Source organism: Beta vulgaris, chromosome 7 (genome assembly GCF_026745355.1).
Source record: "Beta vulgaris subsp. vulgaris cultivar EL10 chromosome 7, EL10.2, whole genome shotgun sequence".
Taxonomy (NCBI): domain Eukaryota; kingdom Viridiplantae; phylum Streptophyta; class Magnoliopsida; order Caryophyllales; family Amaranthaceae; genus Beta; species Beta vulgaris.
Window position 1 is genome coordinate 37706179 of NC_079208.1, and position 72089 is coordinate 37778267.

At 38.0% G+C, this 72089-nt stretch overlaps 2 protein-coding genes, 1 long non-coding RNA gene and 1 other non-coding gene across 4 annotated transcripts; 3 read left to right on the plus strand and 1 right to left on the minus strand.

The window, feature by feature from the left end:
* Positions 1-31831: 31831 nt before the first annotated feature.
* On the plus strand, positions 31832-32191 carry LOC104899353 (uncharacterized). The gene has a single exon (XM_010686529.2). It carries the CDS (start codon positions 31832-31834, stop codon positions 32189-32191), a length of 360 nt encoding a protein of 119 aa, XP_010684831.2.
* A 14801-nt stretch (positions 32192-46992) lies between these two features.
* LOC130589431 (uncharacterized) lies at positions 46993-50659 on the plus strand. Its single transcript, XR_008967098.1, has 2 exons — positions 46993-47176; positions 50440-50659. It is a non-coding gene; the product is annotated as an uncharacterized LOC130589431 (long non-coding RNA).
* Positions 50660-50728: 69 nt separating this feature from the next.
* On the minus strand, positions 50729-52789 carry LOC104899352 (uncharacterized). Its single transcript, XM_057390813.1, has 5 exons — positions 52473-52789; positions 52056-52327; positions 51538-51940; positions 51062-51411; positions 50729-50739 (listed from the first exon to the last, which is right to left on the minus strand). The coding sequence occupies exons 1-5, from the start codon at positions 52787-52789 to the stop codon at positions 50729-50731; spliced, it is 1353 nt and encodes a 450-aa protein (XP_057246796.1).
* Positions 52790-65677: 12888 nt separating this feature from the next.
* LOC125492101 (small nucleolar RNA R71) lies at positions 65678-65784 on the plus strand. The gene has a single exon (XR_007268548.2). It is a non-coding gene; the product is annotated as a small nucleolar RNA R71 (small nucleolar RNA).
* Positions 65785-72089: the final 6305 nt, after the last annotated feature.

Consider the following 72089-nt stretch of genomic DNA (forward strand, 5'->3'; position numbering starts at 1 on the left):
AATTAAAAAATTGACACCGTCTTGGTCTGACTTTGCTAGGGGTCTTAGACATAAACCTGAACATTTTTCTCTTGATGAATTGTTTGTGGCCTTAAGAATTGAGGACAAGGCTAGATCCTCCTCCTCCAAAGTTGTCCCTAGGTTTGACCACCAAACTAAGGCCCTAGTTGTAGAAAAATCTTTTAAACCTAAGTCTAAATTCTTTAAAAAATCAGGTAATGCTAACTCTGGGTCTAACAACAAATACCATAACAATAAATCTAATGACAATAATAAGAGTTCAGTTCAGTGCTGGGTTTGTGGGAGATCAAATCATATTGCAAGGGATTGCTACCATCGTCATGGCAACAAAAACAAAGGGTCTAAACCCCCAATGACTCCTAAACCTCAAGCTAATATGGTCACTGTGGGGGCTGCCTCCAATTCCCCCTGTCAACAGGTACTTTGTTAGTATCCCAGAGTTGAATTCTGTTTTTAACTCAAATGATTGGTGGATTGACTCTGGGGCTAATGCTCATGTGTGTGCTGATAAAAACTATTTTTCGACCTACCAGGTTCCAAGCACCAGAACTATAAGCATGGGGAATGGGAGTGTAGCTCGCGTCTTAGGAGAAGGCCAAGTCAAGTTGAAGTTGTCATCCGGAAATGTCCTAGTCCTAGATAATGTTTTTCATGTTCCGGATATTAGAAAAAATCTGATTAGTACTTCTTTGTTAATTGGTAAAGGTTTTAAAATTGTTTTTGAGTCGAATAAAGTTGTAATTACTAAATTTGGTCAATTTGTTGGTAAAGGCTTTTTGTTGGATGGTTTATTTCGTTTAAGTGTAATGCCTTCTTCTATTAATGAAACTTCAAGTTCTGATTACTCTATTGCATACGTTGAATCTTGTGATACTTGGCATGGAAGACTTGGTCAAGTTAATCGTAATACAATGAAAAAGATGATGCAACTTGATCTTATTCCTAAGTCTTCTATTGATACACAAGATAAATGTCAAATATGTGTGCAGGCAAAAAACCAAGAAAGCCCCACAAGTCTGTTGAACGAAATACTAAGCTACTGGAGCTAATCCACAGTGACATATGTGATAGTAACCATATTCTAACTCGTGGCGGTAACCAATACTTCATCACTTTTATAGATGATTTTTCTAAATATTGTTATGTTTATTTAATAAAATCTAAAAGTGATTTATTTAAGACTTTCAAAATCTACAAAGCTGAAGTGGAAAATCAGCTTGAGCGGAAACTTAAAATTCTTCGCTCTGACAGAGATGGTGAGTATGCTCCCGATGAAATGAATGATTTTTGCAAACTACATGGTATAATACATGAAGTATCTCCTGCATATAGTCCTCAGTCTAATGGTGTTGCGGAAAGAAAAAACCAAACTTTGCTTGATATGGTAAATGCATTGCTTCTTAGTTCCGGTCTACCTAAAAATTGTTGGGGTGAGGCTTTATATTCAGCTTGTATGATTCTTAATCGTATTCCCTTTAAACATTCAGATAAGACTCCTTATGAGCTCTGGAAAAATAAAAGGCCCTCTCTGAAATTTCTTAAAGTGTGGGGGTGTTTGGCCAAGGTTAATATTCCTATAGTTAAGAAGATAAAAATTGGCCCAAAAACTGTTGATTGTGCATTTGTTGGTTATTCTCTTAATAGTACTACTTATAGATTTCTAGTTTTCAATTCTGAAGTTCCTGAAATTTCTAATAATACTATTATAGAGTCCAGAGATGTAGTTTTCTTTGAAAATATTTTTCCCATGAAGGATAAACTTTCTAGACCTCTTAATGCTAATGTTTCCACTTCTTCTAATGGTGTTAATATTGATCAATGTGACATTTCTCTTAGTAATGAACCTGTTGAGCCTAGAAGGAGTAAGAGGCAAAAGAAGGCTAAAGCCTTTGGTGATGATTTTTATACCTTTTTACTTGAAAATGAGCCCAAAACCTACAGTGAAGCTATGTTATCTATTGATGCCCTTTCTGGAAAGATGTTGTTTCTGATGAGATGAATTCCCTTACGTATAACAAGACTTGGTTTTTGACTGACCTCCCACCTGGTTGTAAGACAATTGGGTGCAAATGGATCTTTAGGAAGAAATTAAGGACAGATGGGTCAGTGGACAAATTTAAGGCCAGACTAGTTGGTAAAGGGTTCAAACAAGAAGCTGGTGTCGATTTCTTTGATACATATTCTCCTGTTTCTAAGATTACTACTATTCGTTTACTAATTGCTATTGCATCTGTTTACAAGCTAGACATCCATCAAATGGATGTAAAAACCGCCTTTTTGAATGGTGAGTTAGAAGAGGAAATTTACATGGATCAACCAGAAGGCTTTATTGTGCCCGGTGAGGAAAAGAAGGTTTGTAAGCTCGTAAAGTCTCTTTATGGACTAAAACAGGCTCCTATGCAATGGCATGAAAAATTTGACAAGGTTATGCTTTCTAATGGCTTTCATATTAATCAAGGTGATAAATGTGTTTATACTAAAGTTATCGATAATGCATGTGTTATCTTATGTTTATATGTCGATGATATTCTTATTCTTGGTACTAACATTCAAATTATTAACGGTACCAAAAATTTGTTATCTAGTAGTTTTGATATGAAAGATCTTGGTCCAGTTGATGTTATTTTAGGCATTAAGGTGACCAAGAACGGTAACTCTACATCTTTATCCCAATCTCACTATGTGGAGAAATTGTTGCGTAAATATAATTACTTTGATGCTAGTCCTATCTCCGTGCCTTATGACCCTACTGTCAACTTGTCCAAAAATAAAGGAGTAAGTGTCTCACAGCATAAATATTCACAAATTATTGGGTCCTTGTTGCATCTCATGAACCACACTAGACCTGATATTGCTTATGCAGTAGGAAGACTTGCTAGATATACTCATAGTCCTAATACCTCACATTGGAGTGCTTTAGAAAGATTATTCAAATACTTGAAGGGGACTATGAATTATGTTATTACCTACACTGGTTTCCCTAATGTGGTTGAAGGGTATACTGATGCTAACTGGATCACTGATTCGCATGAAACTAAGTCCACCAGTGGATATGTTTTTACATTAGCAGGTGGCGCCATATCTTGGAGGTCTGCAAAGCAGACGATTATCTCTCGTTCGACCATGGAGGCCGAGCTAATAGCACTAGACAGTGCTTGTACTGAGGCGGAATGGCTTAAAACTTTATTAAATGATATACCTATATTGACTAAGCCTGTACCTCCTATTTCTATTCACTATGATAGTCAAGTCGCTATAGCTAAGGCCAAGAGTAAAAATTATAATGAGAAGAGAAGACACCTAGTGGTAAGACATAAGTCTATTAGACATATGATTTCTCATGGAATTATTTCTTTGGATTTTGTCAGGTCCGAAAATAATATTGCGGATCCGCTCACCAAACGTTTGACGCGTCAACAAGTTCTACAAACATCAAGGGGAATGGGATTAGAGCCTTCAAATTAATTCACCACAGTGGAAACCCAACCTCGGAGGTATGGCGATCCCATGAACGAGGTTCAATGGGTAAGAACGAAACTGTAAATCTGGTGATTTGGAAGAGCAATGTATATGGTTGTATCCCATTATTGTGCTTATTGCTCTTCATGTGACGTTTGAGGTTGAGTTTACAGCTCTTAATGAGTCCGAAGGCAGAATAATTGCGGGATGTCTGGTCACAAGTCATCCTTGAGGATTCACATAGATGGACGTGGTGGTGGGGTCGCCACTGTGGGGGTGTAGGCAACCTCCTAATGACGTTCATGACACGAGATTCTTGCGCATGACCGTAAGGCGCACCACTGATAAAACCATGTTGATAACTTATGCCGTGTGTATAGTAAGTCTAAACTTGATATAAGGAGTCGAGTTCAAAGTATGTTAGTACTACTACGATTCTTTCAAGTGCAAACTTATCTATACTAAGTGTAGGTTCAAACCCGGAAGGTACCTACATCTATTACGCGGTAATCTGGCGATATGCTCAATCAAGTAATTTTATTTCTGGAAAAATTTTTAAATCATGTGGGGGATTGTTGGAAATATTTCAGTTTTATGAATTAAAAATTAAGTTAATGTATTATTTCCTTTTACTTCCTTAATTTTTCTGTTAGTTTAAAGTAATGGGTTAGTGCTCCTTAACTTTTGGGTTGTTACCATTATAAGTGGTATGGGTAGGTTAAGTAAATGGAAAATAAGTTGTTGTGGGAGTGGGCCTAAATTAAGGCATTTCAGTTTATAACCGTTGGGCTGCATTGTATATAAAGTAAGTTTCCTAAAATGATACTAAAAAAACAAAAAGAAAAAACCAATCTCTTTCTCTCTCATTAAAATACCACGGCACTTCTTATTTTCATCTTGTTCTTTACTGTTGCTTTTTTCCATCTTCTTTGATTGTTGCTTTGTTCATCCTCTTTACTGCTACTCACTAAAAGCTTCAACAAACAATTAATTAAAGGCTGTTAATTCTCGGTTGGAGCATAGAGTTATCAACTGGTTTGGGGATTCTTCTTTCCTGTCACCAAAGAAGTCTGACGGGTTGTCGAATCTTGGGAGAGGTACGTATACAAAATTGACCAGTGCAGTGGGGGCGTATCCTCTCTAAAGAGAGCGATATGGCGTTCTTCGACCCAGGCTATTCTGAACTTATTCTTATTTATTGAATTTAGTTAGTTTGTTATTAGTTTGTTGTTTGATTTTGATTGGCAGTGTACTTGAACAATTTTGTTAAATTGATTTTTTGAGTTGAGTGTTATTGTAATTTCAGATTATTACTATTAATTTCCTAACAGTTCCCTTAACAGCAGTTCCTCTCAACTTCACTCGAAGTTTTCTCACACATACAAGCACTAGTGGAAAAAACATCAATTGCTCCGGTTAAAAAGCCCACAAATGCTCCGTATTTGACCCGTAGCAGAAGCCATACGAGCATTTGAGCATTTTAGCAAATGCTCCGTTTTCAACCGAAGCATAAACCGGAGCATTTGATTGTTAAATGCTCCGGTTTTTTCTTAACAACCGGAGCATTTGCTAGTTTTTTTTTTTTTTTTTAAAAAAATTGTACAGCTTGCTGAAGCTGTACATGCCCCAACAAGGAGTAAAAAGTTCTACATACAGGGCTAGCCCCTATCATGAAGCATACAATCAACTCATACCCCCATTATCCCCACATAATTTAAAGACTACTTATACTCTTATAAGAATCAAAAGAACATGTAAAAATTCCTTTTGCAATGTTGTGCTTCTAAGGAGTCATAAAGAGATGTAGATCAAAACATGGACTTAATAGAATTTACAGCAGTTTGCTAGAGTTTACCACTGATATAAACTTGTAAGTAGGACATCAAAATTAAACTTTGCAGAACCACATTATTGAGAAATTCAGAACAGGGGTGCTCCAGATCTACCATCTGATAGGCTAAGTGCTTAGGAACAACAGATCCAGAAGAATGTCCAAGTGATGCTTCAGTTCCATGGGCCAAAATGAATTCAGTTTCTTCGACATTGTCCACAACCTTCAGGTCTAGACCCTGAATAAGTGGCAAAGAGCAATCTGATTAGTATTATCGTTAACCATCTATTATATGCTCATTGAGATGTTTCCAGAACTGCATCAAAGAGTATAAACCTACAAGTATACATAAACAATTTGGTAAATGATAGAGAATAACAAGTTGGACGCTGAGGATGTCATAAGACAAAAGGGTGACATAAAAGGAAAAAACATGGCACTATGATTTCTCTTCCTCGGGTGTATTTGAAATCCATTCACCTTACGAAAAACATCTTAAAAGAAGGGACAATAAAAGAAAATATGATTTCTGTGAGCATGTTTTGTAATTTAAGGTGGTACAAGCTGGCCAAAATTTTGTATCTAAATTCTAAGGTCCAGCGGGTGGGGGAGGGGAGTTAAATGAACAATGAATCAAACGTGTAACATACATCAAGAGATATAGCACCCCAGTTGCTCCAGGTTAAGTGGATGCATGACCTTCCGAGAGCTGCAAACCAAGCATCATAGCCTGTCCATAATGAGAAACAAGGGAAACCCAAGCAAGAGTTTATACTCAAATGACAGTCACAAATATTAGAAGGTCTAAGCCAAGACTATCAATGCAATACTGCCATCAACAAATCAATTGTAAACATGAACCACCATTAGAAAGATACAAAAGAGAAAGCATGGTTAAAAGATGCCTAAGCCAAGAACAGTCGGGGAGCATGCAGTAATGGCATGTGCATCTTAGTACAACTGCTTATAGAAGATGTGGAACCAGAACCCAGAAGCACAAAATCAGGTGTTCAGGAGCTTTCTTAACGCAGATAGTAAATCTTAACACATTACGAGTATTCTACCATATAAAGAAACACCTCGTGTTTGGTTTCACGCAACATGGTTTTGGAGTGAATGACAAAGGAGCATAAGTAATTTTTATGTCTCTACCATCATATTGATATATAATATATATGCACATCTACAAGCCATATATGTGTAATCATAAATACTTTCAAAAATTTATAAAAGGTCCCCAGGCATATTTTTGTAACTACATACATCCATCTAAGTCTATTGCCATATCAAAATTAGTTGGAAAAGTTAGATGAGGACATGTCTTTACAAATATCTCCGCAGAAGAAGCATGCATCTCTCCTGTAATGTTTGTAACTAATCTACAAAAATGGACTAATCGAGACACACATTTGAAGTGAATAAATAATCGTCATGGCAAAGAGGCTTTAAAAGAATAGCTGAAAAGCCACTCTTTAATGTCAAACGACATATTAGAGTTTTTTTTTTTGTGCGCGTGGTGTCACAACAGAGATCTCCAATGACGAGATCTGAACTAGGAACTTCAGTAGTAAGAAAATGCTACTAATAATGGCAAGGAGGTATAGACTACAAATTTAATTATACTACTGTACATGAATTTCTCTTCCATTTGCAGAACTATTCCACAGCATTTGGGTAGCTTAAAGCCTTAAACTAAGTATCTAACAGATCCAGTTCTCCAGACATAATTGTTACGTTTTAGATTACTCCATTTTGGTATAAGTAACAGCAAAACATAGATCAAAGCCACTACCGAATAAACTCGAATGAACACATAGATCAACAAACTTGCTTACCAAATGCTTAAAAAGTAACCAATCATAACATACATGTTGAAATAGCACCTGGGTACAGCTTTTTCCCATCATGAAGAACTCCAAACTCATCTAGAAACCAAGCCTGCCAGCAAACCAACAAACAATAGATATCAAAACCAATTTCTTTATATCTGTCAGTTACCATCATATTTCCGACTCCTCAATCTTAATTAACCAGCTCATTACTCTATAAACTCATCCCACTTCGAACTTCTAGCAATCACAGAACACATAATACTCAAATTTCCGCAATTTTGTCATAATACTAACAATTAAAAAGCTCTTCATGCCTGATTAGTACAGAGAAAGATGTAAATTACCCATAAACATATATTTCAAGATTGATCAAAATTCATAATATAACATGTAGATTACTCGAAATCAGACTGTTATTCCCGCTCTAACTAGTAGAGAGAAGGATCAAATCCCAGATTCTTCAATTTCTCAGTCGTCACAGATGCTCGTCTTGATGAGTTACTTATAACCACCATCTTCGCCCAAGTTTTTGCCAGCTTTTCCACTGTCGCCAAAAAAAATTAAATTTGACCATCAAAGCCACTACCGAATAAACTCGAAAACAGTGTAAAAGGTGTTATACACCCACCAACACCCAATCAAACTACTAACAAGTAAATATATGAAAATTGCAAATTCCAATAATACTCAAAAAGAGGTTTAAACCTCCTAATTTTACTCATTTATATATGAAAATCGCAAATCAACCCAGCTACTTCGAAATTGCAAATTTGAATACATTACATCAGCAAAGCTAAAACTTCTCAATCTTCCAGAATTACACAAACAAATCAACTAAATTCTACGTCTAACTAAATCAAGCATATTACAGATAAATTCGATTAACTGATAACAAAGCCACACTAGAAGTCCAAATCAACCATATTACAGATAAGCGATCATCAACCATATTGTTTAAATAACCCAAGCATTTGTAAAGTAGCAAAATAAGTTTTGTCCACTAGTGTCATCATACCATTCTTAACGAGTTCAAAGAGTCGCCAAAGAATGAAGTTTCTAGTTTGGAAAGTTTATTTAGAATGGACTGACTAAATTCAGAAGTGAGCTAAACCAACCTTTTTTTTCTTTTTCTTGTTGTGAGTACACTAGTTGGTAATTCGCAGATTTCAGTCAAAATTCAATAGTGTTTTCTTGTAAATTTGAAGGTCATTCACTATCATGAATCAGTTTTATGGCTTACCTAGAGCATAAAATCCCCAATAAAGAAGCTATGAAGTCCACTAAATTTCATAGTTTTGAGCTTGTCATACCTCTAGAAATTATAAGACTATAAAAGCATATACAATAACAAAAATTGGGTAAACTTACTGTTTCAAAATTGATTGGATCCATCTCTTTGAGCTTTCGCACATGACCCTTTGTATCGGGGTCAAAAATACTCCCTATGAAGCTATAAACCTCTGCAAAATCTGGTAAACCTGCAACATCATTCAACATGAGTGCTAATTGAAGCACCAAAAGACTTGATGAAGTTGCTTGACCATGCAGCATATGAGGTTTAACCAGTTCATAACAACAAAATAAGCACTATATTATATGAATAAAAAGTAATATACTTCATTTATGATTAAATGTACTACTTTATTGAAAAATATATTACCAAACAATAGTACTTAAAGCAGTTATGAACCGGACGTGTCTCTGCAGCATCTATCAAGAAATTGTCAAACTAAATCTATTAGAATTACTATGGCGTTACAGTGAACAACAGAAATATAACAAAGTGAACTATCTTCAACAGTGGAGCTTCTATCAAACTCAAATTGTTTTCCAGATTGTATTTATTATTGAACTAACAACCAATTATTGCAAAGCATATTTGTGGTGTTGAAGGAAGCAGAATAAGCGATGGCTGTTTGTGGAAGCATTGACACTGTGGATTATCCCAAAGGCAAAAACTACTAAATCAGTACCAACAATTAATACCAATCATGTCCTATCATTTACAGTACAATCTACTTAAATCTCTTATCCTTGAGTGCAAAATCTATAAAATTCACAAATTAAAGAACCCTAGATACTCAACTAAATGAAACTGAACGAACACAAAAGCATCAGAAATGAAAAAATACTAGGAAATCATGTCGATCGAAAAACCAAAATAATTTTACGAAGTCGTAAATGACGAAAGAAAAGGAAGGATCTAGGGTTTTGAAGCGTGGAAAAAAGAGGTAGAACGAATACCTCGAGCTGAGAAAGAAGACGATTGCGGTATTGAAATCATTTCGAAGAGACGATTCTTTGAAACATTCGGAGGTCCGAGAAATTACTTCCGTGTTTTGGAATCGAGGTAACAGATAAAGTTTTTGACCTGAACAAAACCCTGAACGAAATCAAAGAAAACCCTAAAAAAATCCCCAAATCTAGGAAACTAAAAAAAACTAAATTACAGCAATAAAACTAAATTACAGCAGTAAAGTTCGAATGAAATTACCTGGTCATGCATTCCAAGGAGCGGACCGAGAGTGAAGAGGAAGAGAGAGAGGGAAGCAGTTTGATGGAGAGGGAAAGAGAGAGAAAACCGCATCCTGAATTGACAATCGAGGGGGGGGGGAGGTTGGGGTTAGGACTTAGAAGGGAAGGAAAGATGAGGAGGGTCGAAATAAAAATATTTGACGTCAAATGCTTTGGTTGACTAATCAACCCGAGCATTTGTAAGTTTTTTATTGAAATTTTCACAAATGCTTGGGTTGATTAGTGAACCGAAGCATTTGATAAGTAGAAAAAGCAGTTTTTTCCACTAGTGAAGCTTCACTCAAAGCCTCTCTCTTACAGAACTTCACTCAAAGTTCCCTTACCCCAAAAACCAAAATACAATTGATCGAAATAAGCTTAGTGGAATTAGAGTAAGAAGGCAAAGAACAAATGGCTATTATGAGAGAATGAAGGCACTGACACTTAATTAGTTAAACTCACTTAATTACTTAGTCAGACACAATTTGGAACTTATCTAGACTTCTATATTTATAGTGTTAATCATGAAGAACGTGGGATTAAAACTAGAGTACATGTTTAGTCCATTAACCCATGATGTTCCTTCCCCTAAGGAACACGTTTCACATCATGTCCCATGATCCCATGAACTAAAATGAACGTGGATATTTTCAGCCATTACTCCTAAGTAATAGGAGTTCCTTGAGCTTTATCCGAAAATCAGTTTTATAAAAACTCTTTTTATCTTTAAAACTGAATTTTTAATCTTTAAGAAAATAATATCTTTTAAATAAAATCTTTCTAACAACCGGATATTTATTTTCTTATTTTTCCGAAAAAATAAAATCTTTTTCTAAAACAGATTTTCTTTTTAAAACTGATTTTATCATTTGAAATTAGATTTAACTAATTTCCTATAATTTAGGCATGACTTACTCAAATATCATTTTAACCGTTCAATATTTGCACGCCTAAGTCTAGTTCCTTTTATTAACTAAGTTCCTTTAACATATTCGTTTAGTGCCACTTAGTTTGTTCCTTACAAAGGAACAAACTCTCATTCTCAAATAGACTGCCACTGTTCCTTACCATTCTTTCTTTGTTCCTTTACATTGGAACTAGAAAATAAAACGCCTAGCTTCTATTCTTCTTGATCCAATGCTTGCTCCAGTATCAACATAGAAACTTCTTTACTTAGCCTTTGAAATCCTCTCTTGACTTCTTCATTGACTTCGTATTCTCCCAGTTCCTTGCATTGATACCTTAAACACCATACACTTAAATAACTCATTAGTTCACTACTTAGTTTGTTCCTTTGTTTCTTTGTCATTATCAAAACTAGGGTTCAACAATTTCCCCCTTTTTGATGATGACAACAAAGGTACAAACTAAGGAAAATAACAAATAATATAAGTGAATGATAATAAAAAACATAAAGAAGAAAATGAAAAATAAAACACAATTTATGTAGTAACTGAATTTTGATTTTTCATTTACCTTAACCTATTTTTGATTTTTCATTTACCTTATCCATTTTTTAATTTTTTAATTTCCATTTTTTTCAAGTTTATGTACAGTTTGTTCCTTAAATCATTTTCCCCCTTTGTCATCCTCAAAAAGAATAGACTCTGCATATTGATGAATTGATTTAACACCTTAAGACCAATATACAAGCACCATTGGTGGTTAAGTTAGAAAATCAAAGAGTAAACTTGCTCAAACATCAATCACATAATACTAGCCATTCCAAGGAAGAAATTATGCAAATAATTAGAAACTAGAAAATAGCAAAAGTCATTGATTATATAGCACTTGTTCCATAACAAAACAAAGAAAGAAAAGAAAAAGGAAAAACAAAAGTTGTGTTCCTTGATAAAGAAACAGGAACAACAAAACACAAAAAAAACTAAGAAAGGGAAGGGGAATGGTGTTCCTCTACAACTTCTTCTTCAACCACATCCTCAATTTTTCATCACCACCCCATGATGAGTCAACCTGTTCCTTCAGCTCCTCCAAGGCACGAGCCATAGAGTCCATCTTCTTTTGCTGCGCAACCACGTATCACTCAATTCTTCATAAGACTTATCATAGTATCAGTTTTGGCATCCAAAGTCCAATGAAGATGATTGTAAAATTTTATCATATGTTGTGCAGGAAGGCAGACTTCATTAACCCAGTTAGATCATCCGGATTTCCTGTTCCTTACCCTTGGAACTAGAGGCAGATGGGGGTTTGTGAAGGAACTGGAGGGGTTTGAGTGGAAGGTCATCTGTTCCAGGAATGGAAACAGAAGGTGAAGGGTGATAAATGGGAGGAAGAAATGGTGGTGTGGGTGGAAGAGTTGTGGAGGTGGAAGCAAAAGGATTTGGCCTTTTATTTCATCCTTCAACTGCTCAAAACTGGAAGGAACAGAGAAGGACGAAGGTGAAATGGAGGGTATTTTGTGAAAGGAACAGAGAGTTTGGGAGATGGTGGTGGAGTAGGTTCCTTGAGAGTGAGGGTACCTGTTCCTCATTATCCGAAAGGACTAAGGAGAGTCCTCGTTGGAAGGAACAGGAACTGGAGCAATTTTTCACGAGTGCTCTTTCTCACTCTCAAGGAACAGAGGTTTAGGCTTATGGGCAATGTGTTTGCGCCTTTAGGTTTCGGTTCCTCCGGTTAGGAACAGGTTATCCAAGATTACATCATTACCTCTTCTAAGTCCAGTTTGGGCAGTTTTCTTTTTCCTGAGGAACTGGAAGCCATTCTTCCTTGAATGAGAACACCTTCTTGGACAGACAAGCCAAGTCCATTTAGGGTCTTCTCATTCAAGATGTTCCCTTGTTTGACTCCTATTGGTGGTCCAACCGTAAGTCTTACTTCAAAGTGATGAAGTAAGAAGTTATCAAGGCACCGTACCAATACACAATTGTTCTCAATACAGTGGGTTAAATGTTGAATGAAGAGGGAAGGGAAATTGATTTGTATGTGGTGTCCAAGCAAAACATGTAACACATATCCAAGAGACCCACTTCATTCCTCTTTTCAGTTCGAGGAATGAGTGCTCTCCAAACCAATTAAAAGTACTTTGTGAAGGGGAGAGAGTAGGTTATGGTTAAGTTTGTTTTGGCCAGCGTTCCTCCAAAATATTCTAAGATTTTGTCTTGAAAAATTCGGAAAGGAAACAGTTCCTTTCCTTTTAAATACAAATCAGTTCCTTTGCAAGGAACTTCCCATACTTTGCTTAAAGTGCTTGATTAAACCTTATTTTTTTCCTCTAACCTCAGTTGTGCAAGTTCCATTAGTATTAACAAAATTTGCACAAACTCATCCATAGCTAGAGGAACAAGAGCATTATTAAAGGCGAATTCAAACAAGAATTCCATGCCTTGTTCCTTTAGAATGGAGGTTAATTCTGAAATTCAATTTTATTTGCCCATTCTAAATCGACGCAAAAACCCAAACATACCTAGATTCACTTCGTTCGACCCTTTTCTTGGAAGACGAAGAAACAGTTCCTTTGGAAGGAACAGGTGCATTTCTTCTTCTTCCCCCTGAGATTGTTCCGGGGTTTCTTCTTCATCGTCTTCCCCAATCAATTTTCTTCTCGCATCTCCTTCTAGGAGATTCTAATTGTGTTCCTCTATGGGGTTTTCTTGAATTATGTCGGTTTCAAGGGTTTTGTTGGAGATGAAGAAATTTCCATTTTTGAAGTGTCGGTTGTTTTTGATGTTGGAAAAGGTGAGTTTCTTGAAGTTTTTGCCATGATTTGTGAAGGTTTGGAGGTTTTTATGGAGTATCAAAGGGTGTGATGAAGTTTCGGATTGGTGAAGATGAAGAGTTTGAGAGGAACACGGTTTCTTAGATGAATTAAGAAGGAAGTTTTGCATGTAATAGTAATTATGACACGCGGGAAAGAAATAAAGCAAAAAAAAATAAAATAAAAAGGAAGAAAACGAAAAGATAAAAGAACCAAGATTTAATTAAACTGGTTCCCCTTATTTTTGGGATTTTTCGGATTTTTCGGATTTTTATGAATTTTAATTTTTGAAAGAAAATAAATGCTAAGGAACTTGTGCTATAGGAACAACTAATGCTACATATCAATGTCCTTCATATCATGCATGTTTCTTGACCTTAGGAACAGTAAGGGGAGTATTATGTGACATTTGTGAGTTGTTTATTTCTTTGAATTCATGTTTATGTTTTGCAACATTCCAATTTGCAATGGTCTTAGGCAATTAAACACAATTATTTTTAGCACACAAAGTCACTCAAATTGATTCAAACATGGGGGAATTGACATAGGAACAATCACTTAATTTTTATTAACCTCCAAGCCTTAATTTTTCATATCTATCTCTTTGCAAAGGCTTAGTTAATATCAGCAATCTGATAATCAGTTTGACAAAACTCAAGTTTAATCAAACCTTTTTCAACATTTTCTCTTAAAAAGTGATGTCTATATGTATATGCTTTACTCTAGAATGATGCACTGGATCTTTAGATATACTATAGCACTTGTATTGTCACAATAAATAGGAACACATTCAAAGTTTATTCCATAGTCACTAAGTTGTTGTTTTATCCAAAGCATTTGAGAGCAACATGCAGCAGCGCTACATATTCTGCTTCAGCAGTGGATAAAGCAACTGTGTTTTGTTTCTTGGTACTCCAAGAAACTAAACTATGACCAAGGAATTGTGCCATACCTGAGGTGCTTTTCCTATTACAAGATCTCCAGCATAATCTGCATCTGCATATCCTTTTAGTTCGAATGTATCACTTCTTGGATAGTAGAGTCCAAGATCATCTGTTCCTTTAAGATATCTAAGAATTCTCTTCACAACAGTGAGGTGAGACTCCTTTGGATTTGCTTGAAATCTAGCACACAAACCAACACTGAAAGCTATGTCTGGACGACTAGCAGTTAGATACAAAAGTGAACCAATCATTCCTCTATATTTTGTTTGATCAACACTTGTTCCTATGGAGTCTTCATCTAATCTAGTTGAAGTTCCCATAGGAGTGTGATTTATCTTTGAATTTTCGAGGCCATATTTCTTTAATAGTTCCTTTATGTATTTTTGTTGGTGAACAATTATACCTTTTTCAGTTTGTTTGATTTGTAGTCCAAGAAAGAAATTTAACTCACCCATCATACTCATTTCAAATTCATTGCTCATGAGACTTGAGAATTCTTTGCACAATGTTTCATTAGTAGCTCCGAATATGATGTCATCAACATATATTTGAACAAGCAAAATATCAGTTCCTTTAGATTTTAGGAACAAGGTTTTATCAACCTTTCCTCTTTTAAATTGTTTTCTAAAAGGAACTTTGATAATCTCTCATACCATGATCTAGGTGCTTGTTTTAACCCATAAAGAGCTTTATCAAGCTTGTAGACATGATTTGGGAGATTATTATTTTCAAACCAGGGGGTTGTTCAACATATACATCTTCGTTTAGATAGCCATTTAAAAATGCACACTTAACATCCATTTGATATAATTTGAATCCCATGTAAGCAGCAAATGCAATTAAAATTCTAATGGCTTCTAATCTAGCTACAGGAGCAAAGGTTTCTTCATAATCAATTCCTTCTTGTTGTTATAACCTTTTACTACAAGTCTAGCTTTGTTTCTTACAATGGTTCCATATTCATCTAGTTTGTTTCTAAACACCCATTTTAAGCCAATTACTTTTTGTTGTTTAGATGAAGGAACTAGATGCCATACCTTGTTTCTTTCAAACTCATTTAATTCAGCTTGCATTGCATAATCCAATCAGAGTCAGTTAAGGCTTCTTCATGATTTCTTGGTTCCATCATTGATAGGAACGCATGAAATGCACAAAAGTTCCTTAACTGAGATCTAGTTTGCGTACCTTTGGATATGTCGCTGATTATGAGTTCCACAGGATGTGACTTTTGTAATCTCCAAGGTTTTGGTTGAAACTCTCTTATAGGAACATGTTGTTCCTCATGAGTTCCTTGAGTAGATGAGGAACTCTGCTCAGTTGTTCCTCTGTTAGCCTCGGTGGACTCAGTTCCTTCATTTAGAGGAACAGGAGCATCTTCTCCTCCTTGAGGAACAGGAACATCATTGATTCATTATTTTCAATTCCTCGTTCCTTTCCTCTTTCACTTCTTCTTCTTCTTGTGAATCTGCGTTCCTTGTACTTGGTTGTGCTAACCCTATCTCATAGTCATCAACCTGTATGCTTGGATTATGTTTGTCAGATTCATCAAAGATTACATGAATGCTTTCTTCAACACACATAGTTCTCTTGTTATATACTCTATAAGCTTTACTATGTGAGGAGTATCCTAAAAATGTTGCTTCATCACTCCTTGCATCAAATTTTCCAAGATTATCTTTTCCATTATTATGCACATAACATTTGCACCAAATGTTCTAAAATAGGTGATGTTTGGTTTCTTTCCAAAGTAAAGTTCATAAGGAGTTTTATTAATGATAGGTCTCATCATGGCACGATTAATTATGTGACAAGCAGTATTAACAGCTTCAGCCCAAAAGTTCCTTGGAAGTTCACTAGCAATTAACATGGTTCTAGACATTTCCTCCAAAGTTCTATTTTTCCTTTCTACAACACCATTTTGTTGTGGTGTTCTAGGGGCAGAAAAATTATGATCTAGGCCATTATCTCTGCTTAGGTCATCAAATTTATAATTTTCGAATTCCTTGCCATGATCTGATCTAATGTGCATTATTTTATGCCACTTAGGTTCTGAACTCTTTTAGCAAAGACAAGGAACTCAACATAAGTTTCGTCTTTACTAGAGTGAAAAATAACCCAAGTGTAGTCATCTACAATCACAAGTACATACCTCTTTCCACTTCTGCTTTGAATTCTCATGGGTTCACATAAGTCCATATGATTAATTCTTAATGGTTTAGTGGTACTTACAATCGTTTTAGATTTGAAAGAGGATCTTACTTGTTTACCTCGTGCACATGCATCACAAACTTGATCAATATGAAATTTTATGGATGGTAATCCTAAAACAAGTCTTTTGATCTAAGTTTCTCAAGTAATGAAAAGCTAGCATGTCCTAGACGCTTGTGCCATAGAAGTGAATCATCTTCAATAACACTAAGACAAGTTAAATTGATTTGAGGAACAAGGTCTAGATCCACAATGTATGTGTTCCCTTTCCTTGTTCCTTCCAAGATAACCTTCTTAGTTTTAATGTTGATGATAAGCATTTTTTTTATCAAATTTTACAGTATTTCCTTTGTCACAGAATTGAGAAATGCTTAATAGATTATGTTTTAGACCTTCAACTAAAAATACATTTTCAATGGAGTGTAATGGTGACTTACCGACCTTACCCATAGCAACAATGTTACCTTTCTTATTATCACCAAATGTTACACTCCACCTTCATAGGTTGTGAGTGAGAGAAACTTCGTTTTGTCTCCTGTCATGTGCTTGGAACAACCACTATCGAGATACCAGTGTTGTTCCCCCTCACTCCAACCTGCAAAAATCAACTAGTGTTAGTTGTAGGAACCCCATCTTTCGTGGGTTCCTGTTCTTGACTAGGATTTGTTTTGACAACCCATTTTTTCTTACTTATTGTCACTTTTTCCCAATCATTCAGATTTTATTGACATTGATTTATGTAATGACCTACCTTGCCACAATACATACAAAACTTATCACTAGGTAGATCAACATATTTCTTTGTCTTGTTCCTTTTCTTGTAGTTTTCAAAACCAAGACCTTCCTTCCTTTTGGTCTGTGGTTTCTCAATCCACTTAGGAACTTTCATGATTTTGCCTCTGTTCCTTGCGACAACCAGTTCCTTTTTAAGATTACAGATCTGTTCCTTTAAAATATTTTCTCTTTATTATTTTTTCAATCTCAGATCTGTATCCTTTCAAAGGGGTTGATCTTATATCAAAGGAACTCAGAACAGGGACAAATTCCTTCAAGTGTGAAATCTCTAAATTAATTAGATAATTTTCATTTTTCAAACTTTCATAAATTCTTTGATTTTTAAGTTTTTATCAAAAAATCAAAAATCTGTTTCACATCTGTTCTCATTTTCTTAAGCCATTCTATGTGTTCCTTGCAAACTTTAAGGCTTGTTCCGTTTGTTCACGTTTTTCACGTTCATCTCTACATTCAAGAATTGCATCATAAAGAAGATCATATATTTCAGGCCTAGTTTTACCATCTAGTTCTGACTCAAGTCCATGTTGACTTACCTCAATTTTTCTTCATCTTCTTTTTCGTCAGTGTTTGCCATGAGGCAAAGGTTTGCTGTTTCTTCAGTTGGTTGTTCCTCTTCTTCTTCCGTCTCTGAATCTCCCCAAGCAGCTATCATAGCTTTGCGCACATTTGCCTTAGAGAAAGGTGCTTTTGATTCTTTGTTCCTTTCAGCAAAGCGTTCCTTGTTCCTTTCTTTGGTTTTGTCATTTTCCCAAAGAGGACATTCCTTGATGAAGTGATCTGTACTTCCACATTTATGACAAGCAGCTTTGTTAGAAAATTTCTTAGTTTTACCTTTGAAGTTTCCATTCTTCATGTTCCTGTACATCTTTCGAAATTTTCGAACCATGAGGGCTGCTTCTTCTTCTTCGAGTCCGAATCATCTTCATCATCTGCTTTGAGAGCAATTGATTTTGATTTGGAGCTTTCACCATATTCAGTATCAAGGTGAAGCTCATGAGTCATAAGTGACCCTGCCAGCTGTTCTAAGTTGAACTTAGTGAAGTCTTTTGTTTCTTGAAGAGCAGTGACTTTAGCCATCCATCTGTCCTTAGGAAGACTCCTAAGAACCTTTCGAACCTGTTCCTCAGATGAAATAAACTTTCCAAGAGAAGCCAACTCATTTATAATGTTAGTAAAACGAGTAAACATGTCTCGGATGCTTTCTTTGGATTTCATGCAGAACAGTTCATATTGATTCATAAGTAAATCAATTTTCGATCTTTTAACTTCATTAGTTCCTTCGTGGGTTACTTCTAGTAAATCCCATATTTGCTTTGCGGATTTGCATCCCATGATCCTATTATGTTCATGGGGTCCAAGTCCACAATGCAATAATTTAATAGCCATGGCATTTACTTCCATTTTTTCAAAATCAGATTTGTCATAATCAGAGAGGGGTTTAAGAGTTACCTCATTTTTGTCATTTGTAGTTGTGACTTCGAAATCACCAACTTCAATGACTCTCCATACCTGATAGTTTTCAGCCTTGATGAATATCTCCATGCGGTTCTTCCAATAGTTGTAGTACTTCCCATTGAACATAGGAGGCCTTTGAGTGGAATAACCTTCTTCAAGTTTCTCGGTGGTATTCATTGTTCCTTGGATCTTTTTCTCAATAGGGTTTCCTATCTTACGTGAGTTCTAGCTCTATACCAATTGTTATTTCCCTAGGAACACTACAAGAGGGGGGTGAATTGTAGGTGTAGAAATAAACGTAACTTTTTGCGGAAATTAAAACTTAAACGAATAAACAAGCTAAAGGAACACAAGGGATTTTTACGAGGAAAAACTTCTTGGGCCCAACAAGAAGAAACAACCTCGACCACTAGGGATTTTAAACTCAACACTTTCACTAATTAGGCCAAACAACTTTGTTACAACCTAATTCTAACTCGAGCCACACCTTGAGTTCCTAAACTCAAGTTCCTGAACCATTGTTTTTTTTTTTTTTTTTGATAAGTAAGTAAGCAGTTCATATCAAACAACACAACACAACATCCTAACAGCGACCATGCATATCCAAGGTCCTGAATCTATTACAAAGCTTCAATCCATCTCCTATCATTCTGACTAATCTTCTTAGGCATGACTGTGATACATCTATGCTTGACATCACACTTAATTTTCTTTACAGTATGAGCTATACAAGGGATTTTTCCTTCCCATAAAGCTAGATTTCTAGCCTGCCATATACAGTATATCACAGCCTCAAGAGCAGCTGCTTGGACCATTCTCCTGTATTTTGAATCTCTTCTCCTACTAACCAGCCAGTGTATGACTTGCTGCCAGTCCTGACTTCTTATTGTGACTCCACACCATTGTTTAATTTCACTGAGGCATCTTCTACTATACTCACAATCAAAAAATAAGTGTCTATGATCCTCTGTATGCTCATCACATATTAGACACTTATTACTGTCACACACCCCCCAGCTGTGTAATTTCTCTCTTGTCATTAGCCTTCCTTGAGTTGCAAGCCAACTACAAAACTGATGCCTTGGTATTCCCATTCTCCCCCATATAACAGTGCTCCATGGTTTCTTTTCAAATTCACCAGTGAGCTTTGCATAAACCTCAGTAATTGAGTATTGTGTCATCATTTGAAACTGAGCCTGAGTATAGTGCCTTTTAAGGTATTCTTTGACACAGCAGACCTGTCGCCAGTACCAACTACAAGTGCTTTTTGGCTTATACTCCCACCAAATCTGCTGTTTAATGTGTATAGTGTGAGCCCACTTAACCCACAAATTATCACTTTTCTTCTCAACAGCCCATACATACTTCCCCATAGCAGCTATATTCCAAAGATACACATTTCTTACACCAAGCCCTCCTGCACTTTTAGGGGTGCACACACTCTCCCATTTCACATATCCTGCCTTCATACTAAAGTGACATCCTGTCCACAAGAAAGCTCTACAAATGTTACTAACATCTTGTAGCACCTTTTTAGGTAAAATCATAACCTGAGCCCAATAAGAATGTAAGCTTATTAAGACTGAGTTAATGAGTTGTGTCCTTCCTGCAAAAGAAATGTTCCGAGAACTCCAAGTTCTTATTCTTGCCACCATTTTCTCAGTGAGGTGCTCACATTCTGCTACTGATATTCTTTTATTGCAAATCTGCACCCCCAGGTATCTGAAAGGTAAAACTTCTCTTTTGAAGCCTGATCTATTTAAGGCCCTTTGTATATCTTCCTCCTGCATCCCACTGAAGTACATAGCTGACTTGTTAACATTAGCTTGTAGGCCTGATGTTTCAGAGAACAATTTAAATCCACTGAGCACAAGGGTTGTTTGAAATCTCCTTTACAGCATAAGAGAATATCATCGGCAAAACACAAATGAGTGATTTTCATTTCTTTACATAGAGGATGGAACCCAAAATCCTCTTTTTCACTTATCTTCTTCATGATTCTAGATAAGTACTCCATGCAAACTACAAAGAGGAGTGGAGATAATGGATCACCTTGTCTCAATCCTCTTTGGGAAGGGAAGTATCCATGCATAGTCCCATTAATCATCAATGAGAACTTGGGTGTCTCCACACATGTCATAATGTATTCAATGAATCTCTCAGGGAACTTCAAGTTTTCCAGCATCTCTCTTAGAAAACTCCACTCAACAGTGTCATATGCCTTTCTCATATCAATTTTCATCATACAACTGGGTCTACTCTTCCTTTTACCATACTGATGCACCATATCTTGACATATCATGATGTTATACATGATATTCCTACTGTGAACAAAAGCTCCTTGTGTGTCCATGATGATATCAGGAAGAACTTCCCTCAGTCTGTTGCACAGCACCTTTGTGATACACTTGTAGATCACATTACAACAGGATATTGGTCTGTAATCACCCACATTACTAGGACACTTGACTTTAGGGATCAAAGTGATAGAAGTTGAGTTTATCTCTTTTAATAGTCTTCCAGTATGAAAAAAGTCCACCACTGCATCTATGATGTCCCTTCCAATTATGTGCCAGCAATCCTTGTAAAACTGACTTCCAAAACCATCAGGGCCAGGAGCCCTATCCCCATGTATAGACCACACAGCCTGTTTGACTTCCTCACCATTTACAGGTCTTAGCAACAAGTCACAATGTTCTTGACTCACCAAAGGCCCACACTGGACCACCCTTCTCTTTACTGACTTCCTGCTCTCAACTCTAGCTCAAGTAACCCCTGGTAGTATTGAAGAAAGGCACCATTCACCTCCTGTGGATCATCCATCCAAACACCATCTTCATTATGTATACTAAATATAGCATTCTGTAATTGTCTCTGCCTTATGCTTCTATGGAAGACTTTAGTGTTAAGGTCTCCATCCCTCAACCAATCTCCTTTAGCCTTCTGTTGCAGAAATTGCATGTACACCTGTTGAGCATTTTTAGCTTCCATTGCAGCTGCTGCTTCTTGTCTTCTCAAAGTCATGTCACCAGGTTGTTTGTGAACCTGTTCCTGACATTGCTGTAACCACTGTCTTTTTTGTTCAGCCTTTGCTTGCAGGTCATGGAACCCTTCCTTGTTAAATTTCTTCAACACCTCCTTCAATCTCTTCAGCTTATGAGCAACTCTAAACATAGGAGTGCCATGAATTGGACTATTCCAACTCTCCTTCACCAGTGTTTCAAAATTAGCAGCTGTCCTCCACATAGCAAAGTATCTAAATGGCTTCTTCCCCCTATTCACAGTAGGATAAGAAGTCATAATTACAGGGCAGTGATCAAAGTCACCCTCAGGGTGAAACATTGCTTCAGTATGTGGGTAAGCCTCCATCCAGGCCTCATTGCACATTACTCTGTCTATTTTAGAGTATACCCTATTTTCAGCCTCTTGCTTATTGTTCCAGGTGTAGAAACACCCTGTAGCCTTCATATCTTCCATCTTGCATTGCTCCACACATTTCCTAAATTCCAGAATTTCAGAATTTCTCACAGGGGCCCCAATCCTCTCATTCATATGCAATACATTATTGAAGTCACCCATCCACACACATGCTTCACTCACTGTCTGAAGGTTTATCAGATCCCTCCATAGCTCCATTCTATTGTCATGCTCATTAAAAGCATACACAAAAGTCCCATAGAATGCTCTCCCCACCTTTGGCTCAATATAGCAATGTATGAGTTGACTTGTGCAGCAGACAATATTCACATTAAAAAAATGTGGATTCCACATCAGAATTATTCTCCCACCCTTATGGAATTGAGAATTACTTGTAAAGCACCAACCCGGACAAACTCTAAGGTAAAGGTCACCCATCTTGTTCACCTTTACCTTAGTTTCTAAGAGGGTAACCAGACCAGCTTGGTGAGTAGCTATGAATTCCTTAACTACTCGTTGCTTAGCTAGACTGTTTAACCCCTTACATTCCAGCATATAATCTTACTCATTACCCTCTGGAGGGCCTTCCACCCTCCCACCTTCATTGCCACCAACTTGACACGCTACATCCCCCACATGTACCTCTTCAATCAACGCCTGGAATGAGTTTTGTAAATGCACCGGACTAGCTTGCTGAGACCTAACTCGAACAGGACCAGCCACCTCCTTGTACTCCTCAAGGTTCTTCTCAGTATGCTGTGTTTTCAGTGGCATTTCAGCATTTACCTTCCTTTGCCACACCCTATTCACCTCCTTCTTCTTACAATTATCACTCAAATGTCCATATTGCTCACATTTCCACATTTTTCAGGTTTCCATTCATATATCACTCAATGGATGTCAGCACCTCCTTCTCATTAAAAAATCTAATCTGGTCTGGAAAACTTTGATTAACCTTTGCTTCAATCATCACTCGAGCGAATTGTAATCTCTCCCTCTTTGATGTCGCCTGATCCGTCCGCAAAAACTTGCCAATTTGCCCTGCAATCTTGGCTAAACTCTTTCCACCCCAATATTTCAGATCCATTTTGTGCAATTGAATCCACATCGGCACCGTATGGATCACCTCCTTGGACAAATCCAAATCAGGAGACCACGCTTGTATGATTAATGGTTTTTTATCAAAAAATTGAAATCCACCATTCAGCACAATATCTCTGCTCTCCATCGATGTGAATCGCAATATCACCACCCCTTTCTTGATACTAACCACCTTATCCACACCAAGATTCTTCCAAATCCGCCTAATAAATCCTTCCAGAACATATATTGGTGGATTCGCACCTAAGACATAGCATACTATTGATGATTGCCAGAAATCAACTTCATCTTGTATGTCATCGTTCGTAATTTTCACATAATTTCCAGCATCAGCATTTTCAGGCATGGTTTTATTCATTATCTCAATTCTATCAACATTTCCTACCATATTATACTCCTCAATCACCTTATTCTGCTCATTCAAATGTAAATTTTGATTACCTGGCTCCATCTGTAAAACAGGGGTTGATATCACCTTATCCTTTTGCTTTGATTTGATCACCGTCATCCATTCCGAAAAGTTCAATCGCACCTCCGATTGTTGTTGCAAATCTCGTAACGATGATTTTGGAGACAAGATTTGTCCCAAATTCGCAACCTCATCATCATCCGAACTCTCAAAATTCAACGCCTGAACCCCCAATATTTCATCCATCGTACGTGTTTTCTTCGCCTGTGAAGTTGAAGGCACCTTCAATTCCATCACCTTATCACCGGATTGAGAGGGTTTTGAATTTACTCTTGCTCTAGTTTTCCTAGCCATGGCAACTCAAATTTGAGAGAAAAGCTAGAGAGAGAAAGTTCCCGCCCTTCTTGTATTAGAAAAGGAGTGTTATTTTCCTGAACCATTGTTCCTGTTGGAAATATTTCAGTTTTATGATTGAAAAATTAAATTAATGTATTATTTCCCTTTACTTCCTTAATTTTTTTGTTAGTTTAAAGTAATGGGTTAGTGCTCCTTAACGTTTGGGTTGTTACCATTATAAGTGGTATTGGGTCAGGTTAAGTAAAATGGAAAATTAAGTTGTTGTGGGAGTGGGCCTAAATTATAAACAAAAAGAAAAAACCAATCTCTTTCTCTCTCATTAAAATACCACGGCACTTCTTATTTTCATCTTGTTCTTTACTGTTGCTTTTTTCCATCTTCTTCGATTGTTGCTTTGTTCATCCTCTTTACTGCTACTCACTAAAAGCTTCAACAAACAATTAATTAAAGGCTGTTAATTCTCGGTTCGAGCATAGAGTTATCAACTGGTTTGGGGATTCTTCTTTGCTGTCACCAAAGAAGTCCGACGGGTTGTCGAATCTTGGGAGAGGGACGTATACAAAATTGACTAGTGCAGTGGGGCGTATCCTCTCTAAAGAGAGCGCTATGGCGTGCTTCGACCCAGGCTATTCTGAACTTATTCTTATTTATTGAATTTAGTTAGTTTGTTATTAGTTTGTTGTTTGATTTTGATTGGCAGTGTACTTGAACAATTTTGTTAAATTGATTTTCTGAGTTGAGTGTTACTGTAATTTCAGATTATTACTATTAATTTCTAACAGTTCCCTTAACAGCAGTTCCTCTCAACTTCACTCGAAGTTCCATTAAGGTGACCAAGAACGGTAACTCTACATCTTTATCCCAATCTCACTGTGTGGAGAAATTGTTGCGTAAATATAATTACTTTGATGCTAGTCATATCTCCGTGCCTTATGACCCTACTGTCAACTTGTCCAAAAATAAAGGAGCAAGTGTCTCACAGCATAAATATTCACAAATTATTGGGTTCTTGTTGCATCTCATGAACCACACTAGACCTGATATTGCTTATGCAGTAGGAAGACTTGCTAGATATACTCATAGTCCTAATACCTCACATTGGCGTGCTTTAGAAAGATTATTCAAATACTTGAAGGGGACTATGAATTATGTTATTACCTACACTGGTTTCCCTAATGTGGTTGAAGGGTATACTGATGCTAATTGGATCACTGATTCGCAGGAAACTAAGTCCACCAGTGGATATGTTTTTACATTAGCAGGTGGCGCCATATCTTGGAGGTCTGCAAAGCAGACGATTATTTCTCGTTCGACCATGGAGGCCGAGCTAATAGCACTAGACGGTGCTTGTACTGAGGCGGAATGGCTTGAAACATTATTAAATGATATACCTATATTGACTAAGCCTGTACCTCCTATTTCTATTCACTGTGATAGTCAAGTCGCTATAGCTAAGGCCAAGAGCAAAAATTATAATGAGAAGAGAAGACACCTAGTGGTAAGACATAAGTCTATTAGACATATGATTTCTCATGGAATTATTTCTTTGGATTTTGTCAGGTCCGAAAATAATATTGCGGATCCGCTCACCAAAGGTTTGACGCGTCAACAAGTTCTACAAACATCAAGGGGAATGGGATTAGAGCCTTCAAATTAATTCACCACAGTGGAAACCCAACCTCGGAGGTATGGCGATCCCATGAACGAGGTTCAATGGGTAAGAACGAAACTGTAAATCTGGTGAGTTGGAAGAGCAATTTATATGGTTGTATCCCATTATTGTGCTTATTGCTCTTCATGTGACGTTTGAGGTTGAGTTTACAGCTCTTAATGAGTCCGAAGGCAGAATAATTGCGAGATGTCTGGTCACAAGTCATCCTTGGAGGATTCACCTAGATGGACGTGGTGGTGGGGTCGCCACTGTGGGGGTGTAGGCAACCTCCTAATGACGTTCATGACACGAGATTCTTGCGTATGACCGTAAGGCGCACCACTGATAAAACCATGTTGATAACTTACGCCGTGTGTATAGTAAGTCTAAACTTGATATAAGGAGTCGAGTTCAAAGTATGTTAGTACTACTATGATTCTTTCAAGTGCAAACTTATCTATACTAAGTGTAGGTTCAAACCCGTAAGGTACCTACATCTATTACGCGGTAATCTGGCGATATGCTCAATCAAGTAATTTTATTTCTGGAAAAAAATTTTAAATCATGTGGGGGATTGTTGGAAATATTTCAGTTTTATGATTTAAAAATTAAATTAATGTATTATTTCCTTTTACTTCCTTAATTTTTCCGTTAGTTGAAAGTAATGGGTTAGTGCTCCTTAACTTTTGGGTTGTTACCATTATAAGTGGTATTGGGTCAGGTTAAGTAAAATGGAAAATTAAGTTGTTGTGGGAGTGGGCCTAAATTATAGGCATTTAAGTTTATAACCGTTGGGTTGCATTGCATATAAAGAACAGTAAGTTTCCTAAAATGATACTAAAAAAAACAAAAAGAAAAAACCAATCTCTTTCTCTCTCATTAAAATACCACGGCACTTCTTATTTTCATCTTATTCTTTACTGTTGCTTTTTTCCATCATCTTCGATTGTTGCTTTGTTCATCCTCTTTACTGCTACTCACTAAAAGCTTCAAAAAACAATTAATTAAAGGCTGTTAATTCTCGGTTGGAGCATAGAGTTATCAACTGGTTTGGGGATTCTTCTTTGCTGTCACCAAAGAAGTCCGACGGGTTGTCGAATCTTGGGAGAGGGACGTATACAAAATTGACTAGTGCAGTGGGGGCGTATCCTCTCTAAAGAGAGCGCTATGGCGTGCTTCGACCCAGGCTATTCTGAACTTATTCTTATTTATTGAATTTAGTTAGTTTGTTATTAGTTTGTTGTTTGATTTTGATTGGCAGTGTACTTGAACAATTTTGTTAAATTGATTTTCTGAGGTGAGTGTTACTGTAATTTCAGATTATTACTATTAATTTTCTAATAGTTCCCTTAACAGCAGTTCCTCTCAACTTCACTCGAAGTTTTCTCACACATACAAGCTTCACTCAAAGCCTCTCTCTTACGGAACTTCACTCAAAGTTCCCTTACCCCAAAAGCCAAAATACAATTGATCGAAATAAGCTTAGTGGAATTAGAGTAAGAAGGCAAAGAACAAATGGCTATTATGAGAGAATGAAGGCACAGACACTTAATAAGTTAAACTCACTTAATTACTTAGTCAGACACAATTTGGAACTTATCTAGACTTCTATATTTATAGTGTTAACCATGAAGAACGTGGGATTAAAACTAGAGTACATGTTTAGTCCATTAACCCATGATGTTCCTTCCCCTAAGGAACACGTTTCACATCATGTCCCATGATCCCATGAACTACAAATGATCGTGGATATTTCTCAGCCATTACTCGTAAGTAATAGGAGTTCCTCGAGCTTTATCCGAAAATCAGTTTTATAAAAACTCTTTTTATCTTTAAAACTGAATTTTTAATCTTTTAGAAAATAATATCTTTTAAATAAAATCTTTCTAACAATCGGATATTTATTTTCTTATTTTTCGAAAAAATAAAATCTTTTTCTTAAACAGATTTTCTTTTTAAAACTGATTTTATCATTTGAATTTAGATTTAACTAATTTCCTATAATTTAGGCATGACTTACTCAAATATCATTTTAACCGTTACAATACGCCTAAGTCTAGTTCCTTTTATAAACGAAGTTCCTTTAACATATTCGTTTAGTGCCACTTAGTTTGTTCCTTAACAAACTCTCATTCTCAAATAGACTGCCACTGTTCCTTACCATTCTTTCTTTGTTCCTTTACATTGGAACTAGAAAATAAAACGCCTAGCTTCTATTCTTCTTGATCCAATGCTTGCTCCAGTATCAACATAGAAACTTCTTTACTTAGCCTTTGAAATCCTCTCTTGACTTCTTCATTGACTTCGTATTCTCCCAGTTCCTTGCATTGATACCTTAAACACCATACACTTAAATAACTCATTAGTTCACTACTTAGTTTGTTCCTTTGTTTCTTTGTCATTATCAAAACTAGGGTTCAACATCTACAAAAGGCCCAATTTGACTGAGGTTTAGGAAACTAGAAGTCAAAGTATACGGTGTCGAGACAGAGAATGATTCTGATAATTTATATACGCCAGTCTTTACAAAACAAAGGTAGTATGAAGGACAATAACTACAAGCAATCTGATTACCTGCAAAAGAAGATGTTAGAAGATAGGTGCGGACAACTCGGAATAGCATATAATGATGCAAAGGTGCAAACTTAGACTCTCTAGGGACCCAAGAGATGATATGTAAGGATAAAGGCTATGCAAAGCTAAGGGATGACACATCCTTCAAGGTCAGGGTTATGCAAGACTAGAATGTATGCAATGGAAGATCGGGATTTTAAAAGGCTAGGATGCAATGCAAGGTTAGGATTTTGCAAGGCTAGAAGATGTGTAGAATGATAGAATTACTACAAAAATAAATCAATTTAGCAACAATAAAAACATGTTGGTATTCATGAGAAATTTGTTGCTAACTCGCTTTAGTAACAAATTGCAAACAAAAAATAGTTGTTGCTAAAAGGCTTGTTTCCAAATGATTTTAGCTACAAAATCTGAAACATTTTCGTTGCCACATAGCATCCATTGAAATATTGTTGCCATGTTGGTTTCTTGGCGAATTTGTTGCCAACTCTAATAACAAGTTATAAATGATTGTTGCGACTTATTGCAACAAATTATTAATGTTTTGTTGCTAGACATTAGTAACAAATTATTGATACTGGTTGCTAAAAATAGAAACAAACTTTTGATTGTTATAGAGTTACACTTTGACTAATGCACTCTGGAGAGTCAGTCCACTTACAATTCTGAATGATATTTGCATACTGATACTAATAGAAATTGATAATAGTGTATGAAATTTCTTGATATATAAAGTGGTAGTTTGGCTAATCTTTCTTCGATGTGGGACACATTTTTAGGAAAAACTGATGTTATTTCAGCAACAAATAATAAAATATATTGTTTCCAACGATGACAAATCAAATATCTATTTCCATATTTGTTTCTAAATAGCAACATAATGAAAATATGATGTCATCTATTAACAAATCATAAAATTAATTGTTTCTAATGTGATCAACGAATGAAATATTAGTTTTGGTAATTTGTTGCTAAATGGCAACAAATTGGAAATATGATGCCATCTAGTAACAGTTTGTAAAATTAATTGTTCCTAATGTCAATAGAGCCACAATTGGTTGTTGTAATTTGTTGCTAAATGACAACAAATCGCAAATATGATGCCATCTAACAATAAATAGTAAAATTAATTATTTCTAATTACAACAAACCAAATATTTATTGTCGTAGTTTGTTGTTATATGACAACAAATTGAAAATACGATGCTATCTAGCAACAAATAGTAAAACAACTAGTTTCCAATAGCAACAAATCAAAAATATGTTGCTTTTATTTGTTGAAAAATTAGAGTAAAAAAACGTCACTTTATAATAGGTAACAAAAAAATAATATATGTTGTTATCTATCAACAAATCAAATTTTTGTTGCCATAATTTGTTTCTATAATGCTCTAATTTTTGTAAATGATCATAAATGAATAGAATGATTTTCGAAAATCGGTTTTATTATATAATCGGGGTCCATAAACAAGGTTCACGGGTTCGGAAGTTTGATTTAATTTGGAGGAACCACCACATTGGGTGAGCTTGTCTTCAATTTGACATTATTTGATCTGATATTGTAATGTAGTTGATCTGTCTTGAACGTTGAAAATTATCGCTGAGGATTCTTTTTTGGGAAGTTGATATATGCAAAGTCAGATATTGCCGGAAACCATGGGGTTATCGGAGAGTCCTTTAGGGTAATGGAGAGTTGGATTGAAACATAAAAAGTGTAGAATTTGTGACTCAGATGAAAGTAAGTGGGAAAAGGCTTTAATGAGGCTAGGTTCAAACTCGAGTCTATGTCGGGATCTAGAAAGGATATGCTCCTAAATTCTAGAAAATCAAATCATATTTTTATTTTAGCGGTTGGACCTCGAGATGAGGATTTCTACATATCCTTGCGGAATCAGACCATTCGTAGTTCAGGATATGATTTCTTCTTTTAATAGTAAATTTTTTCTTGGTGCCATAATTTTAGCGGTTGGACCTCGAGATGAGGATTTCTTTCATTTTTTTTTATTATTATTTCAGATTTTTGTTCTTATTATTGTTAGTCAGGTTCGTTAGGTGATTTAAGTTTCATCATTGAATTAGAAGCATAGATAAAATGATGGAAGGCCAATGAAAATGAAAAGAGAAATAAAATGAAATGAAAATGGAAAGGCTATAATAGACCATGTCCTAATAAAGTGATATAGACTCGATGGGAAATAACAGAATTGGCTTAGAGTAAGGACTCTCTAACTCATCATAGGAAACCAGAGTCAAAAGACTAAGCCTATTTAATTTTTGATGCACTGCCTAAGGGTTTGTTGGTGACGTTGATTCTCGTTGTAACAAGTATTAATAGTCTATTGTCTCGACCATGTTTTGCAGCACAATTATGATATTTGACACTTGATGTCAGATATTCATTGTTATGTTGGAATTCGCAATAGAAATATAGGTTATACCTTTTGAATTTTCGTTTTATTGCAGGGTTCAGAGAACCCTATAAAAGTGATCGCGCCTCTAATGTGAAGGTGATAGACCCTATGAAAGTTATCACACCTCTATTGTGAAGGCGGTCAAAAGTAATCTTCATGTATAAATGAAGTCGAGGTGATGATAGTGCGATTGATGAGCTTTAGAGTAAGCTCACATTTTGTTCCTCCTTTAGGTATTCATAAGTTATAATCTTTCGATCGGTCATGAATAGAATCGAGTGGACCTCGCTTATTAGTTGTAAGAAATAATGTTTTCGAAATGAGAAATGGAACTGAGAAATGGGAAATGGAATAATGGTAATGGAATGGAAAGAAATGGGAATGATTAGTATGGTTATAAATGGGTATGGGCTTGACTATGATGAAGACACATGCCTAATTATCTGTTCTAGTATTTGTAGACAATTTAATGCTGTCAAGTCAGTTATGTTTATGATAAGAGCTTTAAAAGCTTTCTCTCAAGCTTCTGGACTGAAGGCTAATAGTGACAAGACTGCAATGTATTTTGGGAATGTTAAGGAAGATATTCAGCATAGGATTTTACATGTTACATGTTTTTCTAAAGGTACCTTTCCCTTCAGCTATTTAGGTGTGCCTATTTCAGTTAAAAGACTCCCAATTGCTAAATGTGATGCACTGGTTGAGAGAATCATCAAGAGAATTTTATGCTGATCTTCAAGGCACTTCTCTTATGCTGCCAGACATGTGCTTGTGAATGATGTACTGCTTAGCATCCACACTTCTTAGGCTCAGGTTTTCCTATTACTAAAAAGTGTGCTTAATAAAATAGTGCAAGTGTGCAGAGCTTTCTTATGGGAAGGGAAAACTCAATTACACAAACCTCCTACTGTTGCATGGGATTGGGTGTGTTAATCCAAAAATAAAGGTGGTCTAAGGGTGAGAAACTGTCACTTATGGAATAAAGCTGCTCTTGGGATGTATGTTTGGCAAATAGCAAAAAAGGAGGACATGTTATGGATAAAATGGGTTCATAGTGTTTACATTAAAGACACAAATTGGTGGGAGTATGATACCCCACAACAAGCCAGTTGAGTTTGGAAGATGATTTGCAATATGAAGAACCAGTTCATAGATGCCTATGTGTGGAATCAGTGGCTTGGTGGTCCAAAAGACTATTCTATCAAAGAGGGCTACAAGTGGTTGACTGGTGATCAGGAAAAAGTGACATTGTATCATTGGGTGTGGAACAAAGCAAATATTCCCAAGCGCTCTTTCATCTCTTGGCTAGCTGCCTTGGGAAAACTCAGAATTAAAGATAAATTATATCAAGCTGGAGTAAGTAATACGAAAGCTTGTCCGTTCTGTACAAATGGAGAGGATTCTTGCAGCGACAAATATTTTAAATGCCCTTACAACACGCAAGTTTTTCAGGAATATCAAGCAATGGTTGCAGATTCACCATTATCAGCATGAATGTCTATACATTGGATGGTAGAGATGGGGTTGAACATTTAAATCTAAAAAGCAGCAGCAAATTAGCTATGAGAGTCTTGCATCAACAGTGTATCACCTAGGAAAATCTAGAAATCACTCTCTCTGGGAGAAGGTTGTTTGGAGACCTAAATATTTTACTTAGCAAATAAAAGCTGATGTGTGACCGAGAGTGAGAAGCAAAAATTTCTGAAAAATGAAGCATGGAAGATAGGGACTGGTTTGGTAATTTATGTCTTAGGTGCTGAGTTTTTGTGTACTTTGAGTCCTCTGAAGGTTGTTTTATCTTTTGGTTTGTTTTGGGTGGTTTTTGCTAGTCTGTTGTTGCTGGTGTTATCCTTGCTTGTAAGTGGTGGATTTGATCAATTTTTGGTAATAAAATACCTTAAATTTTACCCAAAAAAAAAATTGTAGACATGGACTGAACTGGACTATGGAAGCAGACTGGATTCCATTATTGGGCTTTGGTGATGATAGGAGAGACTAGACTTTGAACTTACGAGTGAGCAAGCAGGCTAGACTTCAAGGAAGGTTGGATAATAAGGGAGGCTAGACTCTTCACTAAAGACAAGTAGGCTAGGTAACTAGAATTTGAACTTACGGGTGAGCAAGCAGGCTAGAGAACTAATTAAACTTCGAAACTTACATTAGACTAAGTAGGCTAGACTACAAAATTGTCTATGTGGACTTATGGAATGATAGCTTCTCGAGGCTTAGGGGGTTGCCATTATGGTCTTACAAGGAAGAGTAGCTTCGCTACACTCGACGATTTGGGTAGTTATGGATTTATGGAAGGACCAGCCATGCTAGACTTGAGGAATTTGGGCTATTATGGACTTCTGAAGGAGTTGGACTTGACTAGGGCCTATATGGAGATGCAAATTAGACCATCAAAATTTTATAGTCCTAAGACTTACTTTTATAGTCGAAGACTGACTAGGGTTTACATATAATGCAAACTAGACCTAGGAAAATTTTATATTCCTAAGACTGACTTTTATAGTACAAAGACTGACTAGGGTTTACATATAATGCAAGCTAGTCCGAGGACTGACTAGGATTCACATATAATGCAAACTATACCTAGGGAAAGTTTATAGTCCTAAGACTGACTTTTATAGTCCGAAAACTGACTAGGGTTTGCATATAATGTATGCAAACTAGACCTAGGAAAATTTATAGTCTTAAAACTGACTTTTATAATCCAAAGACTAACTAGGGTTTGCATATAATGCAAACTAGATTTAGGAAATGAATTAGGCCTAAATGGACCTAATATTTAGATTGGACTAGACTTAGACTTAGATTGGAATGGAATAGGAATAGACTTGGACTAGACTTCACATGAAGATGCATATGGCCCTAGATTTTGAAATGAACTAGACTTATATCAGCCAAAGATCGACTCTAATGCTAATGAATGTATGGACTCAACTTAGACATGCCTAGGATGCAAAATGGATTCTAATGCATATGGGCCTATGATGAATGCAAAATGGATACTAATGCATATGAGCCTAGAATGAATGCAAAATGAATTCTAATGCATATGGCCCTAGAATGAATGCAAATGGATTGAATTGGGTTGATTGAATTGTATGAAGGTGTTTAGACTGGGGTTAGAATCATCGAAATTAATTTTTGAAAAGGAAACCCTTGTTTTTATCTTTTGTTAGGAAAAGATGATGGATTGATTTTGGAAATATATATTTTTTGAATGTCATGTATGATGGTGTTTAATAAATGCTTTTAAAAAAAGAGTAGAATAGAATATTGTGTAGCATTGATTTTGAAAAAAAAAAATGTAAGATTTTTTTTGGAATTGATTGAATATGATAAGGTAAGATTGATAGGGAAAACAAGGATCAAATGGGAAGAGGCAGACATGCATGACACTCCAAACTCTGCCATGACCACTTTTCTAGATGCACTTTACTCGACCTTGCATGAAAAGACTGATTTTTTTGAATTAGGTAAGACCTCTGAATAGACCATGTACTACGCGAACGCAGACAGACAAATATAGGACTAAAAGTAGGATCGTCCATTACGACGACTAAATCGACAAAAAGCATGCTACGCACAGACTCTGTGTCCCGCAGTATTGCTGCGTGCAACTTAACACGCTTGCCGCACTACTCACCGACACATTTTTTGGGGATTTAGGCGACGAATTGGGCAATAAGCGATTTTTTATTGTTCGTGAGATGCGATTCAAGACCCAGATTGATCACCGTGTCCTATTTTATTTAATTAGTACCTCGATATCGTTGGTCATGGGAGTAAGGAGTCGCTCCCGTACTTCATCTTCTAAATTGAAGACTGGTTTGGTTTCGTCAACTATTTACACTACCTATTCAATCTAAATTATAACTAACCTTGGTTGTGGAGCCAAGTTCAGCAGGGATTTAGGTTATCCATGATCTTCCTTGGGTTTTTAGAGTCTGGATGGACTATAAATATCTTAAGCCATGTTGGCTCTACGGATTTTGTAGAGAGTAAAGGACCAGGTTTACCGAGTCATTCTTATCTTAGGGCTCGCCTTATTATAGATTTTAAACAACCATTAATTCTGGAGTGCTTTCTACTCTTGGATTAGCATCAGGTTTTGTGGGTTTACTTCCGATTTGAAGGAACCTACAAGTTCTGTAAAGAATGTGGTTGTGTGGGTCACTATACAGCACGTTGTAATATTTCAACTTATTAAAGTCATAGATTGATTCAACGAAGAATTCGGAGGTTTGAAGAAAATGGTATGACAATGTTACATACACAGGAAGGCATACCTTTTTGATGGCTCGACCAGCCCTTGAACCTAGCACCTTTATATACAAATACGATTAGAGGGTTGAATGAGAGGTTTTTTCATAGGAACCTAAGAGTCAATTTACGTCATATTCTCCCCCAACCTGAAATCCCTCTCCGTGATCCATATTTTACATACTCCTAATTAGGTACAAAGACAAGAGAAATCAGAGAGTTCGCCAGAGGATTATTATGAACCTGTGGAGGAGGTTGCTCGTCCATCCCTAATCAGGTATACTCCGATCAGAATTCTAAAAATCATACTAACCCCTTCTGGATTTTTCAAATGATTCAATCAAGACCTTAACTCCATTAAGGTTAAGGGAAAGATTAAAGGCCTCATCATCACCAGGCAGAATGTTTGGGCTAGAACCAACAGCAGAAGCCTCTATCTCACTGGTATAGAGTCAACGATTTGGCGTCGGAGGCCATACCCCAATTTACGTCAGACATGTGTCCAACGCTACATGCCTCATACTAAATTAAGGAGAGATGATACGTTTCGTATCGGCACATATATCAGCTATTTGCGTCGGACTTAAGCAGTGTACGACACACATGACCCTTGACCCCAACACCACCAACACCATTTGTGTCGCATGTTGGACTATGTGCAACACAAATCAGCCATTTTTATTAAAAAAATAAAGTAAATTTGCATCAGACATTAGCATCATCCGACGCAAACTGTCACGATTTGTATTTAAAAAAATCATTTTTCAAATTTTAATGTCAATTTTCTAGTCTCGTTTCCTCTTGCTTATTCAACATGCAAACATATTTTGATGATCGGTGAGTAACATCTTTTGATATTATGGTTTTATATAGAGTTTTCCCCCTACTTATAAGCAAAAAGGAATGTCAATGGTGCTCTTAGCATCCACTTTATTCTAACTTTCTCTAGGTTTTATTTAGTTGTAATTTTCTGGTTTCTATAGAATTGCAGGTATTACGGAATTATTTCCCTATTTTCTACTATTATATGATCACTACACTTAATTGGACAGGTTTGATGCTGAGTGCCAAGCCTCCAATGACAATTTTCTGGACCCTTGCGCAAAAGAAGAGCTGAAAACTTGCCACTTAAAGCCAAGAGTGAAGAAATAGCGCATAGGCCCGATCCTATCGAGCAGGTCAACCTTGACCGGGCAACCAAGTGACATTTGGAAGTTATCTTGCCGACCCGATCGGGCATCCTTCACCCGCTTGTAATTCGTTATTAAATCCCGATCGAGCGTGTCGGCCCGATTGCACTGGGCGCGTGCATGTGTGTGTTGTTGTGTGCACTGCTGATGAAACCTGGGCGGCCCGATTGGATTGGGCGAGTCTGGCCCGATTGCATCTGGCATTGGTCCCTTTTGTGCTAAAGATCAGATTGTTGAGCCCAATTTCATCAGGCATGCTTGGCCCTCCGTTGCACGGTTGCCCCGACACAGTCAATTAATATTTTTCTGGCAATTTTTGTAATACTTTTTCTATTTGTTTTAGGTTTAGTAGAATAGCATAATTAGAATATTTTTTTTTTTGGTAATTAAGATTAAAATAAAACCAAAGCAAACTTATAATTAAGTTGAGAAAGCTATCGCAACAACACTAAATCTGGACATGCCCAGACTTACGAGTTCTCAATCTACATCCTATATTTCCTTGTAATTTTACTACTCATGATCTGTATAATTTTGTGCTTTACATTATATTTGATTTATGTAACTATATGATCTATAGTATGTATAATTGAATCCCATCATGCAAGATTTATGTTCATCCAAATCTTATAAACAGTAGCTTGTACAACAACCAACCCAAATTGTCTCTTGAATTTTGATCCTACATTCAAACCTTTCAGCCATCTGCATATCTGGTAGATATTCCCGCCATTCCAATTCAACCCCAACTAGTTTATAATCTCCTCTATGCATCTCCTATTGAACACACAATCAAAGAATAAGTGAGTTTGAGTCTCACTATACTGAGAACAAAGGTAGCACATATCTTCCCAAAAACACCCATTCGCATTAATCTGTTTTTTTTTTGTTTTCAGCCTATCCTGCATCACAAGCCACATAATGAATTTGCATTGAGGAATAGAGTACTTATTTCAAACACATTACTCCACTGGACCTGGGCGACATAAGCACAAAGTCTCTTGTAGAGTTTAAGAATGCTAAAGCTACTATCCTGCATCCATTGAGTACAATTCAGTTGATTGCTCACATCGTTTTTTGCTTTACAAACCATTTTCCAAGCCCAAATTGTTGTGGTTTGAGCTTCATAGGACTGCCATGGAGCACCTTTTATGTAGATAAAATTGACCCACTTAACCCAAAAGTACTCCTTGTCTTGAGCAATCTGCCAACCAAGCTTACACACAATAGCTTTATTACCATTAACCAATATCCCCGAAACCATCAACCTTCTTGTCCCTGCAAACACTATTCCAACTAACTACACCTGGTTTACCATCATTCCAGGCCCCTGTCCATAGGTAGCTTCTACATAAACCATTGATTTCCATAATAACAGCTTTTGGTAACAAAAAAAATGCCCCCAATAGATGTACATACTCATCAGCACATTTTGGACTAGTTGAGATCAAGCTACAAAGTAGAGGTTCCTAGAACTCTAAGTACGTATTCTCCCTGTCATCTTATCAACAAGATCTTGACAGTCTCTAGTCTTCAATTTTGTTGTAGAAGTAGGGACACCAAGGTACTTAATTAAAAGGTAAAATACCACATGAGAAGCCAATAACATCAGTGACCCTTGTAACCTCATTATCACTCATACCAGCAAAATAGATTTCAAATTTACTTCTATTCACTTCCAATCCAGATGCATTAGAGAACATCTGGAAGGCTTGCAATAAAATGTAAATCGACCTTAAGTCTCCATTACAAAAAAGAAGTAAATCGTCAGCAAAACACAAGTGTATCAGTTTAAGCTCTTTGCATCTCACATGAAACTTAAAACCATCAATTTCACCAACATAGGATAACATCCTATCCAAGTAATCCATTCCTAGAGCAAAAGGCAAAGGAGACATCGTGTCACCTTGTCTAAGCCCTCTGGTAGACTTAAAAAAACTTGTGAGAGAGTCATTTATCATGAGTGCCAAAGTAAGAGTTCTCACACATACCATGTTTTGCTCAACAAAGAAACTAGGGAAGCCTACCCTTTCAAGCATATGTTGAATAAACTCTCAGTTCACCGTGTCATAAGCCTTCCTGAGATCCCATTTCATCATGGAGCAAGCTCTAACAGACTTTCTATTATAAGCTTTGATTAAATCCTGACAGATCATGACATTATTCAGGATGCTCCTACTAGCCACAAACGCTCCCTGGCTAGCTGATACGATATCATGTAATACTCCATTAAGTTTCTCACTAATTAGCTTAGTCATACACTTATATAAAATGGTGCACCATGCAATAGGCCTAAAGTAAGAGACAGTGCCAGGGCACTCCACCTTAGGGACCAGAGTAAGGGTAGTGACATTCATAACCTTCAAAAGCTTTCCTATTATGAAGAAATCCAAAACAGTCTCAATCACTTCATCACTTACACTAGCCTACTAATGCTTGAAAATTTTATTGTTAAACCCATCTGCCCTTAGGACTTTGTCATCAAGAATACTGAACAACACTCTTTTCACATCCTCTCCTGTAAACACAGTGTTAATGATGTCAAGAAGATTTTGAGAGAGCTTCCTACCCCTATCAACCAAAGCACTCATTAACAACTTGCTTTTGTTTTTTAGTAGCAAACAAATTCTAGCAAAATTCAAGGAAAGTTGTATCAATTTTCTCTTTTTCATTAACCCAATCTCCAGATGAAGTATGAATCGACAATATCCTATTATTATACCTCCTTGGTTTAATAGCCCGATAAAATATTTTAGAATTGGCATCACCATCTTTTAATCATGCTATTTTGCTCTTTTGCTTCAATAAAGAAACTTGATTATGTATTGCAACTTGTAACACACCAGTATCGGCCTTTTCTCTACTCACAAGCATACTATTACCAGGATCCCTATGCATAGCATCATGCGCTTCCACCAACGCCATTCTAGCCTTGATGATTGCAGCATCTACATCACCAAACCCAGTTTTATTGAGCAGCTTCAAGGCTTCCTTAACCTTCTTTAGCTTCTACTGAACTCTATACATAACAAATCCTTTCGCAAGGGCTTGCTAGATCCATGTAACAGTTTCTAACATAGAGTTAGGATTGCACCACATATTATGAAACCTCAAAGGTTTCTTATAGTTAGCATCAGTATACATACTCAATAACATGGGAGTGTGGTCAAAGTTGCCTTCAGGAAGGAAGACAACCTCAGACATACTATACTTATCAATCCATCCAGAGTTAGCAAGTACTATGTAAATGCGTGAGAACACACTCTGATCCCTATCTTGCTTGTTAGTCCAAGTAAAGTGCTTGCCAGTAGCTTTAAAATCCACCAGGTTACAAGTTCTCAGACAATCCAAAATTGGAGCAATCTCAGCATATCTCACAACTAATCCAATTCGATCATCCATATTACTTAACGCTTTAAAATCCCCCAACAGAATCCAAGGCTCACTATTATTACTGGCAACTCCCTTCAGACAACTCCACAACTACATTCTACTATTTTGGTCATTAAAACCATGCACAAACGTATAATCAAATTCTTCATAATGTTTTGGTTTAACATTATAGTGAATGATTTGGCTATTCATATAAGCAATGTTAATAGTAAAAGACATTGGGCACCACCCTATTATTATTCTCCCATATTACTATGGCAACTGTTGTTGTGTGTAAAACACCACCCTAGACAAAGCAAGGAATACATATCACCTAAATTATGGGTTTTAACCCTAGTCTCCAAAAGGCTAAACAGCTTCACATCATTAGAGGACAAAACATACCTAACCTCATTCAGTTTAGCTCTGCTGTTTATGCCCCCTCACATTCCACTAGTGGAAAAAACCTTATTCGTCACTTATAACAGATGCAGTTTTTACATAACCGCATCAGAAAATCAAATAAAAAAATGGGAAGGAAAGCTGGGAGAAAAATCTGATGTGGTTCTCTTGTGGACCACATCAGATTAAAAAACTGATGCAGTTTTATTGAAATCTGATGCGGTTCCTAGGACCACATCAGATTTTCTCATTTTTCTTTAAAAAAAAACCGGAATTCGTGGCCTAGTTCGCTCGTGGCCCATTTTCTTTCCCTTATAACCACAACCCATTTCCCTTATGCGCCCTCTCTCTCTCTCTCTCTCCTCCCTCAAACCTAGTCTCTCCTACCTCTCAAGCCCATCCAGGGGTAGAAAAACCCTCCCCGCACAAACTTTAGCCCTAATCTCCTTTCCCCTCCCATCCATCTCTGATTCTCCCCTCATCTTTCTTAAACCCAAACTCCCCTCCTCTCTCATATGCCGTCCTCTCATCATCCGCCGTCCTTTCTCATCCTCCGTCGTCGTTCTTCATCGTTAAATAAACTAAAGGATCTGTAGCACCATCATCTTCAACAACCTCTTCGTTGTCGCATCGTGGCATAGGTCTCTCGTCCTTCGTCGTTCATCTTTCAACGGATTTCAGATCTTTTCATGGGGTCAATCATATCTTCGTGCTGCCGTGCTCATAGATCATAATTCGATCTTATTTCGCAACGCAAGTTCATCAGCTTTAATTCATAATTTCAGATCAAGGTTTTGCTTCGTTGATTTTGTTTTTTTTAGCTTAGTTTTAAGATTATAATTTCATTTCCGAATTTCCATTTTCTTAGCTTAGTTTTAAGTTTATAATTTCATTTCCGAATTTTCATTTTCATTGTTATTTTGAGGGTTTTTCTAGATTTGGAATTCACTTGATTTTTATTTCTTAATTTTCTTATTTTTTCGATTTTTTCGTTATATTATTGAATCTGCTTCTCGGTTGATTTTTTTTAAAATTTTATGTATAATTTTCGTTGTTTAAATTTTGATGTATAATTATTGTTGTATAATTGTTTGTTATCTCAGTTTACTTTAATGTATTCTTTTTTCTAATTCTATGTAAATAAAATAATATATCAATGTTATATTTTTATTTCGTTGCTTTTTTATATTATGTTTGCTCATTTGGTTTTTAATTTTTAACGCTGCTTTAGTTGGATGCAGAGTTGCAGACTTGGAACTGCATACAAAGTATTGTCAATAGTGCTTTGTATGCAATGTGGTTTTTTTAATATTCAAAGTCACTAAGCTGATTCGGTCATGTCAAGAACCGCATCAATTAAGTCACTTAACTTATCCGATCTTGGACCGCATTGGTTAATTTGTATAATCTTATATGAGCCCATCCGATGCGGACCAAAACTGCATCAGTAAGTCCAATTTTGACCGCATCAAATGGGCTTTTTTCCATTAGTGTTCCAGGCAAGCATCCTATCCATTAGAGGAAGGGGATGGCACCCCCTGCTCCTTTGGCCTTGAGTGAGTTCCACCATTAGTTGCACCAACCGCACTACCACCTGCATCCTTGTCATTCTTCACTGTACCACCACCTTGCTCAACAACACTTTCATTACTTCTTCCCATCTCAGAATCTAAAAGGGTATCCTTCTCTTCATCAACATTCACTCTCTTGCTGCAATGCCAGAAAGGAATTATGAATTGGAAATGTTGGCTGCTTTACCACAATACTAGCCTTCCTGTTCCTCACAGCCACAAGCCCATCAGCATTAATGTTTTTGGTTTTCTTCTGCACCCCATCTCAACTTACCATTTGTTTTCCTGCAATTATCACCTATATGTCAATAACCAGATAATTTTGAACATAACATTGGCCTCCACTCATACTCCACCTTTTGCTCCATAATGACTCCATGCTCATTATAAAATGTCACTAATTCAGGTAATGTCTGCTGTAATCCAACCTCAACCATTGCACGAGCAAAATTCAATTCTATTTATCATGTCTTCACTTATCCATCATAACATTGTTTCCAACCAACCCAACTATCTTGAAAAGACTCTTTTCCCCCTAGTACTTTAGAGGCAGATTAGGCATTTTGATCCAAATTGGAACATTATGAATCGGATTTTTATCACTATCATATCAGGTTCCCAAAGTCGTGTGATCAAAGGTTTTTGATAAAAAAAAAAGGAATCCATCTGTTTTCACCTTTAAGCAAGACGCTAACGAGTTGAATCTCACAATAAACAATCCTTTTCTAATAAGTGCAAATTTATCAATCCCTAACTTACCCCCCAAATTCGTCTAAAATAACCCTCCATAACATTAAGGGAGGGGGGATTAGCTCCTAGAACATAGCAAACAATAGAAGAAGACCAAAATTCTATCTCCTCCTAAATATCATCAGCTTGATCAATTGTAACAATAGGAGTCTTAGTATTTACCTGATTGTTATTCCTCACAATCTTATCATCAACTTGAGCAGCCCAAGACATACGATGTGGGTTACCCACTTCCTTCGACCCACTTTGCATCACCTCCAACCATTCAGATAACGACACTTTCTCCATTGATTTTTGTATTTATTCCTCCAAAGTAGGTTGTTGAATCACCATTGTTACTTCATCTAACTCATCAGCAACAGTCGTCTCCTTAATCAAACTAGGAATCTTTAAACCCTCAATTCTGGTAACTTCATCCACCGATTTGGTTTTCCTCACCGGCGATGAGGACGGACCAGTAGCTTTTCCCTTACCTTTGTGTGCACTCTTCTTCACTCTACCTCTTGCCATGGCTACAGTGCAGCTTAGGCGAACACTTAACGTGTAGTAAAGAGAATGAGAGAGAAAGTTTTTTGGGTTTTTCTACGTTATGCCCTCGTGTTTTTTCATTTTCTACGTTGTACCCCATCTTTCTGGAATTTCTACACTGTGCCCTTGTATTATCTATTTTTAATACAAAATATCATTGCCGTTAACTGGCTGTTATGTGTCCCGTTAGTGAAATTAATAATGATTAATTAATTGAATTAATTTGAGTAGCTGTTTAATAAAACATGAGAGGGAAACTTTCCCACCAAAAAACTAGGGTTTGACTCCCTTTATTAACTTCTTTCCCCTTCCCCAAATCTTAATCTTCTTATTCCTTTTCTCTTTGAAGCTCCTATCCATCATCAACAACGTCAACTGCAAATTCTTACTCAATTAAGGCCTTGGAATGGGAATTCGTCACTACCAAGTGTAATTGCAGCCCCCCAAAAAACGCGAGATTGCACATCTCTGGATCTCAACGCAATCACGGTAAGGCATATTTCAAGTGCGATTTTTGCAAATTTGTGGTTGCATAGTGGACATATGATTAGAAGAGGAGATGTTGCAGGTGTTTTTTGCTTTGGGATTTTGTTTTTGGGACAGAGTGCGAAGAAGAGGGAGTAAGGAAGTTCAATGATCAAAACAAGAGAGAGAGAGGAGGGGTATATTAGATTCTTTTTTTTTGTTCTAAAAAATTATAAAATTGACTGTAGGTGACACATTTAATGTCAAACCTAACGTTCGTCATTAATAAGCCCTCATTAATGGCATTTTGTATTAAAAATAGATAACACAAGGGCACAGTGTAGAAATTCCAAAAAGATGGGGTACAATTTAGAAAATGAAAAAACACGAGGGCATAACGTAGAAAAACCCAAGTTTTTTTCTATTTGAGAATCCCAAAATAAGAATATTATTTAGCTTTTATTTTGATAGTTCTCTCTCTAGAATGATTCACAAACCTTAGTTTATTGTTTTTCTCTTTGGATTCAAGATCAAATCTTTGGATTATTTGCAAGTTCAATATAGTTGTTCAATTTGGTAATCTTCTTTATTGGTTTCTCTATTTTTTTTTTTTGGTAAAAATGTAAGAGTATTATTACCAAAACATGCGAGCACCAACTACACCCTGAACATCCACACATACAGCAGAGGCACTGTAACTAACTCTACAGGCCTAAAACAACAGCAGCAAAAACCTACAACCAATTACAGACACCAGACACCAAATACAGACACCAGACCATAGAAAAAACATCAGCTAATCTCAGACTTAAGGTTCTCAATCCACTGGCACTCAGCCTCATTCCATTTATTACAGACTTTTGCTTTGACTCTACTAATAATATCACACTATATCTTCTTGATGGTTGCTTCTGGAATCCAAACAACTTCATTCCAAAGAGCATGATTCCTTGCCTTCCATATGTAGTAAACAGTTGCTGCCAAGCTAGCATAAGCCACTGTTTGTTGATGTTTTATTTGAAACTTCCTCCCCCATTTTCTCCAGTGCACATACATATTCTCACTCCCACAGTAATAAATTTTCAGCCAATTCATAATCCCTTACCAAATGCGACTACTGAACTCACATTTAAAGAAGAGGTGCTGGCAAGAATCCATACCAGTATCACACAAACGGCAACTAGTATCTCTACAAATACCAGCTTTATTTAGTCTTTCTCAGGTATTCAGCCTACCCCATGCAGCAAGCCAAGCTATATATGAGTGCTTAGGGATGTTCATTGAGTTCCAGACCCAATGATACCATCTCACTTTCTCCATATCTCCTTTGAGCCATTTATAACCATCTTGAATGGTATATGCTTTCCTATCTCCCAACCACAAATTTCTCTGATATGCAGGTTTCAGCTTCTCTTTTACTCTACAAATCATCTTCCAAGCCCAACTTGCTGTACTTGGTGGATTGTAATCCCACCAGTTAGCTGTACAAATATAGATACTATGGATCCATTTGATCCAAAGAGTATCTTCCTTCTTAGCTATTTGCCAAATGTACTTTCCTATTGCTGCTGTATTCCAAACCATACAATCCCTGACTCCAATTCCACCACACTTCTTAGGCCTACAAACCTAATCCCAAGCCACTAATGGAGGTTTATGAAGGAAGGTTTTCCCATCCCATAAGTAAGCTCTGCATATTTGAGTAACCCTTTGAATGACATATTTAGGGAGAAGGAATACTTGTGCCCAATAGCAATGAATGCTCAAAAGCACAGCATTTACAAGTGTAGCTCTCCCTGCATATGAAAGGTGTCTGGAGGACCAACATAGTATTCTCTTCATCATTCTATCAATGAGAACATCACAGTCTGAAATGGATATTCTCTTAGAAGTGATTGGTACTCCTAAGTATCTGAAGGAAAAAGATCCCCTTTGAAATCCAGTCACTTGAAGTAACCTGCTTCTAGTTTCCTCTTGTACATTACCAAAGTAGATAGCAGACTTCCTTTGATTTGCCTTTAACCCAGCAGCATCTGAAAAAGCTTTGAGAGCTCTAACCATCAATGTCAGAGATTGGATGTCACCTTTACAAAACAACATTAAATCATCTGCAAAAATGAGATGATTCAATCTCAACTCTTTACACCTATGGTGAAATCCAAACGTCTCTTTTTTCCCAACCTTTTGCAAAATCCTAGTAAAATATTCCATCACAAGAACAAAGAGCGGGGGGAAATTGGATCTCCCTGCCTCAATCCTTTCCTTCCTTTGAAAAAACCAACAAGACCACCATTTATGCTGAGAGAAAAAGTTGGTGTAGTAATGCATGTAATGATCCATTTCCTAAACTTCTCAGGGAATTTCAGTTTCATCAGTAACTCTTTAATAAACTTCCAGCTGACTGAGTCATAGGCCTTCATCAAATCAATCTTCATTGTAACTCTACTAGGGTGGCTCTTCCTCTTATAATGATTAAGAATGTCTTGGCAAATAAGAATGTTGTGCATTATTTGTCTATTAGCAACAAATGCACTCTGCACTTGATTCACTAGTTTGGGCAGCACCAACTTCAATCTATTACATAATAGCTTTGAGATTACCTTGTAAAGAACATTGCAGCAGGCTATAGGCCTGAATTGACTTACTTCTTCTGGTTGCTCAACTTTAGGGATTAAACACAAAGTCGTAGTGTTAATCTGTTTCAGCAATTTGCCTGTTTGAAAGAAGTTCAACACAACATTTGTAACTTCTTCCCCCACCTGCCCCCAAGCTTTCTTGAAAAAACCACTAGAGTACCCATCTGGACCTGCAGCTTTGTTTTCATCAATTTCAAAGAGAACCTGCTTGACCTCCTCCATACTGAACTGACTAATCAGTCTCTCCTGCATATCATCATCCACACTTGGACCTTCAGCAATGATAGTGCTGCTAACATGACCTGAAGCTTCACTATCAGACCCCAAAAGCCTTTGATAGTACTGCAAAAAAGCATTCTCAACCTCCTTAGGCTCTTCATGCCAGGTACCATATTCATCTTTAATCCTATACACCTGCTGCTGGAGTCTCCTCTTCCTCAAACAAGAATGAAAATACCTAGTATTTTCATCCCCACCCTTGATCCAATCTTGCTTCATTGTAATAGCCCTGTTTTTAAGAGTGTTTATTTAAAAACTAATTATAATTATTAAGTTAATTATGTTTCGAAAATCTTATTTTATTTGAGTTATGGAGTACGAATTTTATTTGTCGTTCTTGTATATATATTTGTTATATTAATTTTATGAAATTATTATATTATTTTATATATCGCGCTTGTTGAGCAATTTATTGATATGTATTTACCCGATTAGGAAACCAAAGTCGGGTTCCCTTCCTTCCTTTATGTTGTCGGTTAATGAGTAAACCCCCCCCCCCTAATCTTTTGGTCGGCATTTTTCATCCAAACCAAAGCCCCCAACTCCTTCTCCTGCTTATCATCTATCACGCTCGAAAACAAAACCCCAAAGAAAACCCCCAAACCTGTGAATTCCGAAACCCCTCTCTCTAACCCCGTGATTTCTCTCTCTTTCCTCTCGCTTGATGTCGCCGGAGCTCCACCCTCTGGCCTCGCCGACGTTTTGAGTTCATCGGATTTGCGTCGTTCTGCAGCGCTACGTTTCTGCTTCTCCCTCTTCGTCGACCTTGTGTTCGTCCCTGTTCGTCGATGTCCATCGGTCTGCTATTGTTGCCGGTGGATGATGGTTGTCGGGTTGCTGTTGTTCGTGGTCCGTGGTGCCGCTGACGGTCTTTTTTTTTCCTTTCCCCTGCTTGCGCCCATCTCTGTCTCCTCTCGCTGGTTGTTGTTGCTGCTCATCTGCGACGCGGTGTCGCTACTGGTGGTAGCCGCCACCTCTTGGAGTTGCTGCAGTGGTGTGTTACCTCTTGTAAAGGTACTACACCGTGTCCTCCCTTTCTATACTAATTCTGTTTTTCTTTATTCTAATTGAAGATTAGTGATTTGATTATGAATTGTTGATGTTTGATGTAGTTGATAATATTGAATTATTGTTGATATGATGATGAATTATTGTTAGTTATGAATCAATATATCAAAATTGATTTGCGTCTGTGTTAGTTGATTTCATAAATAGGGTTCTAATGTCTTTTCGTGAATTGTTGGTGGTAAATTGAGATTGAGGAAGCTCCTTTACTTAAGTAATAAATTAAATTGGTGTAATGTTGATTTCTGAGAGGATTTGTAATTATAAGTTCCTAAATCAGTTCATTTAGAAGGGTTGTTTAGTTTGATTAACTGAAGTTGTACTCTCGCCATGTTGGATAGTAAGTAATCTATTGAATTGTTTATTTTACTAGAGTTTGTAATTTAAATTCGTAGAATCGTTTACAGTAAGAGTAACAAGATATGATTATTGATATTACTTGGATTGGTTTATTTGATTAGTTAATTAGTGAGAAAGGATAATTGATATTACTTAATATTATTGGAGTGGAATCGTAAATTGAGTTATGAAACGAAGAGTTATTTAAAGAGCCATAATTATTCTTAGAAGGTTATTAGCATAAGAGTGAATATGTTAGTTTATATCTCCTAATCAATAAGTTGTGGTTAGACTCATGAGAGATGATTCTTATATAAGAAAAGTAATAAAGCTAGTTTTACGTAATTAAGCAAGAGGAGAAATACTTGTTATTAGTTAATGATTAAAGAATTGGAATGTTGTGAGCTATTAAGAGTTAATCTATATTTCTTGGTCCTAATGTTGATAGGAAGTTGTTAAACCTTAAATGATATTCATGTTATCAATTAGAATAGTTGTTCGAGTTCATTGTTAATTATGTTATAGAAGTCCTGGTTTTTGGCTTAAATGATCTTTATAAGTGTTTAAAGGTGATTTGAGTAACATATTGATATAGTAATGAAATTATGTTATTGGTTTGTTTATGCGATACATGAAAGTTGTTTCTACGTTATTGGAAGTTCACTGAATTGTGGAAGGTGGTATACCTGATTTATAATTAGAATTCTAATTGTAGGTTATTATTTTGTTAAAGTATATACTATGTTAATAAGTAGATTGATGTGGTAAGTTTGTGATAAGTGTTGTATTTGTAGCTAGAATGATGTTTTAGAATTGGTTGGGTGTAATTCTATAAACAAAAGATTAGTTATATGAAAATCTGACTAGAGTTATCAATGATAATATGGGGAAGATTAGTTTGAGTAGACTGCTTAAATGGGTCGACCTAATTAATAACCTCACATGAAGTCAAAGAAAGGCTTAACTAATACTATAATGATGTGAAGAGTATGAAAGTTAGATTACTTAACTATGGATTAAATTAGTGAAGTTGTGTTTGATAAAGTATATTAATTGGATGACTATAAATAGAATAGTATAATAAAGTGATGTTGATTGATTAGAATTGAGAGGACTAAGTTGGTTTATGAGATTACTTAAGAAAGTGCAAGTTTGTGCATTACTTTAAAGTAGTTTGAGTTACACAATTAAATGACTTCTAATTAGAAAGGAGGTTGACTCGCCATACTAAGTAAGAATATGATCCACTAATGGTTGTTATTGGAATCAAACTTACGAGAACACATGACCCATAATTGATTAGGTCTAATCGACCTTTGTTTCATGAATCTCGAGTTGTGGAATCTACGCTAACTCTCCTTAGTTAATTCTAAGAGAGAGACTTATTGTAATTGTTGATGGTGTTTGATAACGATTATTATCATTATTGAGATGAGTCTACATAGATATTGGTGAAGTGAAAAAGAATATGAACTATCTATATGCAAAAGTATGTGATGTGTGGAATCGGGTTAGTAACTCTCGCTAGTTAATTCTAGCTGAGAGACTTATTGTCACTATGGTTGGGTATTTTATAGAATATGATTAGTTACTTGTGTGGTAAGTATGTTTTGTAATTGTAATTGAGTTGAATTGAAATGCATAACTATATTGGCCTCGAAATACTTAAGTGAATATAACTCTCTAAGAAGAAGCCTTGCTTGTTGTTCAATGATTGTCAAGGATTACTATAACTATGGAATAGTTCTAAGAATGGCGATTGAGTTATGAACGATAATCGAAAGGAATCGAAAGGGGAAAGTAGCCTCGTCTGAGTCGACGGATGAGGTGACATGAACAGTGCCCCATGGACTGTGAACCTTGGGGGCCCCATAGGGAAACCTGCCCATTGCTCTGTGGGGCGATAATCGGGCGTACATCAGGTAATGTGAAACCTGTGGATGGCTGATGAAATCAGCGGAAAAATGTACTCCGGACTAGTCGCGGTTATTGGCCAAAAGTAAAGCGAATGGTTGGGTGACGACCCCCACTGTCGGAGTGTAAGCTTTGTCTCCTCCGCCGCGTTCTCTTTCCCCCTGGTTAAAAGGAATGTTATCTCAGAGTATGAAAGTTATATCGATAATGGATCTCGATAAGGAATCGTATCGTGGTAAGTTGTTTCGATATTGGATTCCCGTAAGGAATCATATCAGGTAAGTAGTGAATGTTTATTCAGTATATGAATATGAATATCGATATTGGTTTCCTGATAAGGAGGCATATCATGGTAAGTGATACTAACGTTAGATTCCTGATAAGGAATCATATCTTGTTATGTGGATTCCTGATAAGGAATCGTATCTCGTTATTGAATTCCCGATAAGGAATCGTTATGATAGGGAAAGTTATTATGTTATTTGTTGCCTGATAAAGGTTTGTGTAGGACAGTTTAAAGGATTGATTAATAGAGTATGAAAGCATAAGTTTGGATTCTGATAAGAAATCGATTAAAGGAAATAAAGTATATAGTTTATATCAAAGTTGGTGACCTCAAACTCCTATTGTGGAATCATGGTAAGTTGAAAAGTCGACTAGATAAAAATATAGAAACATGTCAGTGTTGAGATTCACCTTATTGTGTTTGTTACCATGTGATTGATGATATAATATGAAATGTGGAATTGGAAATGTAATATGTATGTTCAATAAGAATATTGCTGCTAAGCACGCTATGATTGGTATGATTGTTGAACTTATGTGGATTGCGTGAGAGTTGTTTTCAAGTAAAAGCCACCAAAGCATGTGTTACTCTTGTTTATGGGTTAGTACTCAGCTTTGCTGATGTGTGTACGTTGTTTTGTCATTTATGTGGCCTGTCACTTGGTGGGTGGCAGTATCTTATATGTTTCAGGTTGAAGCCGTGAGTTATTCTTTTGCAAGCTGAAGCGGATACGAGATGGTGCAGTATTATATTTGTTATTGAAGTGAGGACGCTCCACTTGTAATAGTTAAATCGTTTATTTTCTATAATGTATTTTCTTCATTTAAGAACCGATAGCTAGTGCTCCTGATTCTCTGTTGGTTGTTGCTCCGCGAAAGCGTTGAGGTTGTTTAGCTTTGGGATTTGGAAATATTTTTTTTATATAAATTGAATTTGCAAAAAGGTTTAAATCATTTCTCGCTTTAGCGTTGTCCTATTTTCAAAGGAAACTCTGTCGAATTTTCTGTAGAAATTTATGGTGATAAAGTCTGAGAATCAGAATGTAGTTGCAATAGTTAATTAATTTGAATAGAGTTGGGAATTGAGTTCCACACTCTCCGATGTAGTTCGGTGAGTGTGATGGTAATAGTTCGGGTTGTCTCGACCAGAGTCTCTTTCGCTGTGCTTAATCCTTTGTAAGCTGGTCGGGAAAATTCGGGCTGTTACATTCATTTTCTGCTTCATAAAGCTCATCTTGGCTTTATTCAAATTTTCATAGACACTCCTAGCTTCATCCTCTTTTCTATGTAAATCACCATTTTGAGGATCACTATGGATATCTTTCTGTACTTCTAGCAGCTTTATCAAAGCAATAGCAGCATCATTCTCAATTTGAGAGAATTTGTTTTTGTGCAGATTCCTCAAGCTCTGCTTCGATTTCTTCAACTTGCTAACCACCCTGAACATGGGAGCACCTTCAATTCTCTCCTGCCAGCCATGTTGCACAATATTCAAGAAAGATTCGTCCATAGCCCACATGTTACAGAATTTGAAAGGTCTAGCCTTCACACTCAAAGCACTATCCAGTTTCAAAACACCAGCACAATGATCTGAAATACCTTCAAGAGTGAACATGACATTAGCATTACTGAACTTGTCTACCCATCTAGAGTTAGCAAGAACTCTATCAATTTTAGAAAAAACTCTCTGCTCTCCCTCCTACTTATTAGACCATGTATAATAAGGCCCTGAAAAAGGAAGATCCTGTATTTGACAAAGTCTAATACATTGCCTGAATGGTTCCACCTCTCTCAGTGTGACAGCTGATCCCAATCTTTCCTCTAGATTCAAAACACTATTAAAATCCCCCATAACAACCCAAGCTTCCTTAACATTCTTGCTCAATCTAACAAAATCCCTCCATAATTCCTCTCTGACCTCCCCATCATTGGCACCATACACCATGGCGACCTCAAAAACCCCTCCAGAAGCTCTATGCAGCACTTCACAATGAATATACTGAGAAGAGCAACTACAAACATTTACCACAAACACAGAAGGTAGCCAAATGAACCAAATCCTCCCACCAGCATGAAACTGGTAGTTAGTAACCACAGCCCAATCCTTACATACATTAGGGAAGACCTTAGAAAAATTCTTAGTCTTAACCCTTGTTTCAAGGAGTCCAAACAACCCTATATTATAATGATTTAAAAAACTTTTAACATCATTATGTTTACTTGGGCTGTTAAGACCCCTAATGTTCCGGAACCCTATTTTATCCATTGGGAGAGAGTGAAACCTCCACACCCTGCTGCTGATCAACTACTTTCTCCTTCACCCCTACTCCCAGCATAATAGTCTTCTCATGTCCCTTTCCAACCTTCTTACATGCGACATCATCCTTCTGAGATGAAGATCCACCTACTATAGCTTCAGCTCCACTCTTCTCTTTACCTGGGACTGAAATTTCTTTCTGACCCTGAGCAGCTTCCAGAGCCTGCTCTTGCTCTCGAATTGAAGGAACTTCAGAAGTCCTCTTCTGATGATCTTGGACACCAACTGTAACTCCACCAGCATCACTGGGCCATTGGGTTTAGGAACCCAGACCTTTTTAGGTGGTAATTTCTTCATAGCTAAGTCATACCTCTTTTGTCTACACATCTCCACCGTATGACCAACCCCTCCACAGTTTCCACATATGATAGGTTTACATTCATAAATCACCTTTTGTGACATGATGAACCCTTTTCATTCAGAAATTTTATTTCATCCGGAAATACTTGTCCCATTTGTACTTCAACCAGCACCTTTGCATATTCAATGCAATCTTTCTGAGCTGTAGCCCTATCAGTCTTGATTGGTTTACCAACAAGACTTGCAATCTTGTTAAGAGAAGTCTGACCCCAGTACTTCAAAGGTAAACCTGGAAACCTGACCCAAGTAGGCACTACTTTAATTTCCTCCTTCAGCAAATCCATTTCAGGTGTCCATTGTTTCATAATTACAGGTTTATTATCATAAAGCACTGGTCCAGCATCCATAGCCCTTTGTTTTCCTTCAATATTCCTAAACCTGGCCACAAACACACCATTCAACCCCAGAGCAATCCTATCGACTCCGAACTTCCCCCAAACACGCCTAACAAATCCATTAATAATATGAACAGGCAGTTTTATTCCAAAAACATAGTATACTAACGCAGTATTCCAGAAATCAATTTATCCTTTCACATTATCCTCTGAAATCACCACGCTAGGAATAGATTCAGTAGTAACAGTATTAACCTCATCATGTTGATTAACATTACTACATCCTTCTAAATCTAATCCTTCCTCACGAATACTCTCAAATAAACTATGCTTCCATGGAATGTTACCTGTATTACTCGCCAGATGTTGCATAGGATGTGGCGATGGAACAATACTTCCAGCTGTAGGCCTCGCAGGAGTCCTCACCGATGCCACCCAACTCGCTACTTGAGCTCTCGCAGCCTCAAAGTTTGCTTTATCAATCAGTGAAGCTCGATTCTCCACCGATGCTACAGAATCATCATCCTCCTCTTCCTCAGAAGTCCAACTTAACGCCACATTTTCCCCAATCTCATTAATGTTCTTCATTTTCCTCGCATCACCAGTTTGGGGTTGCTTCTTTCCTTTATTCTGTTTGCTAGCCTTCTTTCTACCATTTCCTTTCTTCGAACCCTTAGCCATGATCCAGCCGGAGCTGAGGTTCAATGAAACAGTAACAATGGATTGAAATTTTAATTCTAGAGAGAGGCGGGAGTTTCTCTCTCTAAACTCTCATTCTTTGGCAAAAAGAAGTTATTGGTTTCTCTATTATCAATAAGATTCATCTCTTAGTTATTTGCAACCTTTTCAAGTATGAATTATTATATTAATTGTGTTATTGTTTTCATAAATATGAGTGTATAGTTTTATTTTTAGGGTTGTGGGGATTTATAATATATATATATATATATATATATATATATATATATATATATATATATATATATATATATATATATATATATATATATATATATATATATATATGCAATGAGGGATTGATGGAATAATCTAATTCCCTTCTATTTTGATTGCGTCCTGTGGTTGAATCGTTCATGCTAGATTTATAAATTAGGCCTGATTTGTATTTGTACTATCGTAAAACTAAATTCTCTTCGAGAGGAAAGATGTCGTATAGGCTTTCAATCATTAGGCTGAGTGATCGTTGACCATGCGAGAGCGGCTAGGTGATCTTTGAGGGAGGTAATGTTCGAGAGAAATAACATGCGCCCTAAATATATCGACTTATTAGGTAGTTGTTATTGTCCTTGATTTCTCGAATTATATGCATAGTGATCCATAATCATAGTTCGCTATTTATTTATTCATTTCCTCCTATTTGATTCTGTTTTTTGCTTAGTTCAGTAAAACAACACTTTTCATCTGATTTAGTTAGTATAATATTAGAATTCAGACACAATACTATAACTTTATCCCTTTGGATTCGATCTTGACTTTCCTGACTACTAGGTAGTGGACCTTAGGTTATTTTTCATTAGGTGATACGACTTTAGCATGTAAAATTTTGGTGTCGTTGCCAGGGAGACGAATTATTTTTAATTTTTCTAGAATTATAGTATTACACTCATTTACTCTGAAGAACACCTGTTCTTTGTAGCATCTCACGTTTGTTTTAGTGTTTTTGGTGTATAAGTAGGAAATTAAAATCCCCAAATGTCATTCCATTTGATCCGAAGATTAAAAAGACTACTCGTAAAACTAAGCAAGTCCCAAAACACACCTTCTCCGCCATCCTTACCACAATAAGAATTCCCAGTCACATCTATTTCTCTTAAAATGGGTGAGAATTTCAGGGACTCTATACAACCATGCCCTGACAATGTGGCCCCTGGGGAACAAATGCCTACTATTGCTGCTACGAATTTTGAAATCACGTCTCGTGTTTGAATATGGTTCAGAATAATTAGTTTGCTGTGTTACCATCTGAAGGCCCAAATGAACACATGCATGGTTTTCTTACAATGTTGTGCTACTCAGAAACAAGTTGGTGTTGCTGCTAATGAGATGAAACTAATCGTGTTTGGCTTTTCTCTGCGAGACAAAACTCTCTTTTGGTATAATAAGTTGCCTTCCACCATCACCCACTTCGCCAGAAGCCCAGAACTATCAAAGATGTTTCATATCAAGTGGTATCCTTACCAAAAGACTGCAGATATGTGTCATGTGATGGTGACCTTTACTCAAGATCCTGGCGAGTCATTAAGAGAAGCTTGGGAAAGATTCAAGGATCTGCAATGCCTTTGTCCACATCATGGCTTAGACTAATGATATTTGTGTCAGATTTTCTTCACTAGAGTTGATGCAAATACAAGGCGGGTAATTGATGGAGCCTCTGACACGGTCGTTGCAAGTGCCAAATTAAATACCTAACTTAGCCTAATATAGGGTAAGAAAGGGTCGATTCCACAAGGAAGCAAAGATTAATCAAGGGTTGAATGCGATTTAGCGAGCTAAGCCTATTTTGGGGGTTTTTTGAAATTAGTGAACAACTAAGAAATTAGGAACTAAGAAACTAACAAATAGATCAAATAATCCGAATTAAACTATATTAAAAGGACACTAGGGATAGGGGATTCACGAGCTAACAGATTATCAACCAAATTGTCAAGCCAAGGGGATTCAATAGGGTCGATTAGGGGACTCGATCACTAAAATGCTTCCCAATTACTCTCTCGAGCTAATTAGGGGGACTTAATCAACCGATTTTACTTATTCTTATGGTAAACTCAATTAATCAAGCATTTCCACAACTCATAGTGATCCAAACAAGGTCCTAGGGAGTCAAACACCTATTCTCATGGCGAAGCCAACCTATAATCTAGCTAAAGGTCTATCTAAGATTTCATTTCTCAATCCTTCACCTTAGATTTCCACAACAAGTTCAAATAGTGATCAATCAAATAAACAAGGCAATCAAATTAGTTAGACAAAGCAATCTCACCCAAAGCGCATCCCCAAGCATGACTTTTAAGGCCAACTCATGGTTAGCAAGGTCATCCCCTTCCCCTAGTTACTAACCTACTCACTAGCCATGGAAAGAGATAAATAAAAAGCTTGAAGCAACAATGGTGAAGCAACAATAGTGAATATCATATCTAATAAGCTAATCATCAACTAATTACTACTAATCAATACCAAAGCAAGATAAAACAAACATAAAAGCAAATAAGAGAAAAGATAGAAGAAATACTCAAAGATGATGATATTCAAATGCAAAACTCCATTGAAATAGCTTCAATAACCCACATTCAAAAAGTTTAGATATAGTTTCTCTCTCTAAATTCTACTTCTCTCTCTAAAAACTCTCTCTAATTAGAACTAATTAATTTCAGAAAATTAAAAGCTTAGTCTTAGAATTATTACAAAATTGGTTTTATACCCCGTAGAAACAAGGGCAAAGTTGTAAAAGACGAAACAAAAAGAACGGAATATCTGGGCGTTGGAGCGCCCGCTCCTGCCAATATGGAGCGCACGCTCCAGGCTTGGAACGCCCGCTCTTGGGCCGCTCCAGGGCCGCTCCAAGTTTCTGCCAAGTGGTGAGAGCCTTGGAGCGCCAGCTCTTGCACCGCTCCTGGGCCGCTCCATGCTACTGTCATTTGCCTCATCTAATATGGAGCGCCCGCTTCTTTTCCTCGGGCGCTTTGGAGCCTCTTCCTTGCTTATCTTTGCTTCAAAACACTCCAAGAACATATTAGATGGGGGAGGGGGGGTAGAATGCACATGCAAATGCAATGACCTATATGCAACCTAATAGTATGCAAATGAACTAGAACTAAATGCTAAACATGAGAATATGAGAAATGATGGAAAAGGGGAAAAAAAGGGAACTATATGGCCTAAAATGAATCTAAATGACCTAAACTAAATGCAAATAAGTGAACCTAAAGTCCACTTATCAAATTCCCCCAAGCTTGCCAATTGCTTGTCCTCAAGCAATCAACAATCTCAAGGAAACCAATGCATGAATGAGAACTATAAAAGGCATCACAAAATTAAGGTCCTCGTCTTATAAGAGGTGTCAAGGCAAAGGAAAATCTCGACCAATTTTCGAAGCTTATAGCCGTCCTTCCTTATCCACAAGTAAGGGGTCAAAAGGGGTGGTCTAAGCTAGTGTGCAAAGCAAATGATTGTCTTAGAGGACCCTCAACTATCACACAAGCCTTCATTGATTTTAAGTGAAACCTTTCCCTACAAAATGGAAAAACTCGCTCAACCTTGTACCAATCGCGCCCCACAAGCTCACAAGATCCCCCAAGCTAGCCTATTTATTAACTTGATTTATTTTATTTTTTTTTTTATTTTTTTTTTGTTGCAAGGGCCCTAGACTACCTCCTCACGCGGTCTACCTCTCACTCGATAGTCATGTTTCCGAGGCACGGTACCAAGCACTCGATATGAGATGCGATAAGAGGGTAAGGTAGCTCATACCCAAGGCATTGGAGCATCTCTAGGGGCCAAAGCATGATGATGTTTTACTAGAAGCTACTAGCCTTGTGGGTTCTTATGCACCACTTATTGATCCAATTGGCCAAAAGGCTTTTTTTCTTTTTTTCTCTTTTTAAGGCTACTCGCCTTCCATTTGATTGAGCTAGAAAGGTTCTCAAGGTAGCCAAAAGGCGTATCCAAGGTCAAAGGAGAGAGTAAAGACTTTTTATAGGGAAAAAGTGACATTACTTCACGCTAAGGCGAGTCTCGGACGATCGAGGGGTCTATTAGTACCAAGACCTAGGCATCCAAGCTTAAAGCACCCCTAATACTCCTATCGAGCACATAAGACACTCAAGCTAATTCACCTTTACTTAAAAGCCAAGTTCCCAACCTCTTACCTCTAAATTCATATCATAGAGTTATTCCTTAATTAGGTGATGCAAAAAAAAATCTTTTTGATGCTTTCTTTTCTTTTCTTTTTATATGCAAATTATAAGCTACATGCAAAGCTATCATGCCATGCAACTATACTACATGCAAGTCTAAGACCTAAAGAAAATGAGACGAAAAAAAAAAAAACGTAAAGCAAAAAGATATATACAAAGCAATAAAAAGAGTAGAAATAGGAAAAAGTTATATACATGTAATATACAAGAAAAACAGTCAACCATGGTCGTTCTCATCAAATTCCTCAAGGCAATAAACATTGAAGCACACTCTCCTATCATGCCTCATAAATCCGACCTAGCAATGCATCCTCTCCAAGACGCGCACCCTAAAAGACACCCCAAACCCTTAAAAAGAAGCCACATCCCGCGAGCATAATCAAATATAAACACCCCCCAAACAATCAAGGCACCGTCCTCGGTGCAATCATTCAAAAGAAGTAAAGGGGGAGCGGGGCAAAAGGAACTAGTCCTCGTCCATGTGAGATGGACCAGCTTCCGGAGGGGGGCCATAAGGCTCCCAATCGCCCGTGTAGCCCGGCGGCCAAGCGTCGTAGGGTGGGGATAGGCGGGATCACCTATGGGGTTGGAACCCCCGGGTGCTCGCCAATCATAGGGTGGGTCTCGTTGGGGCCAATACGGGTACGTGGGTTGGCGTTCATTCCATCCCGGTAATTGCCCATGTTGAGGAGGCCAATTTGGAAAGTTGACATAAGGGTCAACATTTCCACTCTGCACATGGTGATGGTATATAGCATCAGTTTGTACCATCATTCCACTCAAGTCTTCTTTCATGCCTTGGATCATATTCATCATACGATCCTGGTTGAGAGCAAGACTGTGGTAGGCCCCCTCATAGTCAAAAGAGCAGGTACACTGAGGCACGCCGGCTGGAACTCGGCTCCTCTTGATGGGGGGGAGGAGCTAAGTTGCCGCGTGCGGGCTGGGCGTCCGCGACGGGGGGTTCAAAAGGGATGAGAAGAATCTCAGCGTCCTGCCCTTCGCGATCAAAGGTAGTCACCGCTGGGTTTGGGAGGTAACAGTGATGACGACCCCTTACCTTCCAAACAAACCGCTTGGGATCGGGGGTAAAGTCAATCCACCCGGCGGCTCTAATATAGTGCAAAACAAGGAAGGGGTTCCCATCAACAGGAGTCAACAAAGAGAGTTGCTCCCCAAACCCAAGAGCGGAGGCAATGATAGTAACCATCCCCCACAATGAATATCGGATTTGAATAATTCCCCACGGCGTATAGCAAGACACCGTTGGAGAAATAGAAATCCGAAATTCAGCTTGCCCCCACTTTCTCAGGGTGATGGGAGGCAATGTAGAGTGCACTCACCTCCTCCGATGCTACCTTACTTGGTTCTTTTTTTTTGAGTAAATGGAGGTAACAAGGGAGGCGGTGAATGTATCTAAGAATGGGGGAATGCATATGAGAGGAATATCCCGTCTTTGGATCAAAAGGGGCGTATCTGGCAATGTCGCGCCAAAATACGTCCCTTTGATAGAAGGTGGGGTATTGCCAAGTCTCGGGATTGCGAATGGCGTTTGAGGCATCACATTGGAAAATTTCATTAAGCCTCGCCAAAGAGATGCATTGGGGTTGATTGAACAATTGGAAGGAGATTTCATACTCCCCCTCATGTCCCTCAACCTCACGTCTTCTGAGAGAGGCTAAGAATTCCAAGGTGAGGCGCTCATACGTCAAGGCGCTAAATGTGTGAAAGCGTTCCATGCCTAAAGCAAACAAGGCACGCCTTACATCAACTCTTATCCCTAGACTTTCAAGGGTGTCAACATGGAAAAACTTGGAAGCCTTGATCTTCCGGTGCTTAAGTTCGTCATACCAACGTTTATGTTCGGGTTTGACGAACTTAAGAGCCGGAAGGGTGCCCGTGGTGTTCTTTTGGGAGGTCGAGCCATGATCTTTCTTACTTTTTTTACGTGAACGAAACATGCTTGGGGCTTAAAGAGAATGACTCAACCAAGCGATAGTTTTAAAAATCAAAAGACACGAGCTCAACCCAACAAATAAACACTAAAATAAGGGCACCGATGAAGACAAGAAATCAAAGTAAAATAAGAAAAATGAAAGAGACTATAAAAAATATAAAACAAAAGGAACTTGAAAGATGAAAGGAGTAAGTAACTAAAAGAAAAAGAACGAAAAAAATATTCACACAAAAGTTCGAAAAAATCCAAAAATCAGATAAAAATCAAAATCTATCTAAATCTACCAGCTAAGTCCACAAGAAACATCACAATCATCATATATTCAATTCAAATCTAGAAGAAAAATGAAAGTTAGGGTTAAGGTTTTACCTCCCTCTTTAAGAGGGGTGAAGAAATTCCCAATTGTGAGCAATGTAGGCGATTTCAAGCTTCAATCGTGCTCGTTACCCTTTTTTCTTCAAGAAATCTCCCCCAAACTTCAACATTTAAGTGATGAAGAAGTTTCGAATTTGGGGCTTTTGGACGAAAGTGGGTTCTTTGTGTAGAGGAGGAGAAAATATGAAGGTTTTGTGAAGGAAGTGAGTGAAAATGTTGAGAAATGAAGGAGATATGAAGGTTTGAAGTTGGAGTTTTAATGGAGGTTGGAGAGAGAAAGAGGGTTTGAGTTAATGTGAGTGAGAGAGAAGGGGAATGTGAGTGAGAGGGAAAGGGGGATGTGAGTGAGAGAGAAGGGGAATGTGAGTGAGAGGGAAAGGGAGATGTGAGTGAGAGAGAAGGGGGGAGGGCCGGATGGAAAAAGGGAGCTTAAAAAAAATTTCACTGGAGCTCAATGGAGCGCCCGCTCCAGCTAAAAGGGAGCGCCCGCTCCGAGGCTGGAGCGGGGCCCTCTTTCATCGCTCCCCCATCGCTCCTAAGTTCTGTTCTTTTACGAAAAAAAATTCGTGGGGCGGAGCGCCCGCTCCTGGAACGCTTCCCCCACGCTCCAATCTCTTTGCCTTCCTTGTGATTCTTGCGGAAGGATGGAGCGCCCGCTCCTGTTTATGTGGAGCGCCCCTTTTGGGCTCTTTTGGCTCGCTCCTCCTTCCCTTCTTCAACACTTAGCCAATTTTTTCATATTTTTCACTCCTCTTTTTTTTTTTTTTTTTTTTTTTTTCAAAGCCTAGACCCGGGTTGCCTCCCGTAAGCGCTTCTTTAAAGTCATTAGCTTGACTTCCCTATGATTAAAATTCTCATAGGGAAAGGGGGTAGTCATCCAAAGCAATGTGACTAATGTGCTCAATTTGGGTTCCATCATGGTATACCTTGAGTCTTTGCCCATTTACTTTGAACGTCCCTTTTTCTTCACTCCACACTTCTACCGCTCCATGTGGGAACATCGTTTTTACTTCAAACGGTCCACTCCACCTAGACTTAAGTTTCCCCGGAAAGAGTCTTAGCCTAGAGTTGAAGAGAAGGACCTTGTCTCCTACCTTGAACTCTCTCTTCATTATCCTTCGATCATGCCAAGCCTTAGTTCTCTCCTTGTAAATCCTAGCATTTTCATAGGCATCCCGCCTAAGCTCTTCGAGCTCATGAACATCCAAAAGTCTTCTTTCCCCGGATGACTTGAGATCAAAATTCAAAAGCTTGATGGCCCAATATGCTTTATGCTCTAACTCAACTGGCAAGTGGCATGATTTGCCATACACAAGCTTGTAGGGGTTGTGCCAATTGGCGTCTTAAAAGCTGTCCTATAGGCCCATAAAGCATCATCGAGCTTTAATGACCAATCCTTGCGAGATCGGTTCACGGTTTTCTCCAAGATGAGCTTCACCTCCCTATTTGACACTTCCGTTTGGCCACTACATTGTGGATGATAGGAGAGCCCCATTTTATGATGCACCCCATATTTGGAGAGGAGTGCTTGGAAACTCTTTTTGACGAAATGGGATCCCCTATCACTAATCACGGCCCTTGGAACCCCAAACCTCAGGAATATCACGGACTTGAAGAGCTTGGTAACTACCTTAGCATCGTTGGTGGGAGAGGCGATTGCTTCCACCCATTTGGAGACATAGTCAACCGCCACTAAAATATAGGAGTTACCAAGTGAAGAAGGGAAAGGTCCCATGAAATCCACCCCCCAAACATCAAAGATCTCCAACTCTAGAATGTTGAGGGGCAATTCATGCCTTTTTGAGATGTTGCCTACCCTTTGACATCGATCGCAAGCTTTAACAAAGCTCCAAACATCCTTGAACATTGTGGGCCACCACAATCCACATGATAAGATCTTGGCAACGGTCTTGTCGGAGCCCATATGTCCTCCAAAAGGGGATGAATGACATTTCTTATCACATTGCTATCTCATCATCGGGAAGGCATCTCCGGTATAAACCACCTCCCCCCGTTTGAACAAAAGTGGGTCCTCCCACGCATAAAACTTAGAATCATGGAGAAACCGCCTTCGTTGTTGATATGTAAACTCAAAAGGAATAATCCCACAAGCCAAGTAATTCGCCATGTCGGCAAACCATGGAGTATCAAGAGCTTTGATGGAGTATAAGAATCATCCTTTAAGCTATCATCAATGGGAAGCTCATGGTAGGGGGAGCTTCAACCAAAGAACGTACTGAAAGGTGGTCGGCCACCAAGTTTTCCGTTCCCTTCTATCCTTAATCTCAATATCAAATTCTTGGAGGAGCAAAGATCCATCTAATCAATCGCGGCTTCGCATCTTTCTTGGACATAAGATATTTGATTGCCGAGTGGTCCGTGTACACTACCACTTTGGAGCACACAAGATAAGGCCAAACTTATCGAAGGCAAACACAACCGCTAACAAACTCTTTCTCCGTTGTGGCGTAGTTTCTTTTGAGCCGAATCAAGTGTCTTGCTCGCATAGTGGACCACATGAAGCTTTCCCTCTTTTCGTTGCCCTAAAAGGCTCCCACTGCATAATCACTAGCATCACACATTAGTTCAAAAGGCAAGCTCCAATCCGGAGCTTGCACAATGGGGGCGGAAATAAGGGCATGCTTTAAAGTCTCAAAAGCGTTCATGCAAGCACATCAAAAACAAACTCGTTATCTTTTTGCAAGAGGCTAGATAGGGCCTAGCAATCTTAGAGAAGTCTTTTATGAACCGCGATAGAAACCGGCATGACCAAAAAAGAACGCACTCCCTTCACCGTAGTAGGTTGGGGTAACTTCTCTATGACCTCAATCTTGGCCCTATCTACCTCAATTCCCTTGTGGGAGATCTTGTGTCCAACACAATGCCATCCTCAACCATGAAGTGACATTTCTCCCAATTAAGCACTAGATTCATCTTTTGACATCTTTGAAGCACATTTTTCAAGTTCTTTAGACAATCGTAAAAGATGAACCTACCTACGGAGAAGTCATCCATGAATACCTCAATGGTGTCTTCCAACATGTCCGAAAAGATGGCGGCCATACATCTTTGGAATGTAGAGAGCGCATTGCACAAGCCAAATGGCATCCTTCGATAAGCAAAGGTACCAAATGGAAAAGTGAATGTAGTCCTTTCTTAGTCATTGGGGTGGATGGGAATTTGAAAGAACCCCGAATAATCATCAAGGAAACAAAAATTGGAATCATTGGAGAGTTATTCAATCTTTCCAACATTTCATATATAAAAGGGATGGGGAAATGATCTTTCCGGGTGGCCTTATTCAATCTCCGGTAATCAATGCACATACGCCACCCGGTCACCGATCTAGTAGAGATTAGCTCTCCCTTTTCATTGGTGATGACGGTCATGCCTCCCTTTTTAGGGACCACATGGGCGGGACTAACCCACCGTGTATCGGAGATAGGGTAGATTATCCCCGCCTCAAGGAGTTTATAAGACCTCCTTTTTGACCACTTCCTTCATATTGGGATTCAACCTCTTTGAGGCTCAATAGAAGAAGCATGATCGTCATCAAGATGAATTCTATGCATGCACAAGGTAGGACTTACCCCTTGAGATCTTCAATGCTATACCAATGGCACTTCTATGTTCCCGAAGGACATCAAGAAGTTGAGTAATTGAGTGCTTCAAGCATAGCATTGACCATCACCGGGTAAGTCTCACCCTCACCAAGAAATGCATATTTTAAAGAAGGGGAAGGGTTTCAACTCTACCTTGGGAGGAGAGGCTTAGAATCTCCTCCTTTAGGTGAAGGCACCTCAAGGGCTTCGATCTTCTCCTTGGCACAATAGGTTGGAGAGGCATCCATGGCAAGCTTGAAGTTCTTCCCTTCCTCATTATCCTCCAAATCCTCGCCCAAAAGTACATCTTCCAAAGAGGTCCTCTCTTATTCCTCATACCCTTTCAAAACTCAAGACCTTCAATCATCAAAACTATCTATTCTCTTCACTTCTTCCATGATTGGAGACTTCATTGATTGCTTGAAAGCAAACTCCATGCTCTCATCTCCTACCCTTAATGTAAGCACATCACGTTTCATATCAACAAGAACCCCAGCCGTTTTAAGGAAAGGCCTCCCAAGTATAAGAGGACTTGGGAGTCTTCCTCCATCTCCATAACCACAAAGTCACATGGGATGAAGACCCTTCCAACTTGGACCGGCACATCCTCCAACTCTCCAATAGGAACCTTCACCGATCTATCGGCGAGTTGAATGACCCTCCTTGTAGGCTTGAGTTCAAAATTAAGTTGCTTAGCTATGGACAAGGGCATCAAACTCACACTCCCCCAAATCCGCCAAGGCCCTCTTGGGCTCCAAGTCCCCAATCTTCAAAGGAATAGAAAATGACCCCGGATCTTCAAGCTCCTTGGGGAGCTTGTTTTGAAGTAGGCACTAACTTCGGCGGTCAAAGCAATAGTAGCACTTTCCTCGAGCTTGGTCTTATTGGAGAGGAGCTCCTTAAGAAACTTGGCATAAGTGGGCATTTGAGACATGGCTTGGAGGAAAGGGATATGCACTTAAGTCCTTTCATGACTTCCAAGAACTTCATGAATTTGTCATTGAGTTGTTTCTTAGCTAACCTTTGAGGAAAAGGAACCGGAGGCACATAAGCTTGGGTGTCGCTTGACTAGCCTCGTTGCGTTGCTCATGAACTTCTTTCTCTTGACTCGGTACAACATCACTTTCATCCTCCACTATTACCTCTTCAAGAAGCTTCTCAACCTTACCTTCACTCCCCTCTTTCTCAACTTCGGGCTTTCATTCACCTCACTAGGCATCTTGGCCCCTCATAATTTGCTCCGGATCTCAAAGTAATGGCCTTGGCATGCTCGTGAATCACGGGTTGGCTTGGAAATTTAGTAGAGGGGAAGTGGTGTTGCTTACTTGTTGGGCAATTTGAGCAAGTTGGGTCTCAATCATTTTTTGTGAGCTTGCATTTGTGTAAGGAAGAGTGAATATCCCCAAACTTCTTATCATTATCGGTTGGTCTTGGTTTGTTGGGCAAGGAAAAGTTGAAGTGTAGACTCAAGTGATGAAGGCTTTGGTTGGTTAGGCTCAAAGGGTGGTCTTTGTTGTGGTTGGTTGAAACCGGGTGGTCGGAAGTTGGATGTGTAGTTGTTGTGATTTTGTGGTGGAGGGTGTTTCCATGATCCTTGAGAGGGGTTGTTCCACCTCCCTTGGTTGTTGAAGTTTGAAGGCCCCTCTTGCCTTGCACCAACCCATCGACATGTTCCGTAGATCCTCCACAATAAGAGCTTGCATGATCGGTGCCCCCACAAATTTCACAAGAGAAAGCTTGGGAAGGTGGTTGGCTTGGGGATGCCAAGTTCACCTTCTGAGTTTCTTAGCTAGAGTGTCTAGCTTGGCATGGATATGATCCATAGCATCTACATCATACTTCCCTTTGCCACTAGCCTTCTTGCTTGTAGACCTTGTGTTCCCCGAAGAGTAATGCCTCACAACCTCCTCTATGGTGGGCTCAATGTTATCAACCGGTAGTTTGGTGAGTTGACCCCCCGCTCCGGAATCAAGACTAGCTCTAGTCATGGAAGCAACCCATCATAGAAGCTTTGCATCAACATCCATTGACTATACCCATGGTGCGGACACGATCTTCGGAGGTCTTTGAACCTATCCCATGCCTCATTCAAACTCTCATCCTCATCTTGTATGAAATTAGAGATCTTCCTCCTAGCCTCGGAAGTCTTCTCTTGAGATAAAACTCATCAACAAAAGCCGCGTCACTTGTGCCCAAGTAGTCAAGGAATCGGGGGAGAGACTGTAACACTTCTTGGCCTTCCCCTGAGAGAGAAGTGAAAAAGATTAAGCCTCACGAACTCTTGATTAACATTATTTTGCTTGACCGTGGCACAAAGCTCAAGAAAGTTCGCCAAATGGTCAAGTGGACACTCATGAGAAAATCCTCCATAAGGCTCTTGCTTGATCATTCTAATCAAATGTGGAGAGAACTCAAAGTTAGCGGTAGTTGCCGGCCTTCGTATCCCACTTTTGAGCTCAAATGCTTCGGGGTGACCATAGTCCCTCAAAGCTCTTGGAGGGGGTGGACCCTCCGCCATGATACTAGAAGTAGAAGAACTGGATTGATCTTCCTCAAATACCTCCCCCGGTTGCTCCTCACTAGTAGCTAGCACCCTTGGTTCCCGAAAAATCCTCCTCAACTCCCGTAGAGTGCCCTCAAGATTGTGGTCGATTGGAAGCAAATGATCACTTCGTAACCTTCTTGACATGCAAACACAAAAGCTAAAGGGAAAGATTAGCAACACAAAGGTTTACCACCAAGTAGCAAGCAACCAATCGGTAACCAAGAAATATAAAATGGAAAAGGGAGGGGAATAGAGTTGACTTAGACTCAAAAATCACAATTCAATGCAATGTAATCCGTTGCTTCCCCGGCAACGGCGCCAAATTTGACACGGTCGTTGCACGTGCCAAATTAAATACCTAACTTAGCCTAATATAGGGTAAGAAAGGGTCTATTCCACAAGGAAGCAAAGATTAATTAAGGGTTGAATGCGATTTAGCGAGGTAAGCCTATTTTTGGGGGTTTTTGAAATTAGTGAACAACTAAGAAATTAGGAACTAAGAAACTAACAAATAGATAAATAATCGAATTAAACTATATTAAAAGGACACTAGGGATAGGGGATTCACGAGCTAACAATTATCAACCAAATTGTCAAGCCAAGGGGATTCAATAGGGTCGATTAGGGGACTCGATCACTAAATGCTTCCCAATTACTCTCTCGAGCTAATTAGGGGACTTAATCAACCGATTTTACCTATTCTTATGGTAAAATCAATTAATCAAGCATTTCCACAACTCATAGTGATCCAAATGAGGTCCTAGGGAGTCAAACACCTATTCTCATGGTGAAGCCAACCTATAATCTAGCTAAAGGTCTATCTAAGATTTCATTTCTCAATCCTTCACCTTAGATTTCCACAACAAGTTCAAATGGTGATCAATCAAATAAACAAGGCAATCAAATTAGTTACACAACACAATCTCACCCAAAGCGCATCCCCAAGCTTGACTTTTAAGGCCAACTCATGGTTAGCAAGGTCATCCCCTTCCCCTAGTTACTAATCTACTCACTAGCCATGGAAAGGGTAAATAAAAAGCTTGAAGCAACAATGGTGAAGCAACAATAGTGAATATCATATATAATAAGCTAATCATCAACTAATTACTACTAATCAATACCAAAGCAAGATAAAACAAACATAAAAGCAAATAAGAGAAAAGATAGAAGAAATACTCAAAGATGGATGATATTCAAATGCAAAACTCCATTGAAATAGCTTCAATAACCCACATTCAAAAGTTTAGATATAGTTTCTCTCTCTAAATTCTACTTCTCTCTCTAAAAACTCTCTCTAATTAGAACTAATTAATTTCAGAAAATTAAAAGCTTAGTCTTAGAATTATTACAAAATTGGTTTTATACCCCGTAGAAACAAGGGCAAAGTTGTAAAAGATGAAACAAAAAGAACGGAATATTTGGGCGTTGGAGCGCCCGCTCCTGCCAATATGTAGCGCCCGCTACCGGGCTTGGAGCTCCCGCTCCTAGGGCCGCTCCAAGTTTCTGCCAAGTAGTGAGAGCCTTGGAGCGCCAGCTCTTGCACCGCTCCTGGGCCGCTCCATGCTACTGTCATTTGCCTCATCTAATATGGAGCGCCCGCTTCTTTTCCTCGGGCGCTTTGGAGCCTCTTCCTTGCTTATCTTTGCTTCAAAACACTCCAAGAACATATTAGATGGGGGAGGGGGGGTAGAATGCACATGCAAATGAAATGACCTATATGCAACCTAATAGTATGCAAATGAACTAAAACTAAATGCTAAACATGAGAATATGAGAAATGATGGAAAAGGGGAAGAAAAAGGGAACTATATGACCTAAAATGAATCTAAATGACCTAAACTAAATGCAAATAAGTGAACCTAAAGTCCACTTATCAAATTCCCCCAAGCTTGCCAATTGCTTGTCCTCAAGCAATCAACAATCTCAAGGAAACCAATGCATGAATGAGAACTATAAAAGGCATCACAAAATTAAGGTCCTCATCTTATAAGAGGTGTCAAGGCAAAGGAAAATCTCGAGCAATTTTCGAAGCTTAGAGCCGTCCTTCCTTATCCACAAGTTAGGGGTCAAAAGGGGTGGTCTAAGCTAGTGTGCAAAGAAAATGATTGTCTTAGAGGACCCTCAACTATCACACAAGCCTTCATTGATTTTAAGTGAAACCTTTCCCTACAAAATGGAAAAACTAGCTCAACCTTGTACCAATCACGCCCCACAAGCTCACAAAATCCCCCAAGCTAGCCTATTTATTAACTTGATTTTTTTTTTGTTGCAAGGGCCCTAGACTACCTCCTCACGCGGTCTACCTCTCACTCGATAGTCATGTTTCTGAGGCACGGTACCGAGCACTCGATATGAGACGCGATAAGAGGGTAAGGTAGCTCATACCCAAGGCATTGGAGCATCTCTAGGGGCCAAAGCATGATGATGTTTTACTAGAGGCTACTAGCCTTGTGGGTTCTTATGCACCACTTATTGATCCAATTGGCCAAAGGGCTTTTTTTTCTCTTTTTAAGGCTACTAGCCTTCCATTTGATTGAGCTAGAAAGGTTCTCAAGGTAGCTAAAAGGCGTATCCAAGGTCAAAGGAGAGAGTAAAGACTTTTTATAGGGAAAAAGTGACATTAATTCACGCTAAGGCGAGTCTCGGACGATCGAGGGGTCTATTAGTACCAAGACCTAAGCATCCAAGCTTAAAGCACCCCTAATACTCCTAACGAGCACATAAGACACTCAAGCTAATTCATATCATAGAGTTATTCCTTAACATTTTTAACCCAGGGTTGAAAAATCATCCAAACCTCTCATGTGTGTTAAACCTCAACAACCATGTGTGCCCCCAAATCAAGTTCAACAATATCAACCTTAACAACAAGCTCCTCCTGGCTTTCATAGAAATCAAGCTCCACAAGAACCCATTCATCCTGCTGACCCAACCATGACAAAGTTGAAAAACATGATGTTTAATATGCATAAAGGTTTTAATGCTTTTTAAGCAGATACAAAAGCTTGGCTGGAAAATTTGGGTACACATAACAAGATGATGAAGACTCAACTAACTCAATTGGCTAGTTCTTCTAATAGTATGCCACTTTGGTCATTACCTTCACAACCATTGCAACCAAGAGATACTGCCAATGCCATCACTCTTCGGAGTGGAATTGCAGTATGATGGTCCATAAACGCCTAAGGATGCTCAGGTTGACCCAGAACAAGAATGATGTTGTCACTTAAAATTCCACAGCTCCTAAGGAGGGTAGCGATGCAGAGAAGCAGACAGTGGCTGAAAAAGTTCCATCTACCAGTCTTGTGATTAACGTGTTGTTCCCTAATCACCTATTGAAGAATAAACTTGATCAACAAATCGGTATGTTTTTGGAGGTAGTGAAGTTATCTTCAGGTAATTATCCCTTTTACTGAACTTATTATTTAAGTTCCTGCATATGCTAAATTTTTAAAGGAAATTCTGACTAGGAAGAGAGCATTTAATGAACTTGAGATTGTTACTTTCACAGAAAAATGTAGTTCTCTTTTGCAATATCAGTCCCCATCTAAATTGAAAGAGCTGTGGGAGTTTCTCTATCCCTTTTAACATTGACACCATTTTTATTAGGTTAAATTCCTCAGTTACCCCTAAGGTTTGACATAATTCCCAAATTACCCCTCACATTTGGGGAATTCCTCAGATACCCCTAAGCTTTGTGTTTGGGTCTAAAATACTCTTACTACGGATGGAACCCTAACGCCGTTAGGTTTTCCCTTCTCTCCATCGTTCCACCATCCTCCATTGATGAACCTCCAAGCTTTCTCTCTCCTCCCACCAACCTCCATTTGTGACATTCTAAACCTCAGAATTACTCCTGTTAATTACAAATAATTAATGCACAAAAATCAGTTCAAAGCCACGATGGGGCGAATCTGGCGGTAGAAGATAATGCAGATATGTGGCAAAGGGTGGGGAAAATTGCGGTAGTTGTCCGGTGAGCTGGGTAGCGATGCTAACGACAGGCGACGCGAGCTGGTGGAAAAAAAATTTAACGGTGTGAACCTTCCGTCATTAGTAAGGGCATTTTAGACCCAAACACAAACCTCAGGGGTATCTGAGAAATTCCTCAAATGTGAGAGGTAATTTGGAAATTACATCAAACTTTAGGGGTACTTGGAGAATTTTTCCTTTTTAGTAATACAACTTTATGTGATTTGGATGCTAGTGTTAGTGTCACGCCCCTTACTTTTTGCAAAAACCTTAACATGGGCAATTTGAAATATACCAATATTACTCTTCAAATGGCTGATTGTTCTATTAAATACCCCTTAGGTGTCTTAGAGGACATATGTGTCATAGTTGGTAAATTTTTAATTCTTGTGGATTTTGTTATACTTGACATGGAAGAGGATACTCAAATCCCAATCATTTCAGGGAGACCATTCCTTCAAACTGTTGGAGCTGTTATAGATGTTAAGAATGGCAAGTTAACTTTGACTATGGAAGATGATACGGTGAATTTTGATTTGAACAATGGTTTGAGAAGTCCTATGCTAGAGGAAGCTTGTTATAGAATTGAAGTCGTTGACGTGCTGGTTAATGATGATATGCCTCAATCCTTTCTGCGGGATCCTTTGCCGGCTTTGCTTTGCTTTGCATCTTCTACATGTGATCTTAGCTCCTTGAGTACTAAAGTGGATAACTTGGAAGTACCTCTTACAGGTGAAGAGCTTGATAGTATTTCCAGTCACGAGAGGGAACAGTTAGTACATGATACTCAACCGGTAGAGGTAAAGAAACCTGAACTAAAAGCCCTTCCCCCTTCTCTATGATATGCTTTTCAGGATGAATTTGAATATTATCCAATGATAGCCAGTGCTTTAGTGAATGATGGTTAAATGTCTCAACTTTTGTCTGTTTTGAAAAACATGAATGGGGCCATTGGATACAGTCTTAATGACTTGAAAGGTATGAGACTTGACTTTTGCATGCATAAAATTCGCCTAGAGGATTATCGTCCTAGTATAGAAGGACTTGACTTTTGCATGCATAAAATTCGCCTAGAGGATTATCGTCCTAGTATAGAAGGCCAATGTCATTTGAATCCCAATATACAGGAAGTGGTCAAGAAAGAGGTTATAAAGTTGCTTGATGCTGGAATCATCTACTCCATTTCAAATTCTAAGTGGGTAAGTCCAATTCAATTGGTTCCTTAAAAGGGAGGTACTACTATGGTCAAAAATGAGAAAAATGAATTAATTTCTACAAGAGTACTAACTGGTTGGCGTATGTGTATTGACTATAGGAAATTAAATATTGCCACCAAGAAATATCACTTTCCCCTCCCCTTCATTGATCAAATTGTGGAAAGGCTAGCTTATCACTCTTACTTTTGTTATCGAGATGGCTATTCAGGTTTCATCCAAATATCTATCCATCCAAACGACCACGAGAAGACCACCTTTACATGCCCTTATGCTACCTTTACCTAATGAGGGATGCTATTTGGACTATGCAATGCCTCCACCACCTTCCAACATTGTATGATAGCCATCTTTTTCGAGTTCATTGAGAGTCCATTATGGAAGTGTTTATGGATGACTTTAGTGTGTATGGATTTGATTTTAATGCATGTTTGATGAATTTGGCTAAAGTTTTGAAAACATGTGATGATCTTAATCTTGTATTGAATTGGGAGAAGTACAATTCCATGGTTACTAAAGGAGTGGTACTTGGTCATATCATTTCTTAACTAGGCATCCAGGTGGATAAAGCAAAAATTCAAGTGATTGAGCAATTATCGCATCCTGTGCATATCAAAGGAGTGCGAGGCTTTCTTGGTCATGCGGGGTTTTATTGTTGCTTAATCAAGGATTTCTCTGAAATTGCTAAACCACTCACTCAGTTACTTCTTAAG

Excerpts from the sequence above, each read along its gene's own strand:
- LOC104899353 (XM_010686529.2), top strand. The coding sequence starts at position 31,832 with ATGAAGAACCAGTTCATAGATGCCTATGTGTGGAATCAGTGGCTTGGT.
- LOC104899352 (XM_057390813.1), bottom strand. The coding sequence starts at position 52,789 with ATGGATGCTGGACCAGTGCTTTATGATAATAAACCTGTAATTATGAAA. Across the intron at positions 51,941-52,055 it reads AGTAGTTGATCAGCAGCAGG|GGTTGTTTGGACTCCTTGAA; the intron begins GTGTGGAGGTTT and ends ATTATAATATAG. Across the intron at positions 51,412-51,537 it reads AGAGAGGTGGAACCATTCAG|ATGGGTAGACAAGTTCAGTA; the intron begins GCAATGTATTAG and ends TGCTAACTCTAG.